Source organism: Homo sapiens, chromosome 1 (assembly GCF_000001405.40).
Source record: "Homo sapiens chromosome 1, GRCh38.p14 Primary Assembly".
Classification (NCBI taxonomy): Eukaryota; Metazoa; Chordata; class Mammalia; order Primates; family Hominidae; genus Homo; species Homo sapiens.
Window position 1 is genome coordinate 30,308,960 of NC_000001.11, and position 71,859 is coordinate 30,380,818.

The 71,859-nt window shown below is 49.0% G+C and overlaps 3 annotated features.

Moving 5' to 3' along the window:
• Positions 23,532–24,217: an enhancer, noted in NCBI's record as "H3K4me1 hESC enhancer chr1:30805338-30806023 (GRCh37/hg19 assembly coordinates)". NCBI's record gives its function as "activates a minimal SCP1, AML or CMV promoter by ChIP-STARR-seq in naive H9 embryonic stem cells {active_cell/tissue: H9 hESC(naive)}" and the evidence as "EXISTENCE:reporter gene assay evidence [ECO:0000049][PMID:30033119]".
• Positions 33,245–33,912: an enhancer, noted in NCBI's record as "H3K27ac-H3K4me1 hESC enhancer chr1:30815051-30815718 (GRCh37/hg19 assembly coordinates)". NCBI's record gives its function as "activates a minimal SCP1, AML or CMV promoter by ChIP-STARR-seq in naive H9 embryonic stem cells {active_cell/tissue: H9 hESC(naive)}" and the evidence as "EXISTENCE:reporter gene assay evidence [ECO:0000049][PMID:30033119]".
• Positions 36,849–37,049: a silencer, noted in NCBI's record as "peak152 fragment used in MPRA reporter construct". NCBI's record gives its function as "represses an SCP1 promoter by STARR-seq MPRAs in K562 erythroleukemia cells {active_cell/tissue: K562}" and the evidence as "EXISTENCE:reporter gene assay evidence [ECO:0000049][PMID:32103011]".

Sequence of the window (71,859 nt, forward strand, 5' to 3'; positions counted from 1 at the left end):
TGTGCCAAAGAAATGTCTTCTTTATTGGGAAAAAACATAATTTTTGTCTAATTCAGTAGTTATTAAAAGTGAGGTTCAAAATATGAGGGAACCAGTGAGCAGAAAAAAAAGAGATGTAAAGAATGTTATGGATAGAAACATAACTTTTTTTTTTGCAAGGAAGGATATAAAGAAAGAGCAATTTTGTATGTGGAGGGATCTTGAATAGTAAGTTCTTAGATTTTCTGCACAGCAAAAGAAACTACCATCAGAGTGAACAGGCAACCTGCAAAATGGGAGAAAATTTTCACAACCTACTCATCTGACAAAGGGCTAATATCCGGAATCTACAATGAACTCAAACAAATTTACAAGAAAAAAACAAACAACCCCATCAAAAAGTGGGCAAAGGACATGAACAGACACTTCTCAAAAGAAGACATTTATGCAGCCAAAAAACACATGAAAAAATGCTCATCATCACTGGCCATCAGAGAAATGCAAATCAAAACCACAATGAGATACCATCTCACACCAGTTAGAATGGCAATCATTAAAAAGTCAGGAAACAACAGGTACTGGAGAGGATGTGGAGAAATAGGAACACTTTTACACTGTTGGTGGGACTATAAACTAGTTCGACCATTGTGGAAGTCAGTGTGGTGATTCCTCAGGGATCTAGAACTGGAAACACCATTTGACCCAGCCATCCCATTACTGGGTATATACCCAAAGGACTATAAATCATGCTGCTATAAAGACACATGCACACGTATGTTTATTGCGGCATTATTCACAATAGCAAAGACTTGGAACCAACCCAAATGTCCAACAATGATAGACTGGATTAACAAAATGTGGCACATATACACCATGGAATACTATGCAGCCATAAAAAATGATGAGTTCATGTCCTTTATAGGGACATGGATGAAATTGGAAATCATCATTCTCAGTAAACTATCGCAAGAACAAAAAACCAAACACTGCATATTCTCACTCATAGGTGGGAATTGAACAATGAGAACACATGGACACAGGAAGGGGAACATCACACTCTGGGGACTGTTGTGGGGTGGGGGGAGGGGGGAGGGATAGCACTGGGAGATATACCTAATGCTAGATGACGAGTTAGTGGGTGCAGCGCACCAGCATGGCACATGTATACATATGTAACTAACCTGCACATTGTGCACATGTACCCTAAAACTTAAAGTATAATAATAATAATAATAAAAATTAAAATTAAAATTAAAAAAAGGAATAAAAAGGAGAGTGAGTCTTTTGCTTGAGCTAAGGCAGGGAATACGGGCATAGTGGAAAAAGAGCAGCTTTGGGGTAGGAGTGAAACCACAAATAGTAGAATATGTTTCCCATCATGATTCTGCATTTTTCAGTAATGTTGTCTCATGTTGACAGTTACAAGTTGAATGAATAAATGGTCCAAAAGGAAAAAAATAAATAAATAAATAAAAAATAAAATAAAATAAAATGACCGGTTATTTAAAAAAGAAGTATAGGACATGTCAGAAAGTTCGAGCATGTTGTAGATGATCTGTGTGAAGTAGCGATAAAGTTCCTAAAGGGGAATTTATGAAAGGAATTTTGTGTGTGACTAAGCTAGCTATAATTAAAAGGAAATTATTTATAATAGATTTTCTAAATAATAGTCTATATTTTAAAGTAAAATTTTCTTAAAATATTAATTTGCTAAATTACCAGAAAATTTATTTTTTATTCCTGTGATCTGTTTCTTTTGAAAGCTTCTCAGATTCATGTAACTCTTTTAGCCTTTTTTGTCAGCTCCTGTGAGTTTTTCTCCTCCAATTCTGATTGTTGTCGCAGCTTGATCCTAAAGTGTTTTATCTTAGAGTTCTGTGGGAGCAATGTTTTTCCCCAGTATAGCTTAATTCTATGCTTTTGCTTTTTCTTTACATGTAACCATAATTTTGGCTCTTAGTTTTTGACTCTTACATTGCTTAGATGGGTTTTGGAGCCTGGTGAGTGCCTGCCCAGCTCCATTCCCTTTGGCCAGGAGGGGAGGTATCCATTCAGTTTATTGGGGGACTACGGATTTTGACATTGGTTTGTATTGCCCCTTTCTGTCAGAGTGTGCCGAAGGCAGTGTCAATGGCCAAGCTTTTAGTTTGTCCTGTGCCAGTGCTGAGGTGGCGTGCTGCCTGCCCTGGGTCCACTGTGTCACTTGGTGGGAACCCCATGGCCAGGGGATTTGGAATCTGGGACTTGTAGTCAGCTGGATGTTCTGGGCCAGATGAGAGTGGAGGTGGCTGGGCACTCTTTGGCCCTTGAATCTCCTTTGAGCAGTGTGGGAACCAAGGCCTCAGTGAGAGGCCTCCCTTCCCCACAGGCCTCGGCCCCCACTGCTCCCACAGCACCCCCAGGACTCCTTGTCACTTCCAAGGCCCAGGCTCTGCCCACAGGGCCAAGCTCTTGGTGGGTCCTCAGTCATGTTTGCTGAAAGAATGAAAATGAATGAATGAGACTGACAAAACCTCAGAGGCCACTCCACCGTGGGAGAGCCAGGGCCAAGGGGTAGACAAACCTGGTTTGTTCCTGGCCCCAAGGTTTCAGCCTGGTCTGCAGCCTCCCTGAGCTCCCACATCCTCGCCTGCAGCATGCGGGGGGCCAGGGCGTGGCTGGCAGTGTGGGAAGAGCCCGGCACACAGGGACCACCCAGTCAGTGCCAGCTACAGTGAGAGCCGTGGCCCAGTTCTTTTTCTTTTTAAAATGACAAATTTAACTTCAGCATCCTTTTTCTCTCTGACTATCCCGAAATCTCTTGTTCCTAGAATCCCCTCTCCCCACCCCACCACTGCTGGGGAGAAGGGGGTGCATTGGGGAGGCTCAGCCTCTGCACAGCCACTGGAGGCCAGTGCTTGGCTGGTCATTACATAGGCCTGGTTACAAGGAGGGGGTGAAGCCCAGATCTCTCCGCTTTCTGCCTCCAGCTCTGTCAGCATCTGCCCTAGGAGTGTCATTGCAGAGATGGGAAGTGAAGGTGGGTGAGGGGCTGAGTGGGAGCTTTGATCCATGAAGCTCTAGATGACAATGGAAATGAGGCACAGAGGCCATGGCTCTGGGAGAGGGAGGAGGAAGGGAAGAAGAGAGGCCATGAGCAAGGGTGGTGGGGCTGTGAGGGTGGTGGGGCTGGGAGAGGGTGGAGGAAGGGAATGATGGTTTTGTAGATGCAGAGAGGACTTAGCCCTTTATATAGTGTTTTAATATTTCTAACAGCTCATCAGCTTGATAGACTTGTTTTCAAATTATTATTTTAAAATCTGAAGTGTCTAAACCTCCTTTTCAATGGTTCAGGTTTCATCCCCCACATCACTTCCTTCCCCAGCTCACCTGGGCTGCTCGCTAAGCTGGGTGGGACAGGATGGGGGCAGGGCTGCTGGGGGCAGGCATCCATGGCTGGACTGAGGTCCCCTGTGCTCTGTCCTCTGATACTCAAGGGACTGATCACTCGGCTGGGAAAGTGGCTGAGCTGTCCGTAGTCTGGGCACCCGGGGAAACCGCTCCTCCTCTGTGCATCTCATGTGTAAAATGGGGAAGATACATTCTAAGACTTGTGGGGGTGAGGGGGTGATGCCATAGTGTGGGCAGAGGCCTAGAGCCGCATCCTCTGCCCTGAGCAGTTGCTCAGAGACTGTTAGGCGCCCTATGCCTCTTACCCACCGCTCCCGCCTGCAAGGACAGAGCAACCCAGAGGGCTATTTGGAAACTTTTCACGCAAATGATAGAAATCCACCCAAACTAACATAAACAAAATGGGAAAGCATTAGCTACAGGAACTGAAAAATCCATGGGGTGTTCCAAATTCTGAGCTGGCTTCTTCAAGAGAGCCTCCATGATCTCCCCAGGACCTGGTTCCCCTCTCCTCCATTTCTCTCTCCTGACCTGCTCGGGTCACAGAGTCTTGTCCTCGGAGCTCAGCTCAAGTCTCACATGGTTGGGTCCCTTGGTAAACTCCTATTCATCCACAAAAACCCAGATGAGAGGCCTCCTCTCTGCCTATAAAGTAAATCATCTTCTCCTCTCCATTGCTTCTGAACTAGGTAATGGAACTGTGATTGATTTATTGTCTATTCATCCACACGGCTGGGTTTGAACATCGGGGAGGTCAGCACATCAACTGACCAGGGTTGGAGCCATTCATGCACTCCGAGGCAGAGTCATTCCTATCACTGGGGGCTGCTGAGCTTGTGTCCCAAGACTCCCCTGGTTCTAAGCCCATGTCCCCATGCAATGTGGTGCTCCTGACGGGTAGGCTGAGACCCCCAATTCTTGATCTCCAGCCATGTTGCCAGCGGAAGCTGTGCAAGGACCCAGGAGACCAAGTGCAACATGGAGCTGGGAAAGGGGAGTTTTCTCTACTTCTGTGCAGAGCAGGCACCTCTCAGGAGACCAGAGAGCAGGCAGCTCTGGAAGCCTGAAGACCCAGCCCCATTAGCATAGACAGTGGCCTCCCCACACCGCACTGGGGAGTGACAACAGGGCAGTCAAGGGGCACCTCTATAGGCTCTCCGAGTAGAGACATTGACAGTGGGAGGGGAGCAGCCCTCATTCTGCAGCTTTCGCCGACTGCAGCTGTTGATGGGAAGGTTTTTGAGTCCACGTTAGACCCTCAAGGGATTCTTAGATTAGGAAAGGGCAGTTGCAAGGCACAGTTCCCTCAGGTTCTGGAGACACTCGGAGCTGAAGAGACCCAAGCTTACCTGTCACACTGTGTTTCCATCCACAGGCTGGTGAGACATTCAGAGACCAGCCTGGGGCACCCAGCATCCTCACACCTGTCCCTAGTGGGTGGCTTGACACAGAGTCAGGAAGACAACCTGGCTCGTTTTGTAAGTAAAGACCCTGGCTCTTCTGACCCCCGTGTCCCCAGTCACTTCCCCAGCCCTGGAGCTATCAGAGGCTGCCAAGGGTACCATAGCGGCTGTTGGCCCAGGAACCCGCTGCACTTTACCTACCCAGATCTGTACCTGGGACACAAAGAGCTTGTCAGCACATTTTATTTTCTGTGAGCACATCAACTTTCCAAGTAGCATGGAGATTAAAGTATGTCTAGACATCAGAGATAGAAAAACTAATATCCAATTCTGCAGGTTTTACTGGTCTCACCCATGGTCACCTGCTGTCCCTTCCTGGGGATCACCTGAGGCCTGGCTCTGTGTTCTCAAAGTCTTGTGCTTGCATCCCCAACACGAACACAAAACGGCAGTTTTCCCTCTGAGGACAGGGGAATGTGACCTCAGAATTGTGTTGTCTTCCTCCAATCAGGACCTCATTCCTTTTCACAGAATTCACAGATGGAGGTTTCCAAGACAAGGAAAGCCTTAGTGGTAATTAACATTTCCCTGCACTCTGGAAAACACAGTGTGGAGTTCTTTTTAAGGAGCTTCAGCATGAGAGATTCTGGGGGGGCAGCCAGGCATTAGCAGGTACCCCAGCAGGAAGAGCAAGAATTCAGAGGAAAGGAGGGGTGCCAAGTTGAGAGGTGAGAGGGTGAGCCTTGAGGTAGGATCAAGAAGACCCCATGACAGGGGCAGGAGCCAGCCTGGACCCCCTCCAGCAGGGTGATGGGTTGCTCTGAGCCTCTAGGGAGGGAGGGAGGGAAGGGAGAAGCAGGGAGGCACCAGGAGCATCCTGCGGAGTTTTAAAGTCCCTCCTGGTCTTCTAGCTCTCCTGGTCTTCTGGCTCTCCTGGCCTTCTGGTCCTGCCCATTCCCCGACCCTGCTTTGATTATATGGTCTCCTCCATCCCAGATGGTGATGAGGGAGGATCTCATGTGGCTGAAGGAGGGGGCAGTCTAGGGGAGCAGCAGGAAATGTGGGTGGAGGAGAAGTTGAGGTTAATTCCCAAGAACATCAATTGCTGTGCCTATGAGCTTGAGTTTTAACTCGAAGGCAAGAGGAGCTGCAGAGGGCTTGGAGTTCTTGTCTGAGTGTTTGTTTTTAACAGGGGGAACATGATGGGCGTGTGCCTCTGTGGCGGCTCACTCAAGATGGATTGGAGGGAACCTGAGGCAGGGGGCCTGGGGAACAAGAGTGTTGCAGTGGTCGGGTGGGAGGTGAGAGTGGTCTGGAGCTGGCATCCAGGGCTGGAGAGGAGGCGACAGATCTCATCACGTGGCAGCAGGCAGAATTCAGCAGCAAGAAGAGGGGAAAAGGAGAGAAGTGGCTCCACATCCAGCAGCCACTGAACACCCAGTGTGCACCCACACCTGCTCTTCAACAGAACTTACCAGCTGCCTCAGGAGATCAGCTTGGGCATCTCTGATTGTCAGATGGATAGAGAAACATGAGGCAATGTCATGTCCAAACCTGGAAGAGGTCAAGGGATGTTTCTGAGGCAGAATTGACAGTTTCTGTGACAGCACAGGCGTGGGGAGGGCTGACAGCCAAGGAGAGAAGACGTTAGCATTTTCCGACTCCCTCTTCTCCCACAGGCTCTGGCTGGGTCCTTCTTTCCCACCCCAATTCACCCTGCATCCTAATGGCTGACCTGCTCCTCTCTACTGTGTGTCCCTGGGGAAATCACTTGTCCTCTCTGAGCCTCAGTTTCCCTGTCTGTGAGGTGAAGGGCTTGAACAAGGAAATAGAGCTCCCACTAGATGAGCCAACATGCCCACCTCCCCAGAATCCTAGACACCCAGGATCACTGCTCCTAATGGATGAATCCTGAAGCACAGACTCCTGCTTCTGCTTCTTCCTGTTCCTGTGTGACATCAGCAGTCACCAGGCAGAACAGCTGTTCTCCACGTCACATGCATCTGCTCAAGGACCACTGTGGCTCCCACTGTCAGCTGCCTCAAGCCATCAGCATCAGCATCAGACATCCCTACTCAGCAGCTTTACCACTGGCCATCTCTCCCACCCCTTCCCTACAGGAGATTCCAGGCAAAGCAGCCTAACCCCACCCTCACCCTGCCAGGGATTTGCTTCTGCTGTATCTCTTCCCTCCCTTCTCCTCCCCCTTCTGAGAAACTCCTATGCATCCTTCAAAGCTCAGACTTCATCTCTTTGGTGAAATCTTTTCCAGGCAGAAGGAATTCCTCCCTTAATTCTGCCCCTCAAGCTGAGAGGTGAACATGTTCTGAGTGCATAATAGGTGCCAGGCTTTCTCCTTGTCCATTACTGCATCATCTCACTTAATTCTTACCACCACCCTGTGAGACAGAGATCATTACTCTCTACTGTACAGATGAGGAGACTGAGGCTCGTAACTTGCTGAGACCACACAGTGGAGCACCTACCTCCACACTGTTTGTAATTATCTGTGTGGCAGGCAGCTTCTGGCATGCTCCCAGTGACCCCGGCCTCCTGTACTCATGGTCTTTTGTAATCCCCACCCCTTGAGTGTGGGCTGGATCTAGTGACTTGCTTCTCATGAATAGAGTGTGACAATAACAATGGGTATCATATCACTTATGAAATTAGCTTACAAAAGACTGACAGCTGTCTTGCTCTCCATATTATTATTTTTAGCTTTTATGCTCTCATGAAGCAAACTGTCATGTTGCAGAGGTCCACAGAGCAAAGAACTGAGGACACCCTCTGGCCAACAGCAGCAAGGAAGGGAGGCCCTGAGGCCCTCAGTCCAGTGGGAAATTAGATCCGGCCAACAACCACATGAGCTTAGAACCAGGTCCTTCCCCAGTCGAGCCTTCAACTATGACCACAACCCTGGCTAATGCTCTGATTACAGCCTCTATGCAACCCTGAGCCAAAAAACCTGGTTAAGGAATGACTGGATTCCTGACCCACAGAAGCCATAAGTCATCAATATGGGTTCTTTTAAGCAGTTAAGTTTTGGGGTGACATATCACAAGTCAAGAGATAACTAATACAATCTGATTCCTCATCTGGATCTCTAGGAACTGCAGGCAGGAGTCATTTCTGAATCATCTGTATTGCAAGTACCAAAAACAGTGTCTGTAAGTATGAATAAATTTCTGTTGTTGAAGGAATGCATCAGTCAGGTAATTCCCACTTCCATGCCTTTTCTCATGCCAGTCCCCCTGCCTGAGACACATTTCCCACTCTTTTCTGCAAAGTACCTTTCGTGTCCATAGCCTGTCTCTTCAGGGAAGCCTTTCTAAGCATGTAATTCCCCAGAATATCTTTGCATGCCTCTGTTCACCTTCGTGGAGTTTCCCCATCACACACACACACACACACACACACACACACGCATACACTCATGAGATGCATGTCCCCAGAGGGCTGGACCTGCCTCATTTAGCCTCTTCCCCCAAAGGACCAGGCCTTGTGCTTCACAAGAAAGTGCTCAAGATGCAATCAAATTGAAATTTGATCCTCCGAACTTAGCCCCATTTGGGTTAACGACAAATCCCACCACCTATGTCTGCAGTGTCAGCTCCCCATATCCCTCCTGCAGGGGGCCAAGAAATGAGCAGCGACCCCAGGGTCAACCAGACCTGGGTTCAAATCCCCCTCCCACCACTTAATGAGCTGAGTGGCCTGGGACGAGTCAATCATCCTCAGGAACTCAGACTTGCCTCCAAGATAGTGGGAACAGCCGTGTTTATGTTGGGGAGAGTGCGGGGTTGATGGGAGGTGGCCCTGGCACACAGTAGGTGCTCAGCAAACCTCAACACCCACCTCTCTCAACAAAGCCAGGCAAACTATAAGCTGAATCTAATGCAGAACCCACAGTGAAAGAAGCTTCTGCATGAAGCCTTGATCAGAGCAGCCTCGGGTCCCCAGCCCCTCTCCTCAGAGGCCCCAGCCAGGCCCAGGCCTCAGCCCACCTCAGCTTACCTCTCCCATCACAAAGTGTGTGGTTTGTGCACAGTTGCACTTTATACTTATTATGTAGAATAAATCTTCCAGGCTGTTCAAATTTCAATTAAAAAACTTCTCCCCCAGAGGAATGGCTGCACTCGGCAAAGGTCACACATAAAACATACTGTACTGGACGGGAAAGGAGGTGAGGGCTGGATAAGCAGCAGTTGCCATTCATTAGCGGAAATTACAGCATCTCCCTTCAAGGAGCACTTGCTCTCCCAAGGCTCCAAAGCCCAGATGACTGCACTTTCCCTCAAGAGGCACTGCTTCTTACAGCAAGGGTGTGAGTTGCCTTTACAGAGCGCTGCCTCCTCAGACCCACGCGAGCCCTGCACCACGAAAGGATCATTACTCCCACTGCAGGGATGGAGACACATAGGCTGAGAGATGCAGGGTCTCGCCCAGGATCACACACAGCAGGAAGGGGCGGGCTGGGCTTTGAACCCAGGTGTCTCCGGCTCTAAGGCCCCTTCTCCTTGCCCCCCACTCTCCTGCTCCCAGGGAATGTGGGAGGATTACAGCAGGAAAGGTGAGCAGAGAAATCAGCCCAATCCAGGCAGATACTTCCTAGACTTTGGGTTCAACCCACTCTTCTGCTCATTAGCATAATATTTGCATGCCATGAGGCCTTAAGTACAAGCTAAAAAACTCCAGAAACAAAAAGCCATCTATTAACTAGTACAATCCACTGTGTATGTAGCTGCAGGATGTCTTCAGAGCACCATAACACGGAGAACAGATTGTGAAATGATCCATCTCACGGCCTCCAGGGGCGGCAGAGCCCACCTGGCCTGGAAACAGCACCACCGTCTCCCCGACCCGCCCACCTTTCTCCCTGTCAGAAGGAGGAACCCAAGGGAGTGTCTCTATGTGTCGCTTTATCCTCTGCACTGCTGCATCTTTACCGGCCATCCTGGAGGAGAGTCTGAGCTCCTGAGGGTGATTGACTAGACCCAGGCCACTCAGCTTGTTAAGTGGCAGGAGGGGGATTTGAACCCAGGTCTGGTTGACCCCAGGGTCCCTGCTTTTTCTTTTATATTCATGTGTTCTTCCACCATGAAACCAGGGCTGCAAGAAGGATGGATAACTAGCCAGAGGCAGAGCCTTCTCCCAGCCCAGAGCCACAGGGAGTTTCAGACAACTCCCCATGCCCAGAGATGAAAGGATTTCCTGGGCAGAGTGAGGACAGGTGATCTGGCCCAGGTCACACAGACACCACTGAGAAGTGGCAGGCTCCCCTCCGATGGGTGGCTCTGGACTCCCCCAGGGTCCACCCATTAACGCCCTGCCCCTGAGTGACCTGGGAGGAGGAAGCTGGGTGGGGACCTTGGGGACTTGAGGCCTAAATGAAGTCACACTGGGTTCTTTAAACTGCCCGGCCCCCTTCACGGGCACAGGAAGGATCGTGGCTACTCACAGCAGAGGCCAGAGTCATGCACGGGTTGGGGGCTGAGGGAGGGCTGGGCAGTGAATAAATGCACTGAGGAAGGGGAGCTCAGGGCTGATGGGGAATAAACCCACGCCTGGTGAATGAGGGCACAGGTCCTGAGTGGGCGGGTGGGGGAATGGGAGAGAAAAATGAATGGCTGCCCGGGGAACAGGAGACAAAGTGAAGCCCGGGTGTGAGGAAGCTGGGGCCGCCTTTGAGCTGCCTCCTTCAGTCTACGCTGCTGCCCTGCACGAGAGCCACCAGCATCAACCCTGTCCTGCAGGAGGAGCACGGGCACAGAGAGGTTAGGCAACGTGCCCCACATCACACAGCTCACGGGGGCAGAGCTGAGATCCCAGCTTCCTATGTCCCCACAGCGTGCCTCCGGCTGCTCCCCCACATCTACCCTGGGCTGGTGCCAGGGCCCAGGCTCATCAGGGGACTTGGCCTTTTTTATTCCCCAGTTGGCATTTGAAGTGAACTTAATGAGATCCAGCCCTTTATGTCAGAATAAAACCATGCCAGACCCTTCTAAACTGCCCTAATGTTCCGGTGCTGGGTTTCAGCATCCAATCATTCCATGTGCTCAGGGCTGGGGTTTGGCTGGGCACGGACCTCCTCTGTCTGATGATTGTTTCTGGTGTGCTCTCATTGGTTCCACTTTTCTGCCCCTGCCTGGCTGGTGGGGTCCCACGAGGCTGGGCAGCTGCACTCTCTCCCCCAAGCTGAGACTGGGCACCAAAGGAGGGTGGAGGGTCTCTGCAGGAGGCTACCTGTGCCTGCCATGGCTCCGAGCATCCTCACCCCCCCATCCTGGATGGTGGCATCCAGGGCCCACTGCCCCCAGACCAGGCCTGCACTTCACCCCCACATCCTGACACTCCAAGTCTTCATGTGCTCCCGGCTCCCAGGCCTTGGCACAGCCTGTTCCCTGCACCTGGAATGCCTTTCCCAGATCTTCTCCATCTGGAGAATCCTGCTCATCCCCCAGGCCCAAGGATGGAGGGACGGGGGGAATTAATATATTTTAACCTGACTGTGCCAAGGACCGTGCTGGGAGGTGAGTGCCCTCCGTGAATCCCAACACAGCCCTGCACCAATCACACAGAGGGGGCTTCATAAGCCCATTTCACAGATAGAGAAACTGAGGCTCTGAGGCATTGAGTAATTTGCCCAAATTCATCCCATGGTCGGTGGCAGGGCTGGGATAACTCCGACCAGTCAGCTGACCAGCTGGCCCACAGACCAGCCTTGTCTGTCCACTCCTGGCTCTGGGTGTTCTCTCAGCCCCTGAGAAGGGGCATCATCCCTTCCTTCATGCCCGCCCAGGATGCGGAGCCTCCTTCTTCCTCCTTTCATCTAGTTCTTCCCATCCTCCTCTGTCCCTCACTGGTCCCCTCTGGAGGGAGGTGCCCCTCCCTGGCCTCCAGGCTCCAGCCTGAGCAGTCTGCTCCAGCCTTGGTGAACAGAGGTGGCTGCAATGGGCTGACGCAGCTGCTGTGTCCATGGCCAGTGTCCAGGCTCTGCCCCGGAGAAGGACAGGCCCCTCCAGCCCAAGGATAAGCTGGCTCCTGTGTTTGTCAGAAGAAACTTGGCTTCCTCAACAGTGTCAGGTTCATCAGTTTTCACATTTAGCTCCTCAGGGGCATGGAGTGGGTGGGGGGAGGCAGGAAGTGTGGGCAGAAGGGGGGTGGGATATGTGGAAGCAGATTTAGGTTCAGCATCAACAGATCTACCAACCAGTGGGGCAGACTGCCCTGGCAGTGGGTGACCTCCTAATCCCTGGGAGGATTCAAGTTCTTTCTCAAGGAACAGTGAAGGGAAGACTTCCCACATGACCAGGGGGAATTGCACTAAGGTCACGTCCTGTGCTGAGATGCTGATTCCACAATATCTATTTCAGCTCCATGCTTCTCCTGATTGTTCTGTGATTCCAGGGGTCTGAGCTGTGGGTGAGGCTCCAAGTCTTCTCCAGAGATGCCTTCATTCTGAGAGTCTTGAGTCCGTGAGTCCACAAATGATTCTGTGATTCTGGAATTCTAAGATTCTGTGAAAGGGAGCAGATACTCAGATTCTGTGATTTAAAGCTTTTATGAAAGTGTTTTGAAGCTCACGAAAGAAGCTCTGACTCCGAGATCCCATGTGTGACAGCTGCCATGGAGGGGACTGCAAGATCTGAAAATCCTCCGCCCGAGTGTGGGAAGGAAGGTTCCAGGGCCCTCTCCTCCTGTTTCAGAATCTGCAGGAGGACGTTGGGCCAAAGATCTCTAAGCTCCTCTCATCATCAAAATGCAGGGTCCTGGTCACTGACTCTAGATTCCCCCCTCCCAGGGCTCACCCTAGTCTGCCCCTCCCAGCACCTTCACGTCTGAGTGGGTTAAATGGGCCCTGAATCCCCAGGTGACAAATCCATGAGCCCAGCTCTCAGCAGATGCATCCCAGCTGAACAAGCAGCTGCTGCTAGGGTTGCTGTTTTCCTGTCATATTAATTATGAGGAGTGAGACTGGTAGGCGGCCTTCGCTGAGAGGAGTTTTCTGGTGCATCCTTGGGATGAGCAGCTTGGGAACCAGGAGCCAGGAGCCCCCTGTTGTTTCGAGTCTGTTTATTCTTCTGATGGACTCGCCCTGCCCCGCTGTGGAGGTCTTCTCCCGTATTTCCCCATTTAATTGGTTGTATTCTCAGTGGTCTCTGAGCAACGGTTGTCCTGCCAGGGTCAGTTCGGGTTTCTCTGGAAAATAATGATTCCCTGGCAGGGGATAAACGGGAGAATAGGCAAGGAGGGGCTGGAATTCTGGAGGAAGCCAGATCTGCACTGGGTCTTCCAGGACATCCCAGGGTGGCCCCCTCTCCTCTCACCCCAACTTTAGCAGCTCCCGAGCAGGAAGGTTGGAGTCCCAGGGTCACCTGCTGAAGAAAGGAAACCAGAGCCCAGAACCCAGTAGACTTGGTGGGGAAGAGACAAGCCACTCCCATCTTCGCTCCTCAGGGGCCTCTCCTGAGACAGCCCCCGAGCTGGCCTGGCCTGGGCCCCTGTGAGCTGGTGGGGAGGCTCTGACTGTCACCCCAGGAAAGGTGGGACAGAGGCTTCCACAGGCTGTGCAGACCCAGGCTCAAGGCTCAGATAGTTCCAGACTTTCCAGGCTGAGGCTCAGGGACCCAGAAGGGCTGTGCGCTGGTGACCAGGACCCAAGAACCACTGCTCCCACCCTCTGCCTGTTTAATGACAGTCTCTACTCCCACCCTCCAATTGACTGGGCTCCTTGACAACAGGGACCTTGTCTTCCTTGTTCAGTGCCATGTCCCTCCACTGGAGCCTGATGCAGGGCCGGGAATCGTGAGTGGGGGGGAGGAAGGGGGCTGGGGGAGTTCCGTGATCTGCCTACCAGCCAGGCCCTCCACACATAGCGCACAGACACACACACACATGAACACATGTGCATGCACACACACACACACACACACACATCTGTGCCCCGTCAGAGCCTCTCCCACAAGCTACTCTCTCACCTGCCTGTTTTCTGCCCCTCTACCCATCAGACTATGACCTCCTCTCAGAAGGACCAGCCTCCTGGGGCCGTGTTCCCCCCACATCAGTGAAGAGTGCCTGATGGTTCAACTGAAATCCCTTTAACCCTTCTCCCTCCATGGTGCCCAGACTGGGGTTGTATGATAAATGTGGCAGGAACTGAAAAACTACTGGTGAAATAAAGAACAGGTAAAGAAAGGAAAGAAGTGAGTGTCCACAGGTACCTGGACATGTGCACACCTGTGCGGGAACTGCATAGCAGACTGGGGTCTGCTGAGGGTCAGGCCCTCTCGCCACCCCCATCCCTACTGTAGGTGGTAAGGCAGGCCCAGCTGTGGGGCCACCGGAGAGGGAGGGGGCGCTAGAGAGAAGCAGTGGGCATTGATTGAGCCCATGTCCAGGGTCAGGCTCTGTGCTAGGGAACTTATGGTTTCACTCGACAGCACTTACTGAGCACCTACTGTGTGCATTGTTCTAGTACTTGGGGCCATCAGAAAACAAAACAAAGATCCTTGCCCTCTGGGAACTGACATTCCAATGGGGCAGTCAGGTGATAAATAGTAAGCATAATACATAATTAAGTTATAAGGAATATTGGAGGGAGTGTGGAGGCATGTGGTAGAGGCAGGGTTGAGAATTAAATGAGATGGCTGGGAAGCCTCCAGCCTTGAGGCACAAGGTTTGGGTAAAAACTTGTCGTCTTGTTTCATCATCAAAATTATATTTATAGAGGAGGAAGCAGAGCCTCAGAGAGGTTGACCATGAGCCCAAGGTCACACAGCACAAGGTAGAGGCAGGACTTTCTGCCCACAGTGCCCTGGAGAGGAGGATGCCCCCAATTCTGCCACATTCCAAGCCCCCACAGGCATCACCCCCAGTGGGTCTTTCCACCAGCACTGTGACCAGGAAGTTATGATCCCCACTTAACCAGTGACGAAGTGGAGCCATGGGAGAAAGTTTCACAGCGTGGAGGGACAGAGCAGGATTTGAACCCAGGTTTCCTGGAATGAAAAGCCTTTTGCTCACTATGAGCTGCCACTTGAAAGGAAGCCACAGTGAGCCCAATGTAGGCTCTCAGGCAGCCTGTTGGTGGTCGTTCCCAGGAACCTCAGCTCACTGCTAGATCCAGGCATTGAATGAAACCAGGTGGGAACTGATGCCAGGGACAGCATGACTCACTGTGGGAGGATCAAGGAGGGACCTTCTGAGGCCCGAGGCCCAGACAGACCTTCCAGGCTCAGTGTCTGGGCTCAGAGGCAGCTGGCCTTTGATCCAGGTCCCAGACATAGGCTGCCTCTGATGTGCAGACGATGCCTTGTGAAGCCAGATCCCATCAGGGAACAGATCAGCACTGTGCAGCCTCATTACTGATCTGACCTATTTTCCGCTTCCCTCACCGGGAGCTGAGGTGGCTGCTATAGTAACAGCACCAACGGAGGTGACAGAGGCAGCTCCCAGGACACTGTTTTCCACTGAAAGGAGAAAAAGCTTATGGGCCCTTTGGGGCAAACAGGCCCAGCTCTTCCTCTGACCACCGCAAGCCCTTCTCCTCTCCCAGCCTCACTGTTTTCTTCCATGAAATGGGATCCAATAGTGCCTCTCTCCTGAGACTGTAAGGATGCAAATCCCAGCACAGGAAGCCTGTGTGTGTCAGCTCTCACGGTCTTGTGTCATTTCGTATCATTTACTGGTGTTTCCACTGATGGGCTGTGGGCTGCGACAGGGTGCAGGTGTATTGTCTATGGCACCAGATGGATGCCTTAATTCATTTATTCAACAAGTGCATTTACTGAGCGCCTGTCTTGAGCTGGTCACTGAGTGTGGAGACCAGGCAGAGCAGGGGCTGTCTGGGAAGCAGAGTTTAGTTCAAATCAGGAAATGACTTACCCGCAGTCACACTCACCCAGTGGGACACCTTAGACAGGGCTGGCTTTGCTGGTGCTGGGGTTTGGGGGACGTTTATATGGATAAAGTGCCTACTGTGCACCAGGCATAGGCACTTCCACCAAAGCACATTACTGAGCCTTCAGTAGGGGCCTGGCAGCATCAACCCCACTCACAGATGGGATAGGAGAGAGCAGGGAAGGAGAGGGACTTGCACCCAGGCCTGGGCAGACGCAGGGTGGCCACTCAGAATGCCCCAGAGTCTCCCTGAAATGCCAGTTTCAGGGCTCCTCACCCATTTCAAGACAGGATATCCGGGCTGGGACCTGGGAATCTGCACTTTGAAGCTCCCCAGGGAACTTGAGGAGCCTTGTGAGACACCCCACACCCTGGCAGGGCAATGGGAAGGAAGACACTTTGACCTGGTATAGGTTTTCCATGAGGGAGGAAAGGAAGCTGTGAATGTGGAGGAGAGGCTGACTCCTTCTTGAAGCCCTGGTGGGATTGTATGACCTGAGCCTCGAACCTGGGCCCAGACCCTGTGCTGCAGTAGCCACAATGGTGCAGCTTCGTCTTGAACAGCGAGGACGCCCGACCTGTGCTCTGCACTTTGCACACATCCCCTCAGTTTGCAGTCTCCCCCCAGCAAGGGGGAATCCTTCTCCCCATCTCCAGGGGAGCAAACTGAGCCCCAGAGAGGCAGTCACATGACCACGGCCACAGGGCACCCCAGGGACAGAGCCACTCACATCAGGGCTCTGGATGGCAGAGTCCAGAGTCCATGGTGTCTCCAAGGTGCCTGAGAGACTAATACCTCTCAGGAGCCCCTTGGCCACCTCTGCTTGACCTTCCCAACATCACCCCACCCCACCCAGCCAGGCCATGGGAGAGGCAGGCTCCAAGCAAGCCCTGCACGGAGATTGTGCTGGGTGTGCCCCGCTGCAAGGCCCAACTGTCCCCTCTCACTAGGCAGTTTCTTTGGCTGATCACATAGGCCACTAAGCAGGTTAAGGTGCTCACAGTGTGACTGCTGAGTGCCTGTGGACTCCCCTGGGGAGGGGCCTGTCTTCCTGGCTGCTTGCTATCAAAGGTGTAGACCCCTTGGCTCTGGGTTTCTGGGCTGCAGTGTAAATGACCACGTGTACAGTCACCATCTGGACTCACTGCGTCTGCTGATGGGACTTGGAGGCAAGGAACTGGCCCTATGGTGCTGATGGCACTATTGTTTGCTGAGCTGGGGGTGATAAACTCCGTTGATTTTATTTCTCTGATCCATTAAGTCTCTCTCCATTCAGCATCTGTGGAGTTGCGTGGTCATCTCCCCTTTGGAGTTGGTTACTCTTTTCCATCCCCTTGCAGTCAGAGTTCTTTCCGGAATATTTGGCTTGGAGACATTCACAACCTGATTCAGGGACAAAAACGTGGCCATTTGGAAAGAGAAACTGGAGAGAATGGGAGCTAGAGGGGCCATCCTTGGGGTGCTCCTGCTCAGCCCCCGCCCACCCTCAACAGCCAGGTCTGAGCTGCCACCCCTAGTGTGCAAATCCTCTGCACAGCTGGAGGCCGGGGCCAGAGTCAGTACCCGGGGACCTTCCCAGACATTTCAGGGTGAAGGGAGTGGGAGCTAGAGAAGGCAGTTGCCACCCAATCCAGAGTCTTTGGTGTGGGAAGTTTAAAGGGACTGATTCTGCCGCCCTGTGCCTCCCCAGGTCACAGGGATGAACGGAGCTCTCTTTGATTGCACCTGTGCCCCACTGTGGACTGGAGCCCCCCTTCTTCAGAACACAGCACACCGAAGCCCAAGCGGCCTTCAAACTCATCTTATCTGGTTTGCAGGGCCCATTTTACAGATGAGAAAACTAAGGCACAGAAAAGTTCAACAGACAGCAGCAAAGAGGGACTCGAAATAGCAGAAACTTCTGAGACAACAGGCCTGGTTTCTAATTCCAGCCGCATCTCGACTGTCTCAGCCAATCTTGCACCTCAGAGTCTCCATTCAGCAGCTGTAAAATGCTCAGCCCCCTTCCCTGCATCCGATACCTAGCCCAGGGCCCTGCACACATCTGTCTGCCTTAGTTCCTTTGCCTATAGAGTGGGTCTGTAAAATGGATCCCTGTGAAGTTCAGTTTAGGAAATCCATGTAAAGCACCTAGCACATAGTAGATGCCCCAAAATGGTAGCTCATACAGGACCAAGCCTTTCCTGACCCAAATCCCTGGATATTGCATCCCAGTGATCAAAGCAGCCCTTCCCTATGCCATCACACCTGAGGCCAACTAAGCCCCAGTGGCTGAGCCTCCAAGCCCTAAGGCGACTCTGAAGAAGAGGTGGGTGCAGGCTCCTGCACAGAAGCCCCATCCCCACAACCATTTTCTCCCCTGTTAATTGCATTCACATTGGGAACAGTTGAGCCTTTCCCCATTTTCACAGAGTATAGTCCAGGAAATAACCATGTAATTAAAGAGGAGAAATGTAAAACAACACTCTCATTGGGACTTTAGACCACCCCATCTTCTCTCCTTGTAAATTAATTAGCGAACTGCGACTGTGAAGACAAACCCCTTGTTGAAACCCGGTAACCAATTCACTATGGGGCCAAGAGACTCCCACTGTAGTACAAGGCCTGAAAAAGGAAAGCAAAGGAGCACTAATTAGTTCAGTCCTATTTATCTACACAAAATAAAAATATAAAAATATTGGTTGCAAAACAATTTGCTGGCTGTCAATAGACTGTGTCTACCCCGGGGAGACCCTGGTTTTGCTTCTTTCTGGAATTTGTTTATAACCTTCTGTTAATCAAACCTGAGCAGGGAGAGATGTGGAAATTAGGTAGAGAGAACGGACTTCATGACGACCTGGAGCAGACCTGGGAAGAATTGGGATGAGTTCGTGGCAGTAGCTTGGGTTGCCAGGTGCCAAGACACTGGCCCTGCCTTGCTGGGAGCCTGGTGATAGGGCCTTTTTGGAATCAGGCCTTCACACAGGGAATGTAATCTACAGGATGGCAGGTGTGTGAGGATGGCTGTTCCAGAAGATTCCATATAGGTCGGGCTCCCTAGAAGCTGAGTCTGAGATGGGGACGTGTGGGGATGTTTGGGACTGTGGAGGACATAGGCTCAGGAGAAGGGGAGTCAGGGAAGCAGTGGAGGGCGGGCAAGAAGCAAGGCCAGGGCGTGGGCTCAGTGCACCCAAGGAGAGCTCTGGAGCCTCGTGTGTGGCACCACATGGCTGTCCCACCTCAGGCAGTGAGATGGGTCTTTTGCACCCTGTGTCAACCCGTCATCAGTTGCGGTTGCCCCCAGTGGTAGTTCCAGCCAGTCAGCTCCCTCAGCTAAGGACAGTTCTCCAGACAGGGCACATCTGTGAACCGTTGGCAGCTGACACTCCACAGCTGGAAGATGGGTGCACTGAGCCAGCAGGATACTAGGTGGTGCCCAAATACCACCACTCCCGTCTGTGACTCCATTACCAACATCTACCTCTCGAGCATCTGGTTCAGCCTCAGGAACACCCCTCTTCATTTTCCTTGGGGAACCACCGCTCAGCCCTGACAGGCCTTGGGGGTCCTGCAGAAATCATCAGAATCAGGGCCAGTTAGGGAAATCATCCCAGCCCAGATCAGGGATGAGCTGAACCCCATGCCTGGCCAATCAGTATCTTGCATCCTCCTGGACACAGCGATCAGCTGAAGGAAGACACAATCAAAGCCAATGGGACTGAACTGAGGGGGTGGCCATATGCAGAGCTGGCAGGCATGAGAGCCATCTTGGTGGATACCGGAGCCAAGAGTGGTCTGGAGAACATTGCTGAGCCCAGAACACCCCCAGGACCTCCAGTCAGGGGATCCCATCAGCTCCTTTCTGCTTAAGCCGGTCAGCATGGAGTTTCTGTCCTTTCCAACCCAGGGCTTTAACTCACCCCCACTCTGACCCACAATGCCCATGGCCCAGTTCCCTGGGCCACTTCTCAAGCCAGCTGCATCTTACACTCTCCTTTGTGCCATGGGGCTCCCCGGGTAGGGAATCCCCCACCTTTCCCTCCACCCTCATGAAGAACTGAGTCCTGGGTGTACCCATACACCCACCCTTTGTGGCTTTCATGGAAAATCCTGAGGCTGGACACCAGACGTTTGTAGACCCCACTCTCCACAGCTCAGGCCATCCTAGGTTCAGGGCCAGGACTGACAAGGTCAGAGGACCCTGCAGCAGCCTCAGGTCCACCAGCTCTAAGCCGCTGAGCTGTGGGCTCCAGCCTTTGCCCCGGGGACCCCTCCCTAGCATGGCTCTGATTGTGTTCCTCCATCCAGTCCCTGTCCCCTTTCACCCCAGCGCCCACCTCAGAACCCCAGCCTGCCTAACAGAGCCCTCACGCACTCCCCAGCCTCCACCAACCCTTTGCTGTAGGGTCCAATCTTGTCCTTCTGCCCTCAGGACTGGTGGGCCCAGCTCCAAGTTGAATGTTGCCTCACGGCCAGGACTGTCTTCTGCCCTCTGTGAGCCTGGAAGAGGGAGAGAGAGGAGAGAGGCCATCACTGTGTGCCCAGGGCTCACACTCATGATCCCAGGCATGAAGCCAGCTCAGCTTCTTAGTACTAAAGGCCTGGGTACTGCATCAACCCGGCAATCACAACTCTGCTGCCTTTCAGGGCCAGTGGACCCTGCAGGTGAGTCCTTACACACTTGGAAGAGGATCCTGGTCTCCTCGGCCTCCAACCTGCTTGGGGCTTCTGCATTCAGAGCTGTGGGAGCAGCAGGGGAGCCCTTCATCATCCTATTGCAGAGCACTGAGACAGCAGGGGACTCTGTGGGCAGATTCTGGCACCCCCTACCCCATCCCCGACTTCCTCCCGCCCCGCCGGTCCCCTCTCCCTCCAAGGCTGTCCCGGCACATTACGTGATGAAGTGGCCTCATTCCTGGCACCTCCGACTCATAGCAGGCAGGCTGGAGGGGGCTGGGGGGAGCACTCAGGAGAGACTGGATGGGCAGCGGGCATAGAGGGGAGTGCGACTGGAATAACAGTGAATAACTGCACAGCACTTTTCAGTTTGTGCAGGTGTACTGTACTGGGCTTTGCGTTTACTCACCCATGGCCTCATTTGAATTTGACAACAACCTGTGGCATTGTATTAGCATCGTCCCCATTTTAGGCTGTGGATATGGGCACAGAGAGGGAAAATGATGCCCTCAAGGTCAGACAGCCAGGAGGTAGCCGGGCAGGGATGCACACACGGTTCTAATCACAGCAGCCCACATTCACTGAGCGCCTGCTGTGTGCAGGCCCGTTACTTGCACAGTGGGGCACTTATTCCTCATGGCAACCCTCTGAGTCTGGAACCATTATTATCCCATTTTAAGACAAAGAAACTGAGGCACAGAGAGGTCATGCTACTTGCCCAAAGTCACACAGCTACATCCTTCTTGTCCTCAGACCCCACTTCTTCCACAATGAGATGGAATTGGGGTTCTCCAGGGAAAGGCCCACACCTCCTAGGTCCCCAGTCCTTGAGTCCTTGGTCCCCAGTAAAGCTGTTCTCCTCCCCGCCTCATCCCAAGAGCCTGGGGTCAGTGTGGGGCCCAGGGCAGAGCTGATGCAGCTGGAGAGACAGATTCCTGAGCACAAGCAGCTGGCAGCAGATCGGATCAGGACCCAGGCAGGCTGAGTTCCAGCGCTGGATCTACCACGCATGTGCTGTGTAGCCTGGGGACCACCCCCCTTCCCCTCGCTGGGCCCCCATTCCAAGGCTTCCAAAGTTCCAGAACTCGGGGACTGTGTGGACCCCCTCTGAGTTCCCTGCACTCATGGCAGGAAGAGGCACACACCGGCCCCTCCTTCCTCTCCTTCCTCTCCTCTCCCGGAGGGGGCGCCCTATGGAATAGTCTCACCTCCTCCGGGATCTTTCCTCCATCTCTCCTCAGTGCTTCTCCGGCCTTCACTCCAACTGGAAGGAATTGAACTGGGAACTTATTGAATGCCTGCTGTGTCCTGAGGCACTGAAGACACCTTGCAGCCTTCTAACGCTTCCACCCCCTTCTGAGGTGTGGAACTATCATCCCCATTTCACAGATGAGGAAACCAAAGTCTTGGAGAGGTCGAGTGATCCAAGAACACCAGTTAGGAAGTGGCAAGGCTGGAATTTGAACTCAGGTGTCTGGCTCCAAAGCCCACTTTCTCCTGGGTCCTGCTGCCTTTCCCTCGCAGTGCCTGGTGGGATTGTGACGGAGCCCCTGACCTGCACACCACCGAAGGATATGGTCTTCCTTAGGTGAGAGGGGCCCCAGGAACCCAAAGGGTGTATCACTTAGGACAATTGTGTATGTATGCCGAGGATGTGCAAAATGGTGTGCATGTGTGTCCACGTCTGGGAATGCCCATGTCATGATCCCACCATAACTCATCAGGGATCGTGGCAAAGGTCACTTGTCAAGCCCCCCTGTGACCTGCCATCATGCCTGAACTTCACTCTCATGGAGGCATCTCTTCCTGGTTGCAGCCTCTGAGTGTGCGTCATTACTCTTCCATATCAGGATTCAGATGCCCAGGGAAGTGGCTGGTTTGTAGGCACACAGCAGTACCTGCTGGAGCTGAGAGCCTCCATGGGATCCCCTTTTTCTGCAATGGTGTGTGCACCTGTGAGGGGTCGGCCCTTATGTGGTCAGTAGAAGGAGGAAGCCCAGGGGTCCCCAGAGAGCCCCCCAGGAAGGAAGCATGTTGTCCTGGTGCCTTGAGAGTCCCTGACTCCCTCACCCCTTTCTGTTTATCCCTCTGGGCCTGAGTTTCCTTACTGCATACTGAGGAGCACCTTGCCTGTCTTGCAGGCTGGTTGTGAGGGTTCCATGTGACTACCCAGATGCACTTTGTGAACAGAGTGAACATGCTAGAACATGCTAAACCACAGGCCAGCGTGGAGGCCGTCCAGAGGCTCCACCCACTCTACCCAGGTGGATGGTGTCTTCCTCCTTGGGGAGTGGTCGCAAGTGCTGGTTCTATCCTCAGAGTCACAGGTTCAGAGCTGGCTCTGCTGAGTCACCCCAGACAAGACCCATGATCACCCTGAGCCTCGGTGTCCCCTCTACCACCAGGGCAGCCCCTTACGTCCTTGAACCATTCCTGCTGGTCAGAAGGATGTCCTGACCTCTGACCAAATCCACATCAGGACACAGTTCCCACTCTAGAGTCCACTGTGCACATGTGTGCCTGTGTGCATGGGGCAAGGTTGACCTGCTCAGACACTGGCAGCTCCTCCCACAGCATAGATGACTCTCAGGTCCTCACGGGCCCCTTCTCCAGCTGAGCAGCCCCAGCTCTGAGACCCACGACCTCCTGGGCCCCTCCTTTGGACCAAGCCCTGTGCTCAGTTCTTGACAGAGTCCTCCCAACAGCTCTGAGAAATAGGAGCTCTTATCACTCTCACTTTACTGATGAGGAAACGGAGGCTCTGAGAGACCAAGGGACTTGTGGAAGGTCGCAGGATGTGCTGGAGCTGGGACACAACCCAGGCCCCTGCTGACTCCACAGCCTGCCGATGCTACTCTGTCTTCTGTCTCTGTCTTCTCCTACTCTACAAGCCTTCCAGAACATTCCTCCTGCACCTGTGCTGCTTTTCCCTCCCTCGAAGAGCAGGCCCAGAGAACGCCAGGCCAGCCCTGAGGACGGCGGGTCTCTCACCTCCTCCTCCCTGGACAGCTCCTTACCTTGCTGTTTCTCAACATGAGCTTTCCCAGCAACTCAACACCCAGTGACTCACGCTGAGCCCCCAGCTCAGCTCCTGCAGGGGCTGTGGACAGGCAGCTCTCCCTCCCTGCTGCTTGTGCAGTTAGTTTTCAAAACCAGATGCAGAACTTCTCAAAGAACCTGTATTAAATTCTATCTGCTTAATCTCGCATTGAGCTCCGCCGGATGCCAACAGCGTTTGGTGTCCCTCCCGGGTTCCATCTTCTGGGGATCGGGTTGGTTTGTTTCTGTAGCTCTTCTTTTAGGTAGGCCAAGTGTCCTGGGCTGGGAACACAGCCTGTGGCACACCCCCAGAGACTGCCCTCTAGGCCAGCATCCGCTCACTGACAGGTCCTCTCTGGGCTCCATGTTCAGCCAGCCTGGCCGGCTGTCCTCTGTCTGTGGCCCTGTCTGTCTTCCCTGTGGCTTGCTGGCCTGTCCCCTTCCCCATCCCTCTCTCTCTCTCCTTGTTATTGTCCCTTTCTCTTTTCTTCTCCCCTCCTCCTTCTCTGTTTCCCCCAACACCTCCCCCGCCCAAGGTGGTCAAGGTCACAGCCACAAAGGCTGCTCCTCACTTGCCTCCAAAGGCTGCTTTGGCTACATCCTGGGCCACAGCAAAGATGGCGCTCAGAGCCTGGCAGGGGCACAGGGGCAGGAAGGAGTGCTGCTGCGTGATCCAAGGGGATCCCAACAGCCTCACCACTTATTGAGCAGCTGCTGTGTGAGAAGTGGGGACCCACTGACTGAGAGGAACCCATCTGCGGTCACACAGACCTGGGCTGGCCTCTCAAATCCCCTTTTTAATTGTGTGACCTGGGGCAAGTCGGCCTCTCTGAGTGTCTGCTTCCTTATCTGTGAATTGGGGTAAATGTCACAGTCTGCTGCGAAGACTGAAGGAGACCATGTATGTAAATACTTTGATGTAATTCTTGGCCAGAAAATAACACTGGAAAGAACACAGGCAATCTTAGCTGACATCATTTGTATTGCAGGGCCCTGTGCTAGAACCTTTTCATTTATTACTTCTTTAAATTTCTTCTTTGCGTGATGTAACTTTCCATACATACTTAATACAATGCAATCTACGTTACACATCTACCTGTCTATCCTTGTACCTATCCATGTCTCTAGAGCGCATCAACACACAACAAACACCAGTGAACTGCAGTCTGAGAATTAGAACATCACCAAGAGGAAACAGAAGTCCCTCAGGTCCCTGCAACAATTTCATCTCCCACACCCTACTGGAGGTAACCACTGTCATGCAATTTACGTTTTGCATTTCTTTTTTTTTTTTTTTTTTGAGATGGGGTCTTGCTGAGACATCCAGGTTGGAGTGCAATGGCACAATCTCGGCTCACTGCAACCACTGCTTCCTGGGTTCAAGTGATTCTCTGGCCTCAGCCTCCCAAGTAGCTGAGATTACAGGCGAGTGTCACCATGCCCAGCTAATTTTTGTATTTTTAGTAGAGAAGGGGTTTCACCGTACTGGCTAGGCTGGTCTCAAACCCCTGACCTCAAGTGATCTGCCCTCCTCGGCCTCCCAAAGTGCTGGGATTACAGGCGTGAACCACCACACCTGGCCTACATTTTGCATGTCTATGCTTTTGAAAGAAAATATAGTCTACTTTTATGACTTTGGGTTGGAAAAAAGGTATTTACCAAAATACATAAAGTGCCAAGCATAAAGGAAATGATTGATAAATTTGATTCAATTTAGGCAGAGTTTCTGTTCATCCGGCATCACTATAAATAAACTAGAAAGATAAGCCACAATGTGGGAGCAGATACTACAACACACAAGCAAGAAATGATTGCATCCTGAATATATTTTTAAAATTTCCTAAAAAGATGAAGAAACCCATAAGAAATCCAACAGAAAATTAGATAATGGGCATGAATAGGCATTTCAAGAAGGCTGAATGGCTAATGATCATTTGAAAATATGTGCAACCTCATTAGTAATCAGAGAAACACAAATTACAGAACACTCAGAATTCCCATTTTACACCTGCTAGTTGGACAAAAATGAATTTCAAGTCTAGGTGGAGAAACAATAGAAACTCTCCCACACCACTGCTTGGAGTGGAAATGATACAGGCTCTTTGAAAACCAATTTGGCACTGTCTTGTAACATCGAACATGCACATACCTTATACTTCAGTGGTTGTACTTCTAGAGTTTACCCCAGAGAATCTCCTGTACATGGGCGTCAGGAGACTTGTATAAGAATGTTCACAGCAGCTTCATTTGTAATAACAAAAACCAAGAAACAACCCAATCAATATCTTTGAGTAAGTGAATGAATCTCTCGAGTCCTTTCCAACTTCCAGATGGAAGTGTCTGAGGCCTCAAACTGGGCTTCACAGCCAGTGACAGGCACTGAGTCAGCTACCCCCATCCCCTGGGCAATCAGTGGGGCTCCCTGCAGATTTGACTACTTCAAACAGACCCCAGGTGGCCCCTCACTGACAAGTTCAAGGCCATCTAAGAATTGGAGCCTCTGGGCTCCTGAGTCAATAGGACCCACGTGACTGGGGTCAGGCATCGGAGGCAACAAAGACACCAGGAGTGGGTAGGGTTATTCCAGGGCTTCTCCACCTGACAGGCCCATCCACCAGGGTCAGAGAGCCCCAGCCCAGAGACTCAGGACTCAGAGGGTCTCCTTTCCAGGCCCCCAATGTGCAGATGGGCACACTGAGGCAAGGAGGCAGCTGGAAGGGAGGGCATAGCTTCCTAAGTTTAGTTCAAAGATCTTCCCAGTACCCCATGCCACCCCTCCATGACCCCCAACCCCTCAGCAGGCCAGATGCCCAGCAGACCAGATGCCCACAGGCAAGATCCATGCATGCACGTACACACACACACACACACACACACACACACACACAAACACAGAACACAACACACACACAGACACACAACACACACACACACGCACTCATGCATCCTTCCAGGCTGAGTTACAGTGACTGATGGGCCTTTCTCATCCCTCTACCTCCCCTTCTCCTCCTCTCTCTTTGGTGGCTGGGATTACTCACTCCTCCCTCTCCCCCATCCAGCTCATATCAGGAAGCCCCATGGAAACAGTAGATGGAGTTCCTTCTCTTTGTGGGACCATGATGACTCCTGCACCCATCCCTCCAAAGAGTTTTGTCTGGCAGCCAGGCCAATAGACCTTCTGCTATGCTTACATGCCCAGCAAAAGAGGCGGAACTCCCTCTGAGCTGGGAGCAGGAAAGAGACTTCTAAGCGGCTCCTGAGCTCTTAGGCCACAGCCAGGATGGGGCCAGGGAGCAGGTCACCATCCCAGGCCAGGTCCTGGAGCAGACTGCAGCTCAGTCTACCCATGGCAAGCTACCCTGGCTCCAGACATCAGATCTCAAGTCCCAACCCCAAACCCTCAAGGCCTCCCCAGCCAAAGTCCCCTAAATTCCTCCTCCTACCCCAAGCTCTGCTGGGCCTAATCCGGGAGACAGCCTTGCCTGAACTCCACAACCCAGACCCCACTCAGGCCAAGAGTACTGAGGACTGGTGGGGTGGGGCACCAGCTCTGATGCCACTGGGGGAAGATCACCCCATAAGCCTGAGGCCTGGTCCCAGGTAGGACAGAGAAGAACCCCACTCCTTCCACCCAGTGGAGTCCCCAGGCCTTCCCAGATGCACTTTCTCAGGCAGTATGCTTCATTTTGAGACATGAGAGGGCCACTGAGCTGCCTCTCACCCCACTGAGGCCCTGGATCATGTTCAACTCTTTCTGGGGCATCATGAGAGGCTCAGGCTTTGGTGTCAGGCAGATGGACCCCAGCAGCTGTGAGACCTGGGTGAGTTGGCTGCCCTCTCCAGGCCTCACTTTCTCCTCTGTAAAATGATTAAGTGTCTTACGCAGTGCCAGGCATGCTGAAAGGGCTCAGCTTACAAACACAGGGCACAGACAGTGACAGAGGAGATACAGCCCTGCTGGGGATGACCATCCTGCTTTCCATCCCAGCCCATTCCCAGGCCCTGCCTCCTCATGGGGTGGAGAGGGAAAAGGAACAAACTGGCTAGTAGGGACCCGAGTCACTCCTGGCTCTGTCAGACTTGCTGCCTGACCTTGGACAAGACAATTCTTGTTTCTGAGCCTCAATTTCTTGATATGAAGTCTGGCTCTATGATGTACTCATTCTATTTGCATGCTGGCTAACGCTCTGTGCCTCAGTTTCTCCACTGGCCAGAGGATACAACCCGTTCTAAACTATCTCATGAGCCCACATCACTTAACCTGAAGTAAGGGTCTATTCAACACTCTGAGCCCACTGGCGAGGCCACATTTGACCGCTTCCCTCATCTGGCTGGTTTCTTATCCTCCCCTGAAAGCTTGAGAATGTTTGGCACAGAAACAGGCCCGGCAGCAGCAGTGGGGAGGGTGTGGTGCGAATATGCCCACGTGGGAGACCACTGAGTCCCAAAGACTCTGGGATGAGTCCTGGGCCTCGTCCTGGATGGAGTGGGACTACAGTCCTTCCCACGGGCAGCCGGATGGAAGCCACGGCCTCTACCAAGACTGTCTGTGGCTTGCGAAAACTGAACAGAGGCAGGAACAAGGTGAGGGTGAGCTGGCGCCACTGGGCCTGGCTGGCACAGCCCCTGTTCCACCGAGTCAACGAGCTCAGATGTACTTTCTGGTCTGGAAAGCATCACTATCCACCACTGCAGAGTTTAATGTCTGGAAATAGACCCAGGGCATGCCTGTCTGCTAGTCAGCAAAAACAGGAGCCCAGAGCTGCCACTCATTAGTCAGGGAGAAGGGCACCGCTCCCCTGTTGACCTTCCAGCTCCTTCCTTTGATGCCATCACTTCCTACCAGCCATGGGAACATTTCCAGGGCAATTATTTTGGGAGAGGTCCACTTAGGCTCTGGGAGAGTGGCTAATGAAGGGTCAGTTACAATCCCTGCTGCCCAGGAAATGTCAGTCCCCCTGGAGGAAAGACACCCACGGTGTTGCTAGCAGTAAGTCAACTGGGGAGTAAGGGTAGCTTTCAGATTTCAGATGACAGGTTCTTGGAGGAGGAGCGAGCATTTTGGATGCCAGACCTGGGTTGGGAAGAAAATCCCCACAGGCTGGAGCCCAAGCTAGACTCACAGGATGGTATTTCAGTGTAAATGTGAATTTAGCATGCAATGCAAGGCTCTGAGCTGAGAAAAACAAATCAAGGCGCAAGTAGGGGAGGGAGCCAGGCCTTGAGAGGGAAGCTCTTAAAGAGCTCATTGTGGACCCAGGCAGGTGTATCCCTCATAGCATCTGTCCGTTTGTTATTCTCCCCACCCCCAGGCCAGCCCTTCCCAGCCAAGGCTTTTCCCATGAGATGGAGAGTCTTCAAATCTAGCTAGCTTAATAACAACAGCAACAACAATAATAATTATGGTAAAAATAGTGATCTGATAAAAAAATTACCCTCACATCTGAAAGTTTACTGAATGCTTACTCTGAACTATGTACTCACATAACCTCTATTTTCATGACTTTCCAGGCTGGTATTATTAAGACCATTTTACACAAGAGGAAACTGAGGCTCAGGAAAATGATATTACACAGAGCTAGTGGGTGGCAGAGATGCGATTTGAGCTTTAGTTTATCTGACTCCAAAGCCAACACTCCTCTGTGCACATCTTTTTCTTCTTTTTAGACCATGTTAATAGAGGTATGGAGTCTAGAAAAAGGGAGATGAGAGTCCTCTTCAACTGGAGGGCTCAGAACCTATGTGCTGTTCTGAGAAATAAATCTAGAGGGTCATCGATAGCCTGAACCTTGTCTAAAAGCCAGGCCTCTGAACTGAGAAGGGCATGAGAATCTGGTCATATGGATTAATTTATTCAACACTTTCATTATCATTCTATTATGTTGTTGGAGGCTCTTCCAGGTCCCGGAGATAGAACGGTGAAGAAGATTGACAATGCCCCTGATGTCATAGAGTTCACATTCAAGTAGAGCAGACAGATAATAAGCAAGTGAGTATATACCAAGAAGTGATGTTTCCTGTGAGGGAAAAGTGTGACGAGAAAGGAACTGGAGATGAAGGGCTGCTCCAGAGAGGGTGGCCAAGGCAGGCTTCTCTGAGAAGGTGGCATTTCAGCAGAGACTTGAATAAAGTGAGAGTCAATTTTTGCCAATAGCTGTCAAGAGAATGTTCCAGTCACATAGAGCAGCAGCTGTGAAGGCCCTGAGGTAGGGAATGAGATAGTGATGATGACGATGGTAATGATGGTGATAATGGTGATAGTGATGATGGTGATGATGATGATGATGATGATAATGATGATGGTGGTGGTGATGATGATAATGATGGTAATGATAATGATGGTGACAATGATAATGGTGATGATGATGATGGTGATGATAATGATGATGATGGTGGTGATGATGATAATGATGGTAATGGTAATGATGGTGACAATGATAATGGTGATGAGATAGTGCTGATGATGATGGTGAGATGATGGTGATAATGATGATAGTAATGGTAATGATGATGGTGATGGTGATGATGATGGTGTTGATGATGATGATGACAATAGTGATGGTAATGATGGTGATGATGATGATAGTGATGACGATGATGGTGATAGTAATGGTTATGATGATGATGGTGATGGTAATGATGATGATGATGGTGATAGCGATGATGATGATAGTGATAATGGTGATGGTGATAATGGTGATGGTGATGATGATGGTGGTGGTGGTGATGATGATGATAATGGTCATGATGATGATGGTGATATGATGATGATGATAGTGATGATGGTGATGGTGATGATGGTGGTGATGATGGTGATGGTGATGATGGTGGTGGTGGTGCAATTGAGGAAGAGAGCAGAGGCCAGTGTTTCTGAAGCAAAGTGAGGTGGGAGGAAGGAAGGGGAAAGGAGAGATGTGAGGGGTTGGCAGAAGGAAGGTCATTAGAGAATTCAGCCATAGTGAACTTTGGATTTTATTTTTTGATGTCAAGGAGAGTCATTGCAGAGTTTTAAGCAAGAGAGTGGCATGGCTTGATTTATATACTAAATAGATCACTTCAGCTTCTGGGTGAGGATCACTTTGGCTTCTGGAGGCAAGAGTGGAAGCAGTAAGACCAGGTAGGGAGGATCACAGAAGTTCTTGTGGACCAGAGTGGGGCCAGAGGAGAGTGTGCAAGGTGGTCACTCACCCAAGGAGTTACTGAAGGAACAGCATGCTTGTCCTGAACAAGAAGAGTTGAAAGTGATCGTGAAAGCCATCTTCAAACATTGGAAGGCTGTCACATGGACCAGAGGTCAGAACCAAGACTAATGAGTGAGACCATAGGAATGCTAATTTCTCTTTGAAAAGTTTTTTTTTTAATGTTCTGGCAATGCTGACTCAAGATGGAGCATGCTTCCTGGTGTAGGCAATGGCCTTCCTACCACTGGAGGTGCACAAGCATAGGTCAGCTCTCAGAGCTATGAGGTGCAGTGAACACAGATTAACACTTGTGATCAGACAGACCTGGATTCAGAACCTCCTTTCTCTGCTTATTATCTGTACTGCCTTCAGCCACTCACTTTTCTGAGCTTTGGTTTCCTCATCCCTAAATTCCTACCCAATTAGATTGTTGTGAAAACATTAAGCATTCAAGTACATAAAGCACCCAGCCCTGTATCTGGCACAAAATAGGTGCTCAATTAATGTCAGTGATGATAATGATGATGGTGATGGTAATGATGGTGATGATGATGATAGTGATGGTGATGATGACGATGGTGGTGGTGATGGTGGTGATAGTGAACTCACCAATCAATTCCCGACTAATCACTCAGGCATGAAGGCTTCAAAGGTATGCACTTAGGGTCCTGGGTGAGAGGTCCAGGAGCCCAATGAAGAATTCTATCCTATCTGAGTCAAAACACCATAACTGTTAAAGAAAAAGTTATTCAATTATACTTGAATTAAAGCACGGTAAGGCAGACTTTATTCAGGACCATTGCAGTGGGATTTTGCAGTGTGGGAGACACTTTGGGCTGAACTCCAAATATCGCATGGGCAAGTGGGAATTTATAACCAAGGATCACTGGATGGAAAACTACTAAGAGAAAACATCAAGGGTAATGGAGATTCTGGAACAACTGACATAACTGGATTCTTGCTGAAGACAGGCCAGAGTGACCAGACACCACCTAGAGGATGGTGGAGGATGGGAAACCTGATCAGATATCAAGGGTAATCAGATATTAAGGGTGGGAAGTTCTTTCTAAACTTGCTGAGTTAGAAGAGTTCTTTGCTGAAACTGGATTCTACGAGGAAGTGGATAGGTGGGTCTCAAAGAAGGTTCAGAAGCCTAACTAAATTTTGGTCAAGTAAATAATTTTTGTCAGCTCCTGTCCTATTAACAGATGAGACACAGCCCAGAAACAGAGAGCAATTTTCTTAAAGTCACAAGCAAAGTTCATGTTTCCTGGTTTCCGGTTTAACTCTCTACTTTGCCACAATGTATCTTTAGCGTCTATGTTCTGGGAAGTAATCAGCATCCACCTTTGTGGCCTCAAATTCCTGATGATAAAACCCCTTCCTTCCACACCAGGCTGATCTTCATTTACAGGCATATAGCCAGATAACCTGGGCCATCTTGGCCCATTAGGTATTATTTTATAAGTGTTATTTCTATTTAGAAACTTCTCTGCTCAGTTCATCTTGCCTCAGCCCCACTGTCCTCTGCTCCAACAGAAGTTACTATTTTCTTATTAATTTCATTGAGATTTCTGTGTATTAACTAGCATTTTGTCTTATCTCTGCCATCCTTGACTGTCCTCCGGTGTACCTTTTAGGAACTGCATTCAGCTGCTAGTAACAGGGATCTGAAAACTAACGGCTTAAATAAATCAAAGACTGTGATTTTTCCTCTCGTTTAAAGAATCATGGACATAGAAAGTCCACATATCCTATGTTAGATCCATAGATTATGTTAATGTCCCAGTTCCTCCTTTGTTTTGCCTTACCATCCACAGTGCCTGAGCTCATCCTAAAGACTGCCTACTGGTCATATGATGGCTGCTGGAGCTCCAGAGATTACTGTCACATTCCAGATGGAAGAAAAAGGAAGGGAAAGGATAAAAAGGCAGGGAGTTCTGCCAGTTTAACACCTCCAGTCACATTCCATTGGCCAACCCTATCTGAAATGGGCAGGGGCTGGTAAATGTAGCTTTGAGGTAGGACACCTGTCCACCCCAACAGCATTGGTATTCTGCTACTAAAGAAGAGAAGACAGGGTTCTGAACGACAGCCTGCAGCCTGGATCCCAGCCAGCATCTAGGAGACTGAAATGAAGACCTAGGGCTCCTGAAATGAGAATTCTGGCCCCAGAGCTGAATCCAGGAAGACTGGATCATAGGGAAAAGGTGTACAGATTCTTTCCTACCTACTTCCACTTAAAAAACAAATTTAAAATAATAGTTTAACCATAGATGTTTATTATGAAAACTTCCAAACATAAAAAAATAAAGAAAACCAGAATCCTTTATAGTCCCCCACCCAGAGATAACCTCTGTTGGTATTTTTGCATGCATCCTTCTGGCTTTTTTCTATGAAAAATTAGAAATGGACTTTACAACCAGTTTTACATGCTGCTTTTATTCCCTTTATTTTTATAAGCATTTCCCCAGGTGAATAATTTTCTGAAGGTTTTGGGTTTAGCAGCTAACAGTTCATCACATGATGTTCCACAATTGACATACAAATCTCCTATTGTTAGGCATTTAGATGTTTCCCATCTAAATTTCACCATCATAAATTATGTTGAGATAAACGACCCTACACATAGATCTTTATCTCCATCTCGAATTCTTCCTTGGGATAGATCTGTGGTCTTCTCAGGTCAACAGATATGGGCATTTTTAAGGCTTTGCCTGTATGTTGCCCAGTGGCTCTCCCGGGTGCCCGGCCTGGCTTCCACCCCTCCGGTGGGGTCTAAGAGCCTCTTCAAACCGGTTTCTGAGGCCTTCCCCTCACTTCTTCACCGTCTTCTGTAACTCAGGCCTCTGCCTCCTTCCCCGGCTCCCTTGGGGAAAAAAAGAAAAGAAAAAAAAAAGTTTATACTCTGAAATATCTAATCATGTATTTATCGCTAAGTACTTTAAAAAGTCAATATAATTACTCTAGTCCCATTAAGTTTAATTTGCAGCAAATTATGCATTTAGCGTGAAGTTGGGGGTGCGTTGCTGGATGAAGCGAGTAGGGTTTGGTTATTTAAAACGGGCGCTGGCGACAGCAGCGCAGGCTGGTTAAGCTGCGGCAGGTCCTTGCAGAGGAGGGGCTCTTCCCAGGAGGGCGCTCCAGCCGAGGCCCCTCTGCCTTCACCTGCGCCATGACCACTTCCCTCGGCCCTCTCCCCTCCTCCACGCCTCCTGGGGCCGCTCTCCAGGGTCCTGGGACGAGACCAGCCCCGGGCAGGGCAGCGCGGGGAGCCAGGGGTCCCACACCCAGGAGGGCCCCTCACCGCAAGGGACGGGCTTAGGCGGATAAATGTCCGGCTCCCCTCGAGGGGCAGAGTCAGCACCCCCCACACGGTCCCTGAGATGGCCCTGGGACCGAGCCGCCGCCCCCGACTTGTGATTCAGCCTCTTCCTGCCTGGCTTTCCCCTCCCCACTGTGCCTCCTGGGATCGCCTCCCAAATCAGCCGCCTGCGCCTTACAGGGACCCCACCCAGACAGCAGGGGTCCTTCCAGGGCCCAGCCGCGGCTGGAGTACAGGGGAGGGCTTGAGAGACCCTGGGAGGGGGCCAGCGGATGGCGATGGACAGAGGTAGGGGAGAGAGGGCAGAGCACCCAGGTGGATGAGCAAGTGAGGGTGCTCTCTTACCCTCATCTATGTATATGTACAAAAATTTTGTGTGCATCCATCTAACCAACATCCTGCTAAGATACACCACATGTCCATTACCCCCAGTATCTCTTATGCTCAATTTCTAGCAATTCTCCCAGCCACAGCCCCTTTCTGTCACCATAGATTAATTTTCCCGTTCCAGAATGTCATATAAATAGAATTCCATGGTAGATATCTAGGATCTCTTGCTCACCATAATGTTTGAGATGTACCTGTTTGTCTTTATAAGTTTATTCTCATTTGTTGCTCACTGTTAGTCCGTTATGTAGATACACCACAATTTATTTATCCATTAACTTGTTGATGGATGATTGAGTTAATACCAGTTTGAAGCTATTGTGAATAAAATTGCTATTAAAATACTCAAATAGTCTATTTATAGACCACAGTTTTTATCACTTTTGGGTACGTAAAAGTAGAATTTTTACATCAGAGTGTGGGTGTATATTTTATACTATAACAAGCTGCCAAGTTGTTTTCAAAAGTGATTTTATTATTTTACATTAGCTACAGAAATAGGATTTTCGTTTGCTCCATATACCTCACCAATACTTGGTATTATCCATCTTTTTAATTTTACCCATGATGCAGATACCTGACTAATAATGTTGAGCAGTTTTTCACGTGTTTTGTATCTCTTCTAATGTGCAGTGTATGTTGAAATATTTTGCCCAGTTTTATTGAGTTTTTCTTTTCATGATTAACTTGTAGGGATTCTTTACATATTCTGGGTACAAGTCCTTTGTCAGATATATGTGTTATGGCTATTTTTCCAAATTTGTGGTTTACATTTTCTTTTTAAAAAAATTTTCAAGTGTATAATACATTATACACTTGATATAATAGGCGCTAGGTTCTTTAATGATATCATTTGAAAAGCAGAAAACTTTTATGTTGATAAGTCCAAATTAGTATTGTTTATGGTTTTTTCTTTCATGGTAATCATGGTTACTGCTTTTATGTGAGTGTCTTAAGAAATCTTGATCTACTTCCAAATTATGAAGATATATATTCAATATTTTTCTCTTATCTTTAGTTTTTATGTTTAGGTCTATGTTTTATGTCAAATTCATTTCTATGTAAGGTGTGAGGTAAGGGTCTAAATGTAAAATTTTTCCATGTGGATATTCAGCTGTTACAGCACCATTTATTGAAAAGACAGTCCTTTCCCCCACTGAAATATCTTAGTCTTAGACAATATATATGTGTGGGTCTACTTGGTGCCTCTCTACTCTGTTCCATTAATCCACTTGTCTCTTCTTACTTTGCCTTGATTATCATACCTGCATAGTCTTGAAGTCAGGTATTATATGTCCTCCAAGTTTATTTATTTATTTATTTTTGAAATGGAGTTTCACTCTCGTTGCCTAGACTGGAGTTCAGTGGCGTGATCTTGGCTCACGGCAACCTCTGCCTCCTGGGTTCAAGAGATTCTCCTTCCTCAGCCTCCCAAGTAGCTGGGATTACAGGTGTCCACCACCATGTCGGGCTAATTTTTTGTATTTTTAATAGAGACAGGGTTTCATCATGTTGGCCAGGCTGGTCTCGAACTCCCGACCTCAGGTGATCCACCCACTTCGGCCTCCCAAAATGTTGGAATTACAGGCATGCAGGCATGAGCCACCATGCCCAGCCTGTCCTCCAAGTTATTAATGAATGTTTTGGCTAGTGTAGTTTTATTGCATTTATGTGTAATTTTAGAACTAGCTTGGTGATTTATACCAAAAAAAAAAAAAAAATCCTGCTTGGGGTTTTGTGTGCATGTGTGTCAAATTTATTGGTCACTTGGGGTAGGATTGACATGTTAATAATATTGAATCTTTTAATCCACGAATGCAATATGTTTATTTATTTAAATATTCCTTAATCTTCCTGTGAAGTATTTGTGGTACTCAGAATACAGGTCAGACACCTTTGAAAAATGCTTAAATGTCTTGTTTTTGATGCTATTGAAAAATGGTATCTTTTAAATATTTTCAAATAAGTGTTTGTTGGGCTGGGTGTGGTGGCTCACGCCTGTAATCCCAGCACATTGGGACGCCTAGTCGGATGGATCACTTGAGGTCAGGAGTTTGAGACCAGCCTGGCCAACATGGTGAAACCCCATCTCTACTAAAAATACAAAAATAAGCCAGATGTGGTGGCACTCACCTGTAATCCTAGCTACTGAGGAGGCTGAGGCAGGAGAATCACTTGAACCTGGGAGGCGGAAGTTGCAGTGAGCTGAGATCCTGCCACCACTGCACTCCAGCCTGGGCAACAGAGCGAGACTCCATCTCAAAAAAAAAAAAAGTGTAGAGCAGGCGTCAGCAAACTTTTTCTATAAAGAGTCAGAGAGTAAATATTTTAAGCTTTGCAGACCATAACGCCCTCTGTCACAACTACTTAATTCTGCCATTGTAGCATGGAAGTGGCCACAGACAGTATGTAAACAAATGAGCTTTGGCTGTGTTCCAATAAAGGTTTATTTACAAACTGAGGAGAGCAAAGATGGCCATCAAGCAGACCACCCGGAGGCAAAAATCCTTATGGGAGAAATTCAGAAGTAATTAGACTTCCTTATTATCTAATGCAGCATCTGGTACCAGGCTTCCTTCTCCAAGATATATAAGTAATTAGAATTTCCATATACCTCTGGAATGCATGCCTTTTGATACCCATTGTGCAACCTTTGCTAATGTCAAGGCACCAAAATGTCTGCAAATGTAATCATTTACCATGACCTCCATGACTAATATGGTCTAAATTACCCTTAAGCTCCTGCTTTAAGGTTCATAAATACCCCTAAGGAAAAATCCACCTGGCGTGCTCAGTCCTCTCTTGCTGAGGTGCCCCACTACACTTTTCTGCACTGTTTTTTCTATCTCATAAAACTTCCCTTTCCAACCTATACTATTGTCAGTAAATTATTTTACAACCCATGAGCCAACCACTCTCCACTGCTGGGGCTCTGACACCTCACCTGGCACAAACACTGAAATTTGACTTCTCTACAATTTTACATGTCACAAAATATTATTGTTTCTTGAATTATTTTCAACTATTTAACAGTTTTTAAAAAGCATTCTTAGCTTACAGGCCATACAAAAACAGATGATGGGCCAGATATGGCTCACAGGTCATAGCTCACCAACCTCTGGCATAGAGAAATCAATTGATTTTTCCATCGTCTGGGATGTGAGGAGCGCCTCTGCCCAGCCGCCCCGTCTGGGAAGTGAGGAGCGCCTCTGCCTGGCCACTGTGCAATCTTCCAAGTGTGAAGTGACAGCCTTTCTGCAGGTGTACCCAACAGCTCCGAAAAGACAGTGACCATCGAGAATGGGCCATGATGACGATGGCGGTTTTGTCGAAAAGAAAAGGGGGAAATGTGGGGAAAAGAAAGAGAGATCAGATTGTTACTGTGTCTGTGTAGAAAGAATTAGACATAGGAGACTCCATTTTGTCCTGTACTAAGAAAAATTCTTCTGCCTTGGGATGCTGTTAATCTATAACCTTACCCCCAACCCCGTGCTCTCTGAAACATGTGCTGTGTCCACTCAGGGTTAAATGGATTAAGGGCGGTGCAAGATGTGCTTTGTTAAACAGATGCTTGAAGGCAGCATGCTCGTTAAGAGTCATCACCACTCCCTAATCTCAAGTACCCAGGGACACAAACACTGCGGAAGCCGCAGGGACCTCTGCCTAGGAAAACCAGAGACCTTTGTTCATGTGTTTATCTGCTGACCTTCTCTCCACTATTATCCTACGACCCTGCCACATCCCCCTCTCCGAGAAACACCCAAGAATGATCAATAAATACTAAAAAAAAAAAAAAAAAAGAGAGACAAATCAATTGATTTTTACTCTATGGCTCACACAGACAACATGTTAAATTTGCTTTTGGTTTCATCCTGAAATTGGTTAATTCTGATAGCTCTTTTTTTGTAGCTTCATTAAGATTTGCTATAAAACTCTTGTGTCATCTATGAACAACTAAAGTTTTAATTCATCTTTTCCAAACTTCAAGCTTTTCTTTCTTTTTCTTGCGTTATTGAACTAATTAGAGCCTTTAGCACAACGTTGAATAGAAGTGATGATAATATTCATCTTGACCCATTTCCAGCAAAGGGAATGCATTCAGCCTTTCACCGCTATACCTAATGTTAGCTATAGGTTTCGCATAGGGGCCCTTTTTAAGAGTAAGGAAATTCCTTTTTATTTCTAGTTTGCTCAGAGTTTTTGTCATGAACGGCTGTTGAATTTTGTAGGTGCTTTCTTGGCATCTATTGAGATGATCATGTGGCTTTTATCCTTTGTCATACTAATGTGGCAAATTATGTATGATTGATTTTCTTTTTTTTTTTTTTCTTTTTTTAACTTTCATTTTAGGTTCGGGGTACATGTGAAGGTTTTTTATATAGGTAAACTCATGTCATAGGGGTTTGTTGCCTAGATTATTTCATCACCCAGCTAATAAGCCCAGGCCCCGTTAGTTATCTTTTCTGCTCCTCTCCCTCTTCTCACCTTTTACCCTCAAATAGAACCCAGTGTCTGTTGTTTCCTTCTCTGTGTCATAAGTTCTCATCATTTAGCTCCCACTTATAAGGGAAAACGTGCAGTATTTGGTTTTCTGTTCCTGCAGTAGTTTGCTAAGGAGAACAGCCTCCAGCTCCATTCATGTTCTCACAAAATACATGATCTCATTCTTTGTTATGGCTGCATAGTATTCTGTGATGTATATGTACCACATTTTCTTTATCCAGTCTGTCATCAATAGGCATTTAGGTTCTTTCTATGTCTTTGCTATTGTGAATAGTGCCACAGTGAATATTCGAGTGCATGTGTCTTTATGGTAGAGTGACTTATATTCCTCTGGGTATATACCCAGTTATGGGATTGCTGGGTCAAATGGTATTTCCGCTTTTAGCTCTTTGAGGAATCACCATACTGCTTCCCACAATGGTTGAACTAATTTACACTCCCACCAACAGAGTATAACTGTTCCCTTTTTTTCCACAACCTCTCCAGCATCTGTTATTTTTTGACTTTTTAATAATAGACATTCTGACTGACGTGAGATGGTGTCTCATTGTGGTTTTGATTTGCATTTCTCTAATGATCAGTGATATTGAGCTTTTTTGCATATGCTTTTTGGCTACATGTATGTCTTCTTTTGAAAAGTTCCTGTTTGTGTCCTTTGCCCACTTTTTAGTTGGGTTGTTTGTTTTTCTCTTGTAGATTTATTTAAGTTCCTTACAGAAACTGGTTATTAGACCTTTGTCACATACATAGTTTGCGAGTATTTTTCTCCCATTCTGAGGTTGTCTGTTTACCCTGTTGATAGTTTTTTTGTGTTTTGTTGCTGTGCAGAAGCTCTTAAGTTTAATTAGATCCCGTGTTTCAATTTTTGCTTTTATTGCAATTGTTTTGATGTCTTTGTCATGAAATCTTTGCCCACTTTTACGTCCAGGATGGTATTGCCTAGGTTGTCTTCCAGGGTTTTTATAATTTGGGGTTTTGAGTTGATTTTTGTATATAGTGTAAGGAAGGGGTCCAGCTTAATCTTCTGCATATGGCTAGCCAGTTATCCTAGCACCATTTATTGAATAGGGAACCTTTTCCCCATTGCTTGTTTTTATCAGCTTTGTGGAAGATCAGATGGTCATGGGTGTGTGGCCTTACTTCTGGGCCCCTATTCTGTTCCGTTGGTCTATGTGCCTGTTTTTGTACCAGCACCATGCTGTTTTGATTACTGTAGCCTTGTAGTATGGTTTGAAGTTGGATAATGTGATGCCTCCAGCTTTGTTCTTTTTGCTTAGGATTGCCTGGGCTAGTCAGGCTCTTTTTTGGTTCCATATGAATTTTAAAATAGTTTTTTTTTCTATTTCTGTGAAGAACGACATTGGTAGTTTCATAGGAACAGCATTGAATCTGTAAATTCCTTTGGGCAGTATGGCCTTTTTAATGATATTGATTCTTCCTATCCATGAGCATGAAATGTTTTTCCATTTGTTTGTGTTTTCTCTGATTTCTTTGAGCAGTGTTTGTAAATCTGATTGTACAGATCCTTCACCTCCTGGTTAGCTGTATTCCTAGGTATTTTATTCTTTTTGTGGCAATTATGAATGGGATTGCCTTTCTGATTTGGCTCTTGGCTTGGCTGTTGTTGGTGTATAGGAATGTTAGTGATTTTTGTACACTGATTTTTTTATCCTGAAACTTTGTTGAAGTTGTTTATCAGCTGAAGGAGCTTTTTGATCAAGACTATGGAATTTTCTAGATACAGAATCATGTTGTCTGCAAACAGAGATAGTTTGACTTCCCTTTTCCTATTTAAGTGGACTTTATTTCATTCTCTTGCCTGATTGCTCTAGCTAGGACTTTCAATACTATGTTGAATAGGAGTGGTGAGAGAGAGCATCCTTGTCTTGTGCTGGTTTTTAAGGGGAATGATTCCAGCTTTTGCCCCTTCAATATAATGTTGGTTGTGGGTCTGTTGATTGATTTTCAAATGTTAATAACCTTGAATTCCTGATCATTTTTGCTTGGTTATGATGTATTTCTAGATTGTATGTTTTAATAATTTTTAGTGGTTTTTGCATCCATGTTCTTGAGTTAATTTTCTTTTTTCTAATGTGCTTGTCAGTGTTTGATGTCAGAGTTATGCTGGCCTCAAAATAAATTTTGAAATGCCCCCACCTTTATTATCAGAAAGAATTTGTGGAAAATTTGTATTATTTATTTCACAAATGTTGGGCAGAATTTGCCATCTGGCCCCAGAGCTTCCTTTGCAGAAAAGGTTTTTAATTACAAATTCAATTTAAATATTAGATATAGGGTTACTCAGCACTTCTATTTCCTCTTCTGTTAGTTTTGGCACATATTTTAAGAAATTTCTTGAGTTTGCCTGAGTTATTGAATTTGTTGGCAAAAAGTTGTTCATAACATTCCTTTATTATCATTTTAATGTAAATACAAATTCTTGGTATTGGTGATTCATGCTTTCTTTCATTTTTTTATGTTGTCTTAGTCAGCTCAGGCTGCCATAAAATACCACAGACTGGGTAACTTAAACAGCAGAAATGTATTTCTTCTAATTCTGGAGACTACGATGTATAAGATTAAAGTGCCAGTTAATTTGTTTTCTTGCAAGGGCTCTGTTTCTGGTTTGAAGATGGCTGCCTTCTAGCTGCATCCTCACATGATAGAGAAATACAGGGAAGGGGTTAAGGGAAAGGAAAGAGCACATGCAAGTTCTCCAGTGTCACTCCCAATAAAGATACTAATCCTATCAAATCAGGGATTCACCTGTATTGACCTCATTTATAGGTCCTATGTCCAAATATATTCACACCAGGGGATGGGACTTCAACATATGAATTTGAAGTTGGGGGACACAATTTCATCTATAGCATGTCCACTTAATAAATTGACCATTTGATATGTTCCTCTTTGTCTCTTTTATGCTCTTTGCCTTGAAGTCTACTTTCTCTGGTATTATTATAGCCATACCAGCTTTCTTATGCTTATTATATATATTTTCATCTTTTTTGTTCTCAGTCTGTCTGTGTCTTTATGTTTGAAGTGTATGTTTTGTAAACATAACATATTTGGGTCTTTTAAACTAAGATTTCTGACTTATTTCAAGTATTGTATCTATGTTCTCTTTATTATCTTTGTTTTCTACTTGCCCATTTGTTCTTTGTTTCTTCTTTCCTGTCCTCTTTTTGGATAAACTGAGTATGTTTTAGGATTCCAATATAGCTCTTTTACTCATTTTTTACTTATCTTTCTTTGTGTTATTTGTTCTAATGCTTACATGTTGTTTTCCCATTGAGCTCATTGAGGTCTTGCTTACACTTGCCAGTTCAGTGGTCAATATGAATCCTTAACTTGTCTCAGTTTAACTTAAATTAATATTATACCAGTTTATTTGTAAAAAGGTCTTATAGCAATGCAATTTTATTTACATTCACTCTCACTTGTATTATTGTCATATATTTTATTTCTGCCTATGTTGTAATCTCGATAATACATTGCTATTGTTTATTCTCTAAGTCATTAACTTTTATAGAACTGAAAAAATGTATTTTTTATATTTACCATTTCCAATGTTTATCCTTATATTCTGTAGATCTGAAATTTCATCCTATACTGTTTGTCTTTAAACTGAATAATTTCCTTTAGGATATTTTGTAGTGTGCATCTACTGACCAATTTTCTCACCTTTCATTTCTCTGAAAATGTTTTTAATTCACCTTACTTTAAAATAATTTTTTTGCTGGATCAAAAAGATACTAGATTAAAAGTTGTTTATCTTGAGGCCTCCATTTCTCTCATATAAAATCACCTTTCATTACTATCCTTGTTCCTCTGTATTAACATGTTTCATGTCCTCCCCTCTGCCCCTGATTTTTCTTAATCTTTAGATTGCAGCAGTTTACTATGATGTGTCCAGATGTGATTTTCTTTAGATCCGATTTTCTTTAGAATTATCCTACTTGGAAGTCACTGAGCTTCCTGAATCTATGTATTTCTGTCTTTTATCAACTTTTGATGTTATTTCTCTAATATTTCCTCAAATGTTTGCTCTTCTCTTTCATTCTTTCTCTCCTCTCACAAGTCACTGAGGCTCTGTTTGTTGGGTTTCTTTTCTTCTGTGAGCTTTAATCTGAAGGATATCTAATGACCTGTATTCAGGCTCACTGATGATTTCTTGTGCTTTTTCCAACCTATTGCTAGTCCCATTTATAAATTTGTTTTTACATTTTTATTAAGAGGGCTTATTTTTTATAACAGATTTAGATATACAGAAAAATTAAACAGATAATACAGAGTTTGCCTATTATCTGCCATGCACACACAGTTTTCCCCACATTAATATCTTACATTAATGTAGTAGATTTGTTACAATTCATGAACTAATACTGATACACAGCAATTAACCAAAGTCCATAGTTTACTCAGATTTCTTTAGTTTTTACATAATGTTCTTTTTCTTTCCAGGATCCCAGCCAGAATACCACATGCATTTAGCTGTTCTGTCTCCTTAGGCTCCTCTTGACTGTAACAGTTTCTTTGATCACCTTGACAGTTTTGAGGACTGCTTGTCAAGTACATAGTTGGATGGCCCTCTTGGAGTTTTTCTGATGTTTTTCTCATCAGTTAGACTGGAGGCTAGGTTTGAAGGAAGAAGATCACGGATGTAAAGTTCCACTCACATCATATCAAGGCTACAGACTATCAACATGATTGATGATTATTGATGCTGACCTTAGTCTCCTGGCTGAAGTCATGTTTCTCAGGTTTCTCCACTGTAAAGTTACTCTTTTGCTCCTCTTTTCCATACTGTAGTCTCTGGAAGGAAGTCATTATGAGTAGTCCACATTTAAGGAGTGGGGAGTTATGCTCCATCGTTGAGGGGAAGAGTATCTACATAAATTATTGGGAATTCTTCTTTACAATAAATTTGCCTCTTCTCCACAATTTAGTAATTTATTCAATCATTTATATCAGCATGGACTTATGGATATTTATTTTATTTTGGTGGTTATAATCCAATATGATTATTTATTTTGTTGCTCAATTTGTTCAAGTTTTGGCCATCTTTTGCTGTAGATTAGCATATTTATTATAGTTATTTCAAAGTCATTGTCTGCTAATTTCAACATCTTTGTCATCTGTGGCTCTTTTTCACTGGCTGATTTTTTTCTTGACTATAGGTCACATTTTCCTGTTTCTTCACCTGTCTAGCCATTTTTTATTGTATGCTGGACTTTTTTTTTTAATTTTGAGATGGAGTTTCACTCTTGTTGCCCAGGCTGGAGTACAATGGCACGATCTCGGCTCACCACAACCTCCACCTCCCAGGTTCAAGTGATTCTCCTATCTCAACCTCCCAAGTAGCTGGGATTACAGGCACCTGCCACAACGCCTGGCTAATTTTTTGTATTTTTAGTAGAGAGGGGGTTTCAATGTGTTGACCAGGTGGGTCTCGAACTCCTGACCTCAGGTGATCCACCTGCCTTGGCCTTCCAAAGTGCTGGGATTACAGGCGTGAGCCACCATGCCCAGCCCAACATTTTGATGATACTCTCTAGAGACTTGGTTTTATTATCTCCCTGAAGAGTAATAACAATTTTTTTGGCCAGTGGTTAAATTATTATTAGATAACCTTTAACTTTTGGATTCCTGACTTTATGCTTTGTTTGGTGGAAAGCTCTATTTCAGGTTTATTCCTGATCTAAAAATGAATAATTCTATTATAAGATGTAGTCTTTACTTCTAATGTGTTGCCATTCTGGGGATTTATTGCCATGCCCTCACACTTTGTAGAATTCTGAATCCACATTCTGTCTCCCTGGATTGGGTGGATTCTGAAATCTTTGCTCAGCAATTCCATCTTTCCAGCTGTTGCTCTCCCTTTGGGTTCTTTAAAGTCTTGCCTGCACATGTCAGTTCAAGAGGTATCCAAATATCTGAAGGGAGTTTATATACAGAATTTGGAGATGTCTCTCTGTGGCCCTCCTTTCTGGAATTGTCCTTAATCTCCAGCCATTTAGCAGTCCCATACTCTGTCCTCTGACTCTTCAAACCACTCAGAATGCAGCTTTCTTTATGAACAGTAGAGGGACTCACCCTCAGAGGAAAAAATAACTAAGGTAGTTCTCACCCAGTGTGGTTCTCTTCTTTCCAAGGCCATAGCCCCTAAATTTCTGCTGAGTTTGGGTTGCTCTCCACTTTCTTCAAAAAAATAGTCTTATAAGTGTTTTAAAAATATTTTGTCTAGAGTTTATAATTAGTCCAATATAAACTACTCTGCCAATATCAACATTCATAAGCTATTTATTTATTTTTATTTATTCACTTTAGAAACAAAGTCTTATTTTGTCATCCAGGCTAGAGTGCAGTGGTGCAATCTGGGCTCCAGTGATCTTTTGCCTCATCCTCCTAAGTAGCTAGGATAACAGCCACACACCACAATGTCTGACTTTTCTTTTTCTTTCCTTCTTTTTTACTATTTTATTTTATTTTTTATTTATTTATTTTTTCTTGGTAGAGGTGAGGTTTCCCTGTGTTTCCCAGGGTGGTCTCAAACTCCTGGCCTCAAGTGATCCCTCTCACCTCAGCCTCTCAAACTGCTGGGATTACAGGTATGAGCCACTGCACTTAACCTGCTTAATATGTAGTTTTGACAGCCAACTTAAATCTATCTGAATTAAGACAAGGTAAAAGTCAAATCAATGTGGTGGCATCAGCCAGGAGGTTGCCTGAAGAGTTGCTGTCCTTCTCTGAGCTTCCATTTACTGTAGAAGGGCTAATAATTCTCCCTGTATTGGCTAGTGATGAAAGCTAAGGAACCTGGCATGCAGTAGGTGCTCTCTGAATGAGGCACCGTTGGGACTCCCTTCCCTTTCCACTCAGTAGAGCCACCCAGCTGTCATGGCCTGCACATCAACTCCTGCAGCAAAAATGCAGCACTTCCCTCATCTCTCTCCTGTCTGTCTCTTCTAGCAGTGTCTGGCTCTTAAGAGCTTCTGGCCTATTCCATCCCAAGGGCCACTTGTAGGTGCATTTACAAAACTGTGAGTTCTACAAGGGTAGGGGTCTTGTCTTTCTCAGCTCTATATGTCCAGCTCCTTGAAAAAGAAAATAAATATAATAAGCATTCATCCATTCATTCATTTATCTAATACTATTGAGCACCTATTATATTCTGGTCACTGTCCTAAGTGCTGGGATTCAGCACTGAACAAGAGGGACAATATCACTGCTCTTCTTGACATATTTGGTGGAGGAGCTGGGCAATATACTAATAGGTCAAATACATAGTATGCCAAGATGGTAATAAGAGCAATTTAGGATATAAACACAGGAGAGGGGAAGACAGAAGGCAAAAATGAGGAGAGCGTAGTATTAAATAATGGAGCCAGGAAAGGTGACATTGTGATCAAAGACTGAAACAAGGTGAATGAATGAATGAATCATGCAGATATTTGGGGGACGAATATTCTAGTCAGAGAGAACAGTCCATGCCAAGGCCCTGTGGTGGGGGTATGCCTGGCCTACGTGAGGAACAGTGAGAAGGACAGTGGGGTGGAACTTTGCGACTCATTTTAAAACCCTCTCTCTCTTTCTCCTGCCTCACACTTAGAGACTGGTGAGAAGAAGAGGAATCAGCAGACAGAAGCAGAGGCCAGTAAGGTTGGAGGAAAACAGAAAGGGCAGGTTGCTCCGGAAGGCAAGGAGGAAAGAGTGATCACATGTGTGCCAGATGAGGATTGAGACTTCTCTGTTGGATTTAGCAACAAGGAGGTCATTGGTGACCACAGCAAGGGCCATTTTGGTGAGCAGATGGGGACACCAACCTAATAGGGTGAATTCAAGAGAGAAGAAGGAAGACAGCAGTTGAATGAGCAAGCTTAGGCAACATTTTGAGGGGTTTTGCTTAGGAGAGGAGCAGAGAAATGCGGCAGGACTTGGAAGGGAATAAGGAGTCAAGAGGTTTAATTCTTTTTTTTTTTAATTTTTTTAGACAGAGTCTTGCTCTGTTGCCCAGGCTAGAGTGCAGTGGTGTGATCTCTGCTTACTGCAACCTCCACCTCCCAGTTCAAGTGATTCTCCTGCCTCAGCCTCCCAAGTAGCTGAGACTACAGGCGTGTGCCACCGCGCCCAGCTAATTTTTGTGGTTTTAGTCAAGACAGGGTTTCACGATATTGGCCAGGCTGGTCTTGAACTCCTGACCTCAAATGATCCACCCAACTCAGCCTCCCAAAGTGTTGGGATTACAGGCATGAGCCACTGCGCCCGGCCGCTTCTCTTTTAAATGGGAAAAATATTTGCATGCTGTTTGTCTGCTAATGGGAGGGATTGAATAAAAGGGAAAAATTTGAGGATACAGGAGAGAGAGAAGCGATATTCTTAAGTAGGCCATGTGTCTTTGCCTATTCTGGTCCCAGCACATTAATTTTTGATTAGGGAGTGACCCTTCTCCACCCCCTTCAGTTCAAATGGCCCAAGTGAGGCTGCCTGAGTCCCTGGCTTCAGGAGTGGGCATTTGACCAGGCCTGATCAATAAGAGCACTGCAGTCCCAGGCCAATGGCCCAAGCTGCCCCACTCTGAGCTAAAGAGCAACAGCCCTAGGAGTTTTGCTGGAGCACCTAGGAATGGGAGACTCTCTTTCCACTGGGTGGCTGAACTGACAGGGTGTGGACTCAGCTGTGCCTGCACCCAGAGCCTGCCCCAGCATAGAGCCTGCACCAGCATAAAGCCTGCCATGGAGCAGGCTAATGCCTGTGTAATACAACTGGATTCCTGGAGCCTGGCTGCCCTCCTCCCAGGCTGGTCTTTCTTTGCTCCATCACTCTGTTTTAGCTCCTCTGTAGTCATCATCACTACTTGCCTTATTACTTAATTTGTTTATTCATTTATTGTCTCCCTCATAGGAACCTTTGTCTACCTTTTCCATTGCTGTATCCCCAGGATCTCTTTCTAGCACAGAGTAGGGCTTCAAATAAATATTAGTTGACCGAATAAGTGAATATGTAAGAATGTGCTACAGCTGTATATTCATCTTGAACCATATCTCACTTATCCAGGCATCTGGCAGCTTCAGCTATCTAGAATGGAACACAAATACCCAAAAAGCCCTAGAATTACCAAAATGCAAGTCACATGGACCATGTCTACAAGCACAAGTTTTTTGTTTTTGTAAACAGAGGTGCTCCCTCACTCAGAGATGAGAGGCTTCTACTGCAGGCGTGGTTCTCATATGCCCGGTGAGTTGGTTGTCCAACCACAACAGGTTAGTGGCAGGGCGCTAGGAGGAGTGGGTCCTGCTGGAAGGTACTACATGAATACCAGCGAGAAGAGACATCTGGGGCCCAGAAGACCAGAAAACACCAGAAGGCAGGTGAGAGAACTCCAGGAGAAGGCGGGCTACAGGCTGGGCTCCAGTCCTCTGGGGATCCTCCGGGGCTAGAGGACATAGGGGTGACAGTGAGACTCAGAGGGCACAGAGCAAAGCTTAAATTATGCTCCACAGTGCCCTTTCCAGAAACGGGAATGCAAGGTACATTTTATCATCCATTTTTAAAGAGATTGATTCAATGCAGAAGAAGAAGCAGAAGAAATAAAAATCGCCTGTCATCTTAGAGATGCCTCCATGATGAGCATGTGATACGGCAGGTATTGGTTCTGCTCGTCCATTCCAGTGTCATTAAATGTGCTTCACAAACATGACTCTTATTGGCTGCATAATATTCCATCACACGGACATCAAATATTCCCCTACTGGACAATTTGCTTCCAAATATTTGCTGTTAACCGTAACACAGTAGTGAGATTCTTGTACGTAATCATGGAGGCTCAGACCTCTCTCTTGATAGTAGAATTGCTAGGTCAAAAGTATGGGCATTCTAGGATGTTTTACACATGCAGTGAAATTTATCCACTCTCAAGCTGGGTATCAGTGCCTCTTAGATGCTAAATTAATTAGATCTTGGTGGATAAAGAAATAAAGCTCAATGCAGAAAAACCCCTGTGTAACACCTCTCATCCCTGGATAGTAACTGACTGGTGTCTCCTGGGTGCACAATCATGTGTGTTCATGTGTGTGTGCGTGTGTGTATGCACGTGTGTGTGTGTTCGTGCACCCATATTTCACTGGTACTATCCAACTACTCTGTGAGCTGTTTGTGGTAGGTATTGTCACCCCATTGTACAGATGAAGAAGCTGGGGCTCAGAGGGCATGAATATTACAGTAAAAGGAGCATAAGCAGACATACCTGGGTTTGAATCCCAACTCTGCTCCTCTTGAGCCTCATCCTCTTACACAGGAGGTTAGGATAGAGACACCTGCCTCCCAGGAGGGGGTGAAATGAGAGAGCAGATCGAAAGTGTCTGGTACAAACTGGACACAGAAGGTGTTCAAGCAATGATATTTGTGGTCATTGCCAAGCTCACAGAGGCTGAATTGAACCCATGTCTCCTAACCACAAGCTAAGTGCATATTCTTGGCACCGCCTGCCTTTGAACCAAATGCAAAAACTGAGACAGGACTTGGAACAGTCTCTACATCGGGTTATCATTGCTGCATCCCCAGAGCCCTTCTATCAATCCAAAGGGACAAGGGACCAACATCTGAGTCAACTTTAAAAATAATATAGCCCACAGAAGTGAATGGCTGTCAGCCTGTGGCCCACTGGGACTGGGAGATCTTTCTCATGTTGAGCTGAATCCCAGCCTGCATCAGTGTTCTCCCAGCTTGGTATCCGGGCATCCATGCTCACCTCCCAAATCTTGGACCATGGGGACAGGGAAAACTTGCTGATGACAAGGATGAGAAGACCCCTCCTCCACCCAGGTCTTTGGGAAAGTTAATCCAGCTTCTAGGCCAGGCCATTCTGGGTAATGGATGCCTCTTTTTAATGCTCTCTGGGAGGTGGGTCCCGCCTTCATCTGCTACAGTGTCATTAAGACAGAAAACATTAGCTCCATGGGGCTCCCGATGGCCTTCAGAAACTGCAAGTTAAACACTAACCAGAAGGGCTTCTCAAGCCTTAACCCTCTCCTTCCCAGCACAGGCCAAGGCCTCAGCCAGACGGCTCTGCAGATCACTGGCCTGGGCTCCCAGGGACCCTGGCTTTTCACAGCCTTGGGAGCAAGTGAATGTGAGGAAAGAGGGAAGATAGAGGGCAGAGAAGAATCCTTGAGGCTCTTGATCCAGGTGTTTGGAGGTGCCCCCACCACCTACCCCAGAGCTGGTTAGAGAGCAGAGCACTTAGAGGCTGGGTTGGGGCTGGTGACTTTGGGCCACTCCCTTGACCTCTCTGTTTGCTGGATTCCTACAGGGTGGGGGCTGGATGGGCTCCATTCCTCCAGGTAGAGCCTGGTGGTCTTCTCCAAGAGGGGTGGCGTGTCCTCAACCCCCCAGGTCCCTGCACCAAAGCCTGTTCCCTGCTCAGACCACACGTGACCTGGTGGGGAGGCCACCTGTAGGGCAGAGGGGGAGCAGCTGACCTGGATGAGTTGGCAGAGGTGGGGAGCCCCTGGTATCAAGCGTCTCTGGATGCCCAGCACTGTGCTGGGGCTCCACACATACAAAATGCCTGTGCCAGCCTCACAACCACCCTGTGGGGAAGGGGTGATGTTCCCCCCACTTCATAGCTGACAGCACGGAGGCTCCGCATACAGAGGGACCTGTCCAGGTCGAACTGAGATCTGTCTGATTCCAAACCCAAACTCTTTCCCATCAGCCATTGGCAGAGAGCACAAGAGAGGACGTGGCCTCACCTTGGCCCCTCTCCTCTTTGCACAGGCTGTCTCTCCTCCTCACCTGTTTTCCCCTCCTCTATTCAATTCCTGCCCAGCCCAAGGCAAGCCTCCTCCAGGAATTCCTCCTTGATGTCTGACAGCCAAACCCCAAGCGTGTTACCCAGCGAGACTGCTGGTTGTTCAATTTGCCAACACAGCTTTAGAGTTTGCTGCAGTGAGTGCAGACGCAAACATGAGCTCATTTCATTCTCTCACCAGGCTCACGAGTATTTGCTGGGCACTGACTTGGAGCCAGGTGCTGCAGGGCTGCAGAGGGTACAGGAACAAACATGCACTGAGCGCCTGCAGATGCCCCTCCCGTGCTCAGGGGAGCCCACATGTCACCCTAGGCAGGATCCTTGCCCCATTTGACAGATGAAGAAACTGAGGCCCAGAGAAGAGGAGGAAGCTGCTCAGGGTCACTCAGTGAGCCAATGGCTGGGATTCAACACTAGGCCAGTCCCCAGATCCACACCCACCGCCCCCCGACACTCCCTGCCCCAGAACCTTTTAAGCTCCCACTGCTGGGGCAGGACTGGCCCTTTGCCCTGGAGCCTCTGGTCATGCAGGTGGGCTCTGTAGCCACAGCCACGCAGGGAGGGGAGGGACAACGTGCAGCCGGCAGGATCCTATGTCACCCCTCGGTGACATGCCCACCTGCTCAGCCCATCCTCCAGCCTGTTCCTCCACCTGGGGGCTCAAAGCCCCTGACCAGCCCCCTGACCACTCACTTCCCCAAACTGTCCAGCTCTGGCTGGAGAAGCAACAGAACATAAATTAATGCATCTTCAGCTCTGGCTCCAAATGATTTTTCTCTCACCTTCCTGGACTGATCCCTCATCAGCTCCATCCTCAGAGAAATATGAGAGGACCCAGAGGGTGGAGGCTGGTCCTAGCCTTGCGGGGACATGGGCCTGGCCCTGGGACTGGTACAGGTTGATAAACCCCATTCCTTGGAGGTGGTGGCAACATGGCTCAGCATGAAAGGTGGGGTCCAGGTGTGTGTGCATGTGCATGTGAGGTCAGCAAAGCCCTCTCTGCTCCCCCAGGCCCTGGACCCAGGCCCTGGGGCTAAGCTAGGGCTGCTGCATGAGTCCCCAGTTTGCTAATGGAGGGGAGGCCTCCCTTGATAATGAGAATCACCTTATGAACTCCCCTGGGCTGCCGCCTCCCAGACTTTATTTTTTCTGACTCAGTCTCAATTTGAAATAAGGAGAGAGAGGCTGAGAGAGAGAAAAATTCCAAGCTGTCACCTTTGGTAGATGCTCCAGAAAAGGAGTCTAAGTCTCACTTGTCACAGGCAGGGAAACCGAGGCTCTAAGAGGGAGCTCAGTGTTTGTACAACCAGTTGGTGGCAGAGCTGGGACAGGCATCGGGACTCAGCAGAGCTCCTGACTGTCAGTGCATGCATGTGAAATGGTGTGTGTGACAGTTAAGGACACAAATGCAGAGTGCGTGAGAACATGTGCCTTAGTCTCAGAGTGTGAGTGTGAGAAACACTTGAGGGCCGTGGCGGTGGCTCTCCCCTCGGGCAACGCCCAGATCCTGTGGGTGACTCCTAGCAGATCTTCTGTGTCCCCAGCCTGTCCTTGCTGGACTCTGAGCTGATGTCCCATTCTAGAAAATTTTCAGCTGCTGGCCAGGAACAGTAGGGAACCCAATTGTTTCTATTTGGTCTTTATTGAATAAAAATGAAATTTAAATTCTTTGCAGGGAGGTAATTTTTCCTAATCACTCACCCTGCTGCACGGATTCCCCACAACTTGATTATGTCTAACTAGATTAATTGTATGGAGAGTGATTTCTTTTCTCTGAGAAAATTAACCACAGAGCAGGGGGGTCATCTGAGCCCCAATGACTCCCTACCCCCAAGAAAGTCCCCAGGGCCCAGGTTCTGGGTGGGGGGGGCTGCCTTGTCCCAAGGCCTCCCTCTGCCTCTCTCCCATCACTGGCTCCTTCTGTCACCAAGTCCCTGTCACCATCTGTCTCTGTCTCCCACTGTCCCTGACCCTCTCCTGGTTTGGGCTTCTGCGGTCCTGACTGCGGGGGAGGCCACCGCCCTGCGCCCCTGCATTAAAGAGGCTGATGTTCTCCATGAGGGGAGGGGAAAGGCACAGTGTGAAGTGCTCAAGTTCACCTTCTGAAGCAGCTTGGGCTGAGGTGAGGGGGTCACATGGACAGCCCCCCAGAGCCCCAGCCAGTGTACCACCAATATCCTGGTTTCCAAAGCCTTTAAACTACATAGAGTTTTACAGTTTGCGTGGGCTGGATGCAGCCTGAGTGCCCACAGAGGGGGCTGCAGGGCCAGGCTGGGCCAGACCAGCTGTGGGGCTCAGGGAGGGCCTGGCTGGAAGAAGGGGGTCTGGGCAGCCCCTCTCTCAGCCTGAGGGAGGCTGAAGGGTCTGCAGTCCCAGTCGCTCCCCCATGGCCAAGCTGGCACTTCCCTCCAACAGGCACAGAATCCCCAGCCCCAGACACCTGCTCCTTCCTGGAGCTCAGCACCACCTTCCTTTCGGAACGCTGGGCCTGGGCCTGTCCTCAGCTGCTGCTGCCCTGCCGCCCCTGCTGGGGGTCTCCTAGCCCTGCCCCCTTGGGGTCTCCCTCCATACCCCTGTCTACACTGTTCTCACCCAGTCCAGGGCACCATCTTCTCTCCCCAGACACTGCACAGCTGCTCCAGTCTCCTGGACCCAGACCCTCCCCCTGCAGTTCACAGGCTGCAGCCAACATGAACAGGCCATGCCCCCTCTCAAAGCCCTTCCATGGCTCCGCTGCTCTGAGGACTAAAATCCCAACAACAGTGTGGACTGCAGGGCCCTTGTGAAACAGCCACATGGACCTCTGCAGCCCCATCTTTCCCACTCTCGTCTTACACTCGCCACACAGAGTCAGCTGTGTGCAGGCCTCTGTGTGTGCTGGGCCATCTTCCCGAAACACCCTCTCCCAGGCCTGCCTGATGCCAGCTTTCTGCACAGCCCTGCTCGATGGTCAACAGCAGCTGGTGTGTACTGAGAGCTGACTGTGTGCCAGGCACTGTGCTAAGGGCTTTACGTGGTTATCCCATTTAACACTCCCAGCAACCCTGCAGGGATAGCTATTATCCATCCCCATTTTACAGAAGAAAAACTGAGGTTCACACATGAAGCATCTGGCCAAGGGCTCTCATCTGGGAAGTAAATGGTGGAGCTGGGATTTGAGTCAGGTCATTTGCATGAGGTCGCTTCTGCCCATCCCAGGCACCTCTTCCCAGGTTCAGGGCCCCTCCTCCACACTCCTGTTTCCCCTGCACGAGCATTCGCCTGACTGTTCTGAAACTACTCATTTCCCAGTCTCCCCATGGGGCCTGGGCTGTGAGCTCCCCAGGACCACGTGGGTCTCTCCTGTCTCTGGGCCCCAGAGCCCAGCATGGGACCCGATACATGGTGGACGCTTGGCCAGGGTCTGCTGACTGAGGAGTAGGGGGCAGCCCTACTGGCAGCTGGCCCCTCCCTCCCACACCCATCCCTTCTACCACTCGATACCTCAGTAAGCAAAGCCTTTAAACCAAAAACAATTTTACAGTTCATTTGAGTTAATCACGGCTGCTCTTTCTGGAAACAATCTTCCCCAAATTGTCTGCAGAGAGGCGAGCACCCTGCCTGGCAGCCCCCACCCCACCCTCCATCACAGACCCTTGGAATCACAGGAGATGGTGGGAAGTGGGAGTGGTGGAGACCCCAGGAATTCAAGTCAGCTGTCAAGCTGCATGTCGGCTGTGATAGGCATTGGAGTACCACAGTCAAGAGATGGACCCCACCCCCACCCTCATGGGGCTCACTGTATAAAGGAAGAGAAAAACATCAAACAAACCATCACACAAGTGATTCTGTAGTTAGTACTGAGCTGCAATAAGTTAATCATGCAGAAATCTAACAGTACTAACTATACAAACCTGGCAATTTGTTAAACCTCTTGGAGCCTCTGTTTCCTCATTTGTAAAATGGGGATCTTATTGGCATCTTCTTCATGGGGTGTTGAGAACACAACGAGATGGGTAAAGCTCTTAACCTGGCACCTAGTTGGTGTTTAACATACATTAAGAGCTCTGTCAGTCAGTTCCAGCTGCCATAACAAGACACACGACTGGGAGGCTTAAATAAAAGAAATTCATGGTCTCTCAGTTCTTGAGCCCAGAAATCTGGGACCAAGGTGTTGGCAGAGTGAGTTTCTTCTGTCTCTTCTCTTGGCTTGTAGGTGGTCATGTTCTCTCTGTGTCCTTTTGTTGGACAAGGCCCCATCCTGTGACCTCATTTTAGCTTAATCCCTCTTTGAAGGCCATCTCTCCAAATATGGAGATCGTAACCTTCTCAGGTATTGGAGGTTAGGACTTCAACATTCAAATTTGTGGGGAAACACAATTCACCCTGTAACGGGATATGTCCAAGAAAATTGAGTATATATATCCACAAATCACTTATATGTAAATTTTCATAGAAGCTTTATTTATAATAGTTTAAAAAGAAAATAACCCAAATGTCCATCTATGAGAGAATGGATAAATATATTGTGAAGAGTGATAAAATTGAAATACACAGAATTTTTCAAAAATAAACAAACTACATATATATGTAGATATATATATAAAACATCATATATTAGACATATATAGAACATATATGAATATCACAGACAGGGTCAACAAAAAACATCTGCCACAAAAGACACATCCTTTACATTCCCATTAATATGAACAAGTCTATAGTGATATTATAGAACAATGAACATCTCTCAGGGTTGGGAGATTGACTGGAAAAGGAAACAAAGACTTTATTGGATGCTAGAAATGTTCTTTGTCTTGATTTGGCTGGTGGTTACATGGGTGTACATCTGTGTAGAAGTTCATAGAGCTATCTCCATCAGCTTTTGCTCAAAATACAAATTGGGTGGTAAATAGCCATTTATTTAGCTCACAATTCTAATGGCTGTCTGTGCAATTGATCGGGTCTAGTCTAGCTCAGGTCATCTCTCCTGAGTCTAGGGTCCACTAGTATTGCAGATTACAGCTGGATGATTTAAGGATGGTTTCACTCACACATTTGATATTCGGCAAGCTATCAGCTGGAGCACCTTCATTCTTTTCCATATGGTCTCTGACCTTCCATCAAGCCAGCTCAGACTCATTCCATGTCTCCAAGTTCAGCAAAAAAGAGAAAGACCTTATGGGCAAGCAATTCAAAAGCCTCTGTGTGTCTACTCTTTGTTAGTGTTTCGATTGGCCAGAGCAAGTCCATTGGCCAACCCAGATTGAAGAGGTGGAGAAATAAACTTCCATTCCTGATGGAAGGATTTGAAATGCCAAATCACAAAAGTACGAATGCAGAAGGGAAAGAATTTATGGTTATTTTACAACCTACCACATGTACACTTAATATTTATATATTTTACCATATGCAAGTTATATATTAATACAACAAATAGAAAAATATGGGGTTTGAGTCACATGATGACAACAGGTACTCTTGGTGTCAGTATGCTTGTAGGTTTCCTTGTTAGGGTCCCTGTTTTCTACATGGCCCCTAATTCTGCAGAGACAGTGTTGTTACAAGATGCATGTGAGTATATGTGTGTGGATGGGGAGTTGTAGCTTCACAACTTTCAGCCTCAGTCAGATTTCTCTCAAGTGGGATGGAGTGAGAGATGGGACTATCAATGGACTATATTGTGAAGAGCTGAACACAGGTACATCTGATGTTTACACAGGTAAACTTGAGGAAGTGGTAAACCTGATTTCTCAGCTGTAGAAGTCAGGCTGAGAGGCCAGGCACGGTGGCTCACACCTGTAATCCCAGTACTTTGGGAGGCTGAGGCAGGCAGATCATGAGGTCAGGAGATCGAGACCATCCTGGCCAACACGGTGAAACCCCGTCTCTACTAAAAATACAAAAATTAGTTGGATATGGTGGCGTGCGCCTGTAATCCCAGCTACTCAGTAAGCTGAGGCAGGAGAATCACTTGAACCTGGGAGGCAGGGGTTGCTGTGAGCCAAGACTGAGCCACATGCACTCCAGCCTGGCCACAGAGGGAGACTCTGTCGAAAAGAAAGGGGAGGAGAGTGGAGGGAAGGGAAGAGGGGAGGGGAGGGGAGGGGAGGGGAGGGGAGGGGAGGGGAGGGAAGGGAAGGGAAGGGAAGGGAAGGGAAGGGAAGGGAAGGGAAGGGAAGGGAAGGGAAGGGACAGGCTGAGAAATGAGCCAGGGAAGTGCGATGTCCTGGGTCAGTTGTTTCAGCACCATGGAGTGCTCTGATGGACCTTAAAGGACCTTTCTCTTCATAGTCCCAGGATCGCTCATTTCCCTCTGTCTTCTAGGTAAAATTATCTGGTTAAGAGAAATTTACTCTTGCAAACTTTACATTGTTAGCAGGAGTGATGGCATGGGCTCTGGAGCCAAACTGCCTGTGTTCCCGTCTTGGTTGCACCACACAAGCTGTGACTTTGGGAGAAGTTACTTAACCTCTGTGCAATGTGCCTTATCTGTCATGAGAAAAATAATGGTAGCTACTTCATAGGATTGTGGTGAGGACAAATTCAAATTAAAGAAAGTAAAGAGCTTAACATAGTGGCTGGCACATGGTAAGTACTAAAAAGTTAGCTATTATTATGGTGGTCAGTATTATTATCTCCCAAGAGCTATTTTGCATAAGATGGAAAAGATTAAGAAGACCTCCTTCACCCCAGATGCCGGAAAAATTTGTTATATAACCTCATGTGAACTATATGAACTACCCAGACCCCATTCCCATTCTGTAAAATGATGCGATTTGCTTTTTCCACATTATTAGATTTTATCTTTTTACCAAGAGAAAGTGTCCATGTATTATTTGATAAAATAAATAAAACAATAAAAGAAAATAATAAAATAAAACAAAAATGATATAATAAAATAAAAATGAAATTTAAAAAGATTTTACACTAAATGGCCTTTATGGCCCCAATAAGCCCTATCTGTTCCCGGTCTTGGATGCAGGACTCGGGGGTGGATAGAGTCAAGATGGGGGTTTGGTAAGAAGTGAGGACTTTGGGGCAGCCTGGAAGAGGACTCAAAAAGAGCACATTGAGCATGTCAAGGCTTTTAGTTCTTACATTATCTCCCCCACTCCCACTCTCACTTGCCCAATTTATTGTGCTTAGACTCTGGGCACCTCTGAGTCCAGATACAAAGGCACTCCCCGTCCTCTCCCTTGCTTTGGCCACACTGGCATGATTTTAGCTTCTTGACAACACTGCAGTGCTTCTCTCCCTATAGGCTGTGCCCTCTCTCAGGAACGTGCAATATCCTTCAGAGTCTTACAATTGAAGGGACAAAAACCAAATGAATCCTGTTTAAACAAAAGAAATAAAAAGGGAAGATTATTTTGTTCATTCACCTGAAAAATCCAGGTGTGCATAGCTTCAGGCATGGCTGGATCCGGGGATTCAAAGAATATTTCAGACTGTGGTCTTCCTGTCTCTTCGGGGTTGGCATCTTTCACAGTCACGCTCTCCCTGCAGGTGAGAAATGGCTACACTGGTAGTGTCAGGCTTACATCACTCTGGCTACATGCCCCTCCTCTGCGGTAGTTAACAGCAAAGTCTCTGGGATGTTTCTCATTGGCTGAGATGGGGTCATCTGCCCACTCCTGAAAGAATCACATAGCCAATGGGTGAAGTTTAGTGAAGGGCCAGGCCTGGATGGCAGGAGCCAGAGGATAGGCAGCCCTATCTGCTGAACTAAGTGGACATGGAGTTGTTTTCACAGGAAAAATCGAGAGTGGTCCCTGCAGAAGGGGAGAAGTGGTTCAGGAACAAGCAAACGATTAAACAGAAGCCCACTACACATTCACCTGGACTCATCCTGCAGGTCTCAGCAAAAGTGCCACTTCTTCAGAGTGATCTCAGTCAAGGCCCACCAGTCCCTTTCCTCTGCTTTTTAGCTCCCATTTTTCTCACAGCTAAAATGTACTGAATGCTAAATATGTACAGACATCGTCCTAAGAGCTTTACATACATTAATAACTGTAATTATTTCAATATCCCTCTAAGGGATGAGGAAACTGAGGTGCAGAGAGGTTGAGTATTGAGTAACTTGCCCAAGGGCGCACAGCCAGGAAGTGGCAGAGTTGGTATTCCAGCCCAGGTGGTCACCCTTCAGCCCACACTTTCCCGAAACCACTAGATTTCTCTTTCTAAATATCACATGGGTAATCATGAATTTGCATATACACACGCACAAACACACGCGCTCACATAAACACACATTCACACACATCTATTCTCACATAAACACTCTCAAAATACATACGCATGCATTTACACACAAATATATTTTGCACGCATACACAAACACAAATATGCATACACTCACCAAAAACATTTTCACACACACATACTCATACATGCATTTGCTCACAGATACACACTACACACACACTCACATAGATACCTTCACATACTCCCATTTATACACACAATCACAAACATGCACTCATATAAACACTCCCATGTCACACACTCATACCTGCATACATACACACAGTCACACTGTCATGCACTTTTGCACATACACGTGCACTCACACATGTACACTCAAATACATATTTTCTTACACTCACAAAACATTCACGTGCACTCATAAATGTATTCACTCGCACATCTGCACACATATGCACTCAAATAGACATTCATATGCACATTCAAAAACATACATGCATTCACACACACATACACATCCATTTGCATGCACTCACGCAAATATTCTCAAAAACATACACATTCATGCACATTTTCACTCATACACACACATACATATGCACTCATATAAACATTCTGACATTCTCATCTGCTCGAATTCACACACTCTCACATGCACACACACATGAGCCCAGGAGTTCAAGCCTGCAATGAGCTGTGATTGCTCCACTGCACTCCACACACATGCACAGACACACATATATGAAGTCACATTTGTGCACACACTCAAACACTCACGCACACAAATTTGAGTGGTTAATTGTTCAATGCCTGCCTCTGCACTCTGCATAAACCCCTTGAAGACAGGACCCTATCTCTCTCATTCGTCGTGTCCCCAGAACCTGTCACAGTGCAGAGTAGGAGTTGGTGCCCTCATTTTTCCAATGGGAATAACGAGTCCAGCTCAACCAGCTCTCTCTATAAGGGGGATTTGGAGAGCTTACAAAAAGACCCGTTTCTCCTCTTCCCCTTCTCCCTCTTCACATCCCACTCTACCTTCCTAAGCTAATTAAATGATACCATGGAACATATTTCATTTACATTTGGCTCAAAGGGCCAGGGAGTGCCAGTGTGTGCTCATTAGACAGCTCTGCGTAGAGGGATGTAATGAGCCGGTTTTATTATAGTCGTCATCTCAGCCCATCCTGTGAGACGATCTTGTAGTCACTGGGGAGAAAGAGAACCACAAACCTGAGAGCCTGGGTTTCAGGGCTGAGGAGTGGGAGGAGGACCCAACTTGGGGAAAGCCTTAGGCTGCCCTGGGCCCTGGGCTCTGGCTGGGGCAGGAGGGAGGAGGAGGTGAGCCTGGGCCCAGGTGGCCCCTGTTACTGTCTCCCTAAATGTAAGTCTCAGAACTCCACACTGGCTTTGACTAGAGCCACAGCTGAGGGTCCCAACCTAGGGGCCCAGAACTCCTGGGGGTGCTAACCTCAGGGGTCCCCAGATTTAATTGTGTATCATATGCTGTTTGCAGCTGGAAGAATTGACCTGGTACATAGCAAAGCACCACTTTATGATCTGCATGTACTACAGAAACAGAAACAACACTGAGAAGCATTTCTGCATCCCTGGTGGCATTTGTCCATTGGGTATTTCCTCTGTCGTTGGGATCTAATAGCAGCGATTAGAGCAATGATATAATAATAGCAGCCATCATTCCTTGAGTATCTACTGTGTGCTGGGGACCTGGGCTTAGCGATTTACCTGGATTATTTCATTCAATCCTCAAACCACCCCTCAAGGGTAGGTATTATGTTATCATCCCTACTTTATGGATGAGGAAATTGTGGCTCAGAGAATTAAGTGACGTGTTCAGAGACATGCAGCTGGATTGTGGTGAACTGGGGATTTGATCTTAGGTCTGCCCAACACCACAGTCCTCTCCACTGCTCTCTGCTACCTCCAGTTTACAAGGACAGTTCATAGCATGGGGTTCCAACACTTTTAGTAATGTTAAATTGAAAAAATCTGGCCTCGCACTCCAAATGTTCTGAGTTTAATTAAGGGCTTTCTGTGTGCCCAGCTCTGTTCCAGAACTTTACAAATATTACCTCACTTAATCCACACAAAGACTCCGTGAGGGAGGTAGTATTTATTACCCCCATTTTACAGATGAGGAAACCAAGGCACAGAAATCTTTGGTTAATTCCTCAAGTCACAGAGCTGGTGTTGAATTGATTGGGCTGGAATTGGGTCTGGCGGCTGGGTGCACAAGTCCACACCTTACCCAACTCTACCCTCATGGAGCTGGGCTATGGTTCCACAAATCAGTTTCCTACTGCAAAAAATTACCAAAAACTTAGTGGCTTCAACATTACAAACTGGCAGTGCACAGTGGCTCACACCCATAATCCTAGCACTTTGTGGGGTTCAGGTGGGAGGATTTCTTGAGGCCCGGAGTTCAAGACCAGCCTCGGCAACATAGTGAAACTCCTGTCTCTACAAAAAAATTTAAAACAATTAGCCGGTGTGGTGGCATGTGCTCGTAGTCCCAGCTACTCAGGAAGCTAAGGTGGGAGGATCCCTTGAGCCCAGGAGTTCAAGGCTTCAGTGACCTGTGATTGTGCCATTGCACTCCAGCCGGGTGACAGAGTGAGATCTTGTCTTAAAAATAATAATAGGCTGGGGACAGTGGCTCATACCTGTAATCTCAGAACTTTGAGAGGCCAAGGCGGGCAGATCACTTGAGGTCAGGAGTTCAAGACCAGCTTGGCCAACATGGCGAAATTCCGTCTCTACGAAAAATACAAAAATTAGCTGGGCATGGTGGTGCTACCCTGGAGGCTGAGGCATGAGAATCACTTGAACCTGGGAGACGGAGGTTGCAGTGAGCCAAGATCGCACCACTGCACTCCAGCCTGGGCAACAGAGTGAGACTCCGTCTCGATAATAATAATGATGATAATGATAATCAAAGTGTCTGCAAGGTTGTGTCCCTTCTGGAGGCCTCCTGGGGAGAACACACTTCCTCGCCTGCTCCAGCTCCTAGAGGCCACCTGGATTCTTAGGCTTGTGGTCCCTTCCTCCACCTCAAAGCCAGCCAGCATCGGCAGCTCAAGTCCTTCTCACACCACATCACTCCAACCTCCTCCTCTGCCTTCTTCCACTTTAAGGACCCTCGTGATTACATGGGGCCCACCTGGATAATCCAAGGTAATTCCTCTATTTTTAAGATCTGCTAAATAGCAACCTTAATTCCATGTGCAGCTTTATTTTCATTTGCCATGTAATGTAAAGTAACATTCCAGGAATTAGGAAGTGGACCTCTTTAGGTGCCACTATTCTGCCCACCTTAATTGAATAACAACTATTTTGGGGGAGCACTTGCTCCATTTCAGGCACCACTTGCAGAGGCTTTACTCATATCACTCATTTAACCCCACAAAAAACAAATGAGGGAGTGTTGACCACTCCCACTTTACAGATAGGAAGACTGAGGCTCAGGAGACAGAGGGGCTGCCAGGATTCTCCCAGGGCCAGCCCAGGTCTGGTGTTCCTCTGGGGGCTGACAGTTCTGACTCCAGAGCCCACTCTCCTCCCTGCAATGTGTTTGAGAATGGAGTACGGCTTTAATTCATTTCTGATCAGATTTGAGATCTCACCTACATCAGACCTGGGGATGCCAGAGATACCTTCAGGAGAGAGTGGAGCAGGCTGGGTCATCCCTGGGCACAGTCATAATACCTCTTGCTCACTCCCACCATGGTGGTCAGCGCCAGCCCCCACCCAGTCATCTGTGCTAACGAGGCCAGCACCTCTGCCAGTCCCGCCTCAATTTATTAGAAATCAGGCACATCGCAGCCTTCTGCTGACCCCTTAGATCGCAGCAGAGCTTTGGGCCCCAGAGACCCCTTACTCTGCCAAGGGGCTTTTCCAACTGCTGGAATTGTTAACCCATTGTTAGTGGATTTATTAACCCATTAGCAGGGAAGCGGCTGCCTTCTAACACCCCCTGGATGTATGAACTACCTGTGCTGATGTCCTGGCACACGATGGCCAGGCCAGCCCTGGCGGTGGAGCCTTTGTTTCTCTTTCCTGACCCACATTGAAAGTGGAATCTTTGAGACCAACAGCGTCAGCTCTCCCTGAGGGCAGAGAGACATGTGCAGGGAGGGGACTTGGAGGAAAGCTAGGGGGACACAGAAAAGGTGGTCTGGGCAGGGAAAGGGAGACCTCAAATGGAATAGAGGGGAGAACTCAACTCTCCTGAGCCCTGCTATGTGCCAGAAATTTATATACATTCCTCGTCCAAGCCTCATCACCTCGGTAGAAAGCTGTCACTCATCCTATTATGGGACTTTGCCAAGTGAGCAGATGAGGAAGTGGAGGCCTGGAGAGGTCAAGTGACCTGCCCAAGGTCACACAGCGTGGCTATCACAAAGCAGGGATTCAAATCCAGGCCCCTGATGAGCCCTAAGTCCATCTTCTTCCTCCCAACCACCCTGTCTAGACACTTTTCACTTCATGGGAGTCCTCATGGCTCCTTCCACTTTGGCTGACCTCACCCCAAAACTCCCACAAAGCCACCAGGCAGTTCCCTGGTAAAGAGAAGCCTCAAGAAGTCCCTGCCTTCAAGGGGGAGGGCCTGGAAGATCCCTCCTGAGAAGCAAACGTTTTCCAGCAGAGCAAATCACTGAGACCTCTTAGTAATCGCAGGTGCTGACGGCTGCCCTCCTTCCCCTGGAGGTTTGTAAATCAAACCTTACACCTGGATTCACATAACTCTGTCAGGGGATAAGTAAGGCAGGAAGCAGGGGAGACACGCAGGGAGAGGAGCAGCTGCCCAAGCTGGGCCCTGGGGGGCTTCAGGGATGAAGGTGAGGGCACAGTGTGGCTGCTGAGGGACCACTGCTTCCACTTGCTGCCCCAGGGGATTGAGCCAGGGGCTTCCTGGGGGTCCCTGCCAGCACCAATATCTGCCAGTCCCAATTGACCAGCCCAATCAATTTCACCCTGGCCCAGTGCCTAGGGACAGTTGGGGCAAAGGGTCTGGGCTCAGGGGTGGAGCTGGAGAAGAGGCTTGGAGTCTTCAGCAGCTCTGAGCTAAGCCCTGGGTAGAGCATTTGGTGGGGCAGAGGGAGCTGACAGTAGCAGAGGACAGGACAAGATGCGGGTGCCCAGCATGGGCCCTGGGCTCAGCACCCTGGGCTAGGAGTCCAGGCCTGGTCAGTTCTGGGTCTGCTGTGGACTTGCTGTGTGACGTTGGGCAAGTCACATGGCCTCTCTGGGCCTCAGCTGCCTCATCTGCAAAGTGAGGCACTCTTTTGCAGGGACATCAAAGAGGCAAGACCTGGTTGGGAAGAGCAGCCAGGAACACAGGGGCAGAACCTGGCCCTGCTTCACCTTCCTCCTCTGCCCCCATCCTCCTGGTGACTGGCCAGATCCTGGTGTCCCCACCCATGAAAGCCCAGTTGATTGGCAGAGGTGAGGCCTTTGTGCAAATGAAGCTGCTTCCTTCCCTCCTCCTCTTTCTCCCCAAGGCCACCATCACCAGGGCTTCCCACAGGCTGACTGGAGTTTCCCGGGTCGGGGCTGAGCCTTGTAAAACATTTGACTTCTCATCTGCACGCACAGCAGCTCAGCTGTTTCCCCAGGGATCCATGCTGTCCCCCAGCCCTGTTTTGGTCCTCGTGCCCCCTGGAAGAGCAGCCCTCGGCTTCCTCTTTCTGGCCAGTTATGTGACTTTGGGTGGGTCCCTTCACCTCTGAGCCTCAGTCTCCTCCCGTGTTAAATGGGAATAAAAGCGCCTACCTCATGGATGTGTCCTGTTTACTTACACATTCTTGTAATCCTCCAAGAAATATTGAATATTTCCTGCGCATCTCCTGTGTGCCAGGCCCTGGTCTGTGTGTGAGGACGGTTATGGAGGTGGGCAGTGGAGACGGGGCCCTGCCCTGGTGGGGCTCCCTCGGGGTGAGTGGCAGGTGCCTGTAGCAGGGAGCTGGCTGGGAAGTTGTTTGTCAGTGGCCAAGAGCCACACCGGTGCAGATTGCGTGGGTGACACACCCAAGGTCACACGGTGGGTCAGTGGCAGAACCCAGGCTAGGCTGGCCCTGGAGCAAACACTGGCCACAGCCTGGGAGGGGACTCACCGTGTGGATTCCTAGACCCACAGCCCAGCGAGGTCACCCCCTCCCATAGGGACATCAGGTACCGACACCCAGCACCAGCTCACGGGTGAGGCTGAGCCCACCTGGTTCCTCTTGTCTTCTCGGGCCCAGCGAAGAGCTCTTGGGCCGTATGAGTGAGGATCACCTGATCACATACCTTCCCTTAACAGATAGCCCTCAGCGTCCTCTTCTGAGTTCACTGTCCTCCCCGTTCAGTCCACTCGGGGAGGTAAGGAGACACACCTCGTAATCAGAATGCTGCCTCCGCTCTGTCCCCTCAAGGAGGTCTGAAGAGCTGAGGTCCAGTGAGAAGCTCATCCACCATCTTCAGGGAGGCCTCAGGTCGGGGGGACAGTCCTGATTTTGGGAGCCCCCAGTCTGGAGAAGACACACGCCTGCTCTCAGGAGCCTCTAGGGGGTGAAGTCAGAGACCTGCCCAAGGAGGCCCCTCTGACTAGGGCGGGCAGGCAGCCCCGCCAGTAGAGTCCAGTCTGCTGGGGAGACCTAGACCTCATCAGGACCAGGAGACGTCGGGGGAGGCCAGACACTGCCGGGGAGACCCCAGTCCCTGCAGACTCAGAGACCTGAGCTCACATTGTCCAGACAGACTCAAGGTGGCCCCTCTCCCGCGTGGCCAGCCCCCTCCCTGAGGCAGAGGGGCAGCTTGGGGAGGTGGGGCTCCCAGATGGTGGAGCCTGGGGCTGAACTGCCAAGAGCATCCATCTCCATGGAGGCCCAGACCCCGTCAGTGTCCTTCTTGGCCTGGTGGTGGAAGGAGGGAGCCCGGATCCCAGCCTCGCGGTGCCCACAGCCTCCCGTGGTGCCATGGACGGGTCCCTGCCTACTCTGAGCCCATCTCCTTGACTGTGGCTCTGATGCTGCCTCCACACTGGGATCTCTCTGCTCTCTTCACCTCATACCTCCTTCCCCCCACCTCACCCCATCGCCCCCGTTCTTGATCCTGCAATTGTAGAAACAGAAAGTTGGCTGATTTCTTGGGCCCGCAAATTGCCCAACAGGGAGACTGGGTGGGCGGCCCCCGCTTCCACTCCATCGCCCACCCTGATGCATCGTCTGACACTTTCAATTTATTTTTCAATTCCTCTACCATCAGAAATGACGATTAGATTTCCAGCATAAATACCGCCTTACCAAACTGAATTAATCACGGCAAGGAGGGGCACACACAGGCTCCAGCAGCCTGGGCAGAACATCCCCAGCATTAACCCTTCCGTCCTCACCCAGGCCCCCACCAGCAGGACGGAGGCTCCAGGCCTCACAGAAGACGCCACTCAAAATATCACTGGGGTCACCTAATCCCATCCCCCTTACCCTTTGCAGCCTCCCTCCTGTGGGAGTTCCTAGGAAGTGTCTTGCCCAAAGCCATCCACTCCATCAGGGCAGAGTCAGAGACACTGGCCCCTCATCTCCAGCCCCATCAGGGAAGGAGGCTCCATCCACATCCAGGACAAGATGTGGGAGTATCCGGGGTTTGGCGTTGTCCAGGACACATACGGGACGGGACTCCTGCAGACCCGAGGGTGGGGGCACCCAGTGATCACAGGGCCTGAACTGAAAGGGGTCTTGGAGAGACCTGGAGGTAGGTTCCAACCCTTGCCCCACAAACAAGACCATCGCCCCTCTTTGCTGAGACTGTTCATTGGTCAGTCCAACAACCACAGCTCAGGTTGACCTCCAGCCTCCCCACTTCTCCACCTCCCTGACTCCAACCACAGCTCAGGGTGACCTCCAGCCTCCCCACTTCTCCACCTCCCTGACTCCAACCACAGCTCAGGGTGACCTCCAGCCTCCCCAACTTCTCCACCTCCCTGACTCCAACCACAGCTCAGGGTGACCTCCAGCCTCCCCACTTCTCCACCTCCCTGACTCCAACCACAGCTCAGGGTGACCTCCAGCCTCCCCAACTTCACCTCCCTGACTCCAACCACAGCTCAGGGTGACCTCCAGCCTCCCCACTTCTCCACCTCCCTGACTCCAACCACAGCTCAGGGTGACCTCCAGCCTCCCCAACTTCTCCACCTCCCTGACTCCAACCACAGCTCAGGGTGACCTCCAGCCTCCCCAACTTCTCCACCTCCCTGACTCCAACCACAGCTCAGGGTGACCTCCAGCCTCCCCACTTCTCCACCTCCCTGACTCCAACCACAGCTCAGGGTGACATCCAGCCTCCCCACTTCTCCACCTCCCTGACTCCAGCCACAGCTCAGGCTCCCTCCTATGAGACCCCCATGGCCTCTCACAGCCTCTCCACTTCTATGCCTGTTCTCACCCAATCCCCATCCCTCAGCAGTCATCGCCTCAAAATGCAAACACTGTCCTATGGTTTCCTGGCTCAGAACCCATCGGGCCCTCCTCTGCTCTCAAATCAGGCCCCCACCCTTCAAGGCCATGAGGACTGGGCTGGCCTGGCCCCTACCGGTCAGTGCACTCCCCCATCCTGGCTGGGTTGTCTCCTCTTTCTCCTTCAAGTTTTTCTATTTAAAATTCCCCTCCTCAGAGAACCTTCTCTGGCCACCATCCCCCAATCTAAATTAGGTTCTCCCTCCTAAGGTTCTTTCTCAAATCCATTTCCTTTCCTTCTGAGCACTTAAGCGAGCGATAATTACACACTAACTTGTGTAATTTGTTTAATAGGATCTTTGGGACAGAGACTTTATCTGACTCGCTTGATGCTGCAGCTGCTAGAACCCAGACCGTAATGTAGTGGGAGCTCAGTGCAGACTTTTGAAGGAGTAAGTGAGTAAAAGAACAACAAGCCCCTCTTGGTGCCCACCAAGTGCCAAGCTGAGACTGGGCCCTGGAGCTGGAGTCAAGATGTGGACCTGGCCTTGGTGTGCTGGGCCCTAACAGATGAGTAGGAGTTTGCCGAGCACTGAAGGTGGGGTTGACATGACCAACTTCTGAGAGGCACTCTTTGCCTCTGGATGGCCCCTTCCCAGTCACCCCAAAAGGAAGCCCTTGCCCTTTCAAAAGTGGTGAATGTGGTGGTTCAGATCGGTAGGTGTTCCTATGAATAGGTGAGGGGCCAGGCTTCAGGTCAGTTGAACCTGGGTTTGAATCCTGATTTTGCTCTTGGTACTAGGGCAGGTCACTGAGACGCTCTGAGCCTCTCTGCCTCCTGCTCCAGGATGAGGATCCCTTCATCCATGCTCACTCAAAGTCCTGCCCACCAGGATGGAGGCAGACAGGCTGCAATGCCCTCCCCTCTCAGTGGGGGAAAAATACCAGGTCAGGCAGCCAGCAGCCGAGAATGCCAGGCAGAGCAAAGGTGTCCTAAGGGATGGACAGAATAAGGGCTTGAGAGCCTAGCCAAGGGTGAGGCTAGGAGAGGCTTCCCGGAGGACGAGGCAAGTCAGAGCTCTTTGCCTCTTACTCCCATGACTGTGGGTGCCTTTCTCCTCCTCCTCTCATTCTCTCTCCTTTCCAGCTCCTGCTCTGCTCATTTCTTCACCTCAGTCTCTCTGCCCCGACAGGAGCCCTGAGGGACACAACCCCGTCCCGAGGAATGTATCTGCCCACTTCCAGCAGGTTCCTGGAGGCCCTCTAAATTCCCCTTCCCCCCAAAGTCATCTCCCAGCACTGCTGCTCCCAGGGTGGGACGCCTGCTGCTGCACCTCCACACATGTGCACACACCCAGCCAGGTGCAGACAGCGTGGGCAGTGCAGAGGGGACACCAGGGCTGGGGATTAAGGAGTTCGTGTTCTTGAGCAGCCTGGAAAGCAGCAGGGCTTCCGCAGGAGCCGCCCCTGCCCTCACCCCTGCCCAGTAGGGTTAAGGGGCTGGCTTAGATGTCACCCCAAGCCAAGGCTGTCCTTCTCAGAGGCTCCTTCCCAGCTCCCCTGAGTGGGTCAGTCCCTTCCCCTCTCTGAGCCCCTCTTTCCTCTTCTGTAAAGCAGACTCAGTGATGTTGCTCAGAGGATTGAAGGACAAAGAAAAGCAACACAATGGACAGCAGGGATTTGCAAACAGCCGGGTGCTGTACCCAAGACAGGGTATTGCTGGTGATGTCTGATGGATGGGGAGTTGAAAGACTCAGCTGTCACTGGGCAGCTGGGTCTGGTTCCCCTGAGTCATTCGTAATTCACCAACCCAGTCTATAGAAGCTTATTAAGCACTTATTGTGTGCCATGCTCCATGCAAGGGCCAAAGACACCATGAGCAGCGCCAGACCCCACTCTCAGGTTCCCCCATGGGATGGGGTTAGCCAGATGACCTGAAGGCCTCTCCAGCCAGCTCAACCCCCTTAATCCAGAATTACTCCCTGTGCCAGGCTGACGGTGTGGCCAGAGAGGCCAGGGCCTGGGAGGGGGCCTGGCAGTGGGTGGTGGGAAGAGATGGAGTGGCTGTGTCGGGGGAAGGAGAGAGCAGGTTGTTCCTGTACAGGTTTCGCTCCTCGGATAGGGGGCTGCAATGACAGCTTCCAGGAAAGACCAGGCATGTGCCTCACCCCATCCATTCTTGCTCACCCCTGCGGCCTCTTGACCAATGGCTGCTGTGACCCTGTCCTCCTCTGGGAATCTGGTCTCGGGGAGGAGCCCTGGACCCTGACATTGACTAGAAACCTGACCCCATGTCTGAGCAGAGAGCTCCCATCTCTCTGTCAGCAGATGGGGAAACTGAGGACAGGGCGGAGAGCGGCTTGCCTGTGGCCACACAGTGACTGATGATGATTGGTTCCTGCTCATCTCGTGCTTCTGATGAAGAAACTTGAAATCATAATCCTAATAATAATCAGCACATGGGCATGTGCTGTGTGCCAGGCACGCACTGAGCACTTTACAGGTGAGATTTCATATCACCCTCACAACCCCCCTATGGGGTGGATGCCACGCTTGGCCCCATTTTACAGATGAGGAAACTGAGGTGCAGAGGGAGAAGGGGCTCATTCAAGGTTCCCCCCAAGGACAGTTCCTCTAACTCCCCTTAGAGCACTTTCCCCAGTGGGTATTTGTATGTTTTGGAATTTTTTAAATTAATATTTGTCCTTCCTGCTGGACACTGGGCTCCAGGTGGTCAGTGGAGGTGTCTGTTTCCCTCCCGATGCCCCGACGTAAACCCAGCCCCAGCACAGTGCTCACTGTGTAATAGGCACTCGATAAGGATTTATGAGAAAGGGTCAAATGAGGTTCAGAGAACTCTAAGGGAAACCAAGTCTCCCGCGGGAATTATGCCCACAACCACATCCTGACTCCCAGCCCCGGCAGCAAGGCAGCTCTGACTCTCGGCCCCTGCAGGCACTGCCTCCCCATCCTCATGTGTGCACATCTGCTAAGTGACTCACGGGCTGGCTCAGAAGGAGTTAACAGCCCAAGTCGCTGGGTTCTGCAAGGCCTGCCAGGCTGGCTGAGCCCCATAATCAAGTCCTGCACAGGGGATAAACAGGCTGCTGGAGGATGGGCAGGCAGGGGTGGGGACCATCTCAAGAACCCTCTCAGGAGGCCTGTGCACTCCGAGGAGAGTCAAATGGACTCCCTCCCCTCCCATGCGCTGGTTCAAAGCGCCGCCGCATTCTTCACCCGCCTTCATCTTTGAAGCAGCCCGGGGGCAGGCTGCTGTCTCCCACATGAGGAAGAGGCCCAGGGAGGGGAGGCGACAGGCTCAAGGCCACGCAGCTGTTTGGTGGTGGAGCTGGACCAAGCTCTGCCGGGGTGGTTGTCAGGACACCGGCCCCGATGTCTCAGCAAGGGTTCCAGCAGGACACAGAAGCCATACAGGGAAAGTTTAATACAAAGAATTATTAACTGCTACAGTGGGTTGGAGTAACAAGGGGTTCGTTAGTGAGGGTGGCGGGGGCACTATGGAATACAGAAACAGCCAATCTGAAGAGCAGCCACTGCTCAGGGGCTAGAGAGGGCCACCAAGGGGGAGGCCCCACGGCTGAAACCCAGGCCCTGTTGGAGAGGGCAGAGTTGTGGCTACTGAATGGACAGGAAGTTGCCATACTGCCACGTGAGTGGAACTTGCTGGAATCTGCCCTCCAGAACTTGTCAGGAATCTACTCTCTAGGATGCCAGAGAAACACCATTTACGGGGAGGTGAATCACGGAAGGCACGTGGCTACAGAACCACCTGAGGGGGTTGCTGGGAGTTGCTGCTGGCCACTGGGAGTTGCTGACCACTGTGCACAGCAGGAGCTGGGCACTGGAGGGGCTGCCTACACTGCAGGAGCTAGGCATGAGAAAGGCCGTGCACTGCAGGAGTTGGACACTAGAGGAGCCACCCGGGCTGCAGGAGCTGGGCACAGGGAAAGACCCTGCACTGCAGGAGCTGTGCACTGGAGGAGCCGCCCACACTGCAGGAGCTGTGCACTGAAGGAGCCACCCGCACTGCGGGAGCTGGGCACTGGAGGAGCCACCCGCACTGCAGGAGCTGGGCACTGGAGGAGCCATCTGAACTGCAGGAGCTGGGCACTGAGGAAGGACTGGCATTGCAGGAGCTGGGAGCTGGTGGGGCTGCCTGTACTACAGGAGCTGGGCCTGGGAATGCTGTCTGCACAGGACCAAGGGAATGCTAGAGAGGCCACATGTGCCAGAAGGCTGGGTGCTGGGGAAGCCACCTGTGCTACAGGACCTGGGACCTAAGGAAGCCAGTCCTGCGGCCATAGCCTGCCTAACCCAGGAAGAAACCAGAACTAGGAAGGAAAGCTCCCTCCTCTTGCAATGTCTCTCTGCTGCCCTCTACTGACCACATTTAATGTCATGCCAACCGGGAAATGAAAAATATTCAGAGTGGTACCCATTTCCACTTTCACAGATCAGGCAACGAGGCGTGAATTGGAGCTGAGAGGCAATAAATTTGTAACTGGCACGGTCCACACCTGCTCACCTTTCATAGACACACTCTACACACATTTGGATTCCCATATAACAGCAACAGAACTCTATCATTTCCATCTCATAAGAGACAGCTATCTGTCTTACAAGGGA